We start from the raw sequence: 72,089 nt of genomic DNA, 5'->3' as shown, positions 1-72,089 counted from the left end.
ATACATGCCCTTCGGTTCTGTCTGCTTTTGACATGACCAGACTTAAGATTTTGGTTTATCTGATCATGCCACGTCTTCCTTGGTCGTCCTCGTCTAACGTTGCCGTTCATTTTTGCCATATATACTTGTTTTACCATTCTCTCGTCGTCCATTCGTTCTACGTGACCAAACCATCTCAGAGACCCTTTTTTAATCTTATCAATTATACTTGTCTCAGATTTACACTCTCGCCTGATTTCATCATTCGTAACCCTGTCATACATTGATTTCCCACACATTCGTCTAAGAGATCGCATTTCAACCGCGTTCACTCGGCTTTATTATTTGTTATAATCCGTTATCTCCCCATAACCGATAATTATATTTTCTGTGGTCCTCTCCGACAAACAAAAAATAACTCGGTCAATAGCATAAATATAATAAAGTTCTCAGCGAGGACGACAATATAATATGACGATTATAAATATACTAACGCGGGCAACATCGGTCCGGAGTCCCGAGTCCGAACTTGAAGATGCGTATGTACACGCGCTGATCGAGCGCTTTGAACAAGAAATCCGGCACAAATAACCAATTCGTGTGCGTATTATTACGGCGGCGGCGGCGGATGGCTGCACCCTGCACCTCCTCCCCTCCTGGCCGGGGAGACGACGAGGAGACGACGAGGAGAGCGGTCGGGCCGACAGCATTCGATGGATATGCAATAATATCCTGGCTATTTACCCGGTCACTAAGCTATGCGCGTCAGTGCCATTATCTCTTTTCAGATGTAATTTGTATGTGTAAGAAACGGAAACGGAAACGTACGAGTATGAGTATTCGACGAATAGCAATATTTCCAAATCAATTTGTGTTTGTAAAACACCAGTAAGTTATGTAGGTAAAATGATAAAAATATTTTTATCAATTGGTTATTATTTTAGATATCGTTATTATAGGAAAAAACAAACTTTTTCCATTTAAATAAAAAAATAAAATTATAGACATTTTTTTCTGTACACAGGAGACAAAATGAATATTTATTTATTGTTATTGTTGATACGCGTTATTGTTAACATAGTATTTTTCTTTTTGGTAAAGTTAAAAATTTAATAATGCTGATACCGTGACATTAATGCTATTACCCATTTATCATAAAAAGTGAACTTCGACTTACTAGGAATTACAAACAATTTAGAAGGCAGTTCACGCGGTCAGTAGAGCTGGTGGTAACTCGCGCGGCTCACACTGGGAACACTAAATATAATAACTTCACTAGATCTACCCACTGACACCGGCCGTGCAGAGCACTCGCTACGCGATACAGACTGCAGACGGTCCAACGGTCCAACCACCCGACTGCCCACTACCCGCTCTGGCGGTGGAGGTTATTACACTGAGACTGAGCCTGTCTGTCGACTGTCGACTGTCGCCTGTCGGTAGTGGTCGGTGAGCTGATTACAGCTGATTACTATTAGAGATACTTACCTAAATCTGACTCGCTTATCTATGGCCTTATACTGTAACTAATTCGTTTCGAAAATTCATTCGTATCGTATGAGAGGGAACGAGAGAGAAATATGGCATTGATCGCGTTAGAATGAGATGGATTTATGGCGAACGAACAAACTTACGAAACGAAATTGTGACAGAATAAGCCTGCAGTAGCTGCGGTGCCGTGCGGTGCCGTGCGGTGCCGTGCGGTGTCGTGCGGTGCCGTGCGGTGCGCGGTAGCCAGTACTAGAGGTGGAAAATAAAATTGTAACTGCCGTTTTAAAACAGTTACCCTTCCGAAACACCTAAAACAGTTGCAAAGAAAATACATTAAATTTATTAAAAAAAAATAAAAACTCAATCATTGGTGAACATTGCGCCTGGGCGCAGAATTAAATAAAAAAACACATTTCGCTTGGCGCGAAAAATTCAACGCTCTGACTTCAAATCTTTATCCATAATACCTACCTCATCATCATTCCCTTTCTGCACTTAGTGGTGCTTAGGGCACTGCATCGGTGCATCATTTTTGTTACATCTATTAGTATATTATTTAGGTCGATAAAGAGTTATTTTCCCAAATACCTCTATAAACAACGGTGAACAATTTATAAAAGAGCGGTGTTCGAAGCTCGACTCTTTCGCTGGACCATGGTCTGGGATAATTGAAGGTCTTCAAGTTATGTTTCTATTGAACTACATAAAAGTTAAAATGCTTTAATAAAATGTGGATTATTTCAAAACGATCTAATCCGGAAGTGAATACCGGCGCGGCGGCGGCGGCGGTGCCTAGGTATAGATTTACATAAAAAAACCACATTACTTTCATCGTCTAATAGAGAACTGAACTTGAAATTGATACCGACCTTATTATTATCGCGAGGCGGGTGCGAGGCGGGTGCGAGGCGGGTGCGAGGCGTGCCTACCGGCGCGTAATGTGATGTATTGTGTATTGTGTCTCGTTCCGGGGAAAGGAAGTCGGCAGGCAGGCAGGCGAGGCGCTGGGAGTCGTTAATCATATTTGCCGCTAATTAATATGGCAAGACCTGAGACATTCCTTAATGAGATCGAACGCCGGTTGAGCAGTATTTTGGTCCATCCGCCGCGTACTGCGCACCACGACCGGCGTAGATAACCGATAATTATACAAGGTAGGTAGGTGGCTACTGACGGTGGCGCTTCAACTCGGGGAAAACATTCGATGTTGAAAAGAGAATTTGCGAATAAGTTTTGTTTTTTTTTATTAAATCATACATTTTTTTGTTCTCCCGGGAGTTAGAACAAACTCATTTTGGGACAGAAGAGTATTTTCATAAAGGTATCGTAATAACACCGTCATAAGTAATAATATGTACTTAAAACAGAAATAACATAGCAAGTAAAGCATATAATACAAAGAAATTAGAACGAAATATAATGATTAACATTTACATTTAGTGAGAAATATCTGAGGTAAAACAAAAACTTAAAATTAAATTTCTCCATCCGCGTACCTCATCAAGTCGTATATTTAAAGAAAAATCGTATTGTCATTTTTAAAAATTTTATCGGACTCCGGTAGCCTGTTGTACTCCCTAGGGGTCTATCCCACTGTCTTCCAAACACAAGTCTATGCTATCTATGCCTGCGCGCAAAAACATTTGCGCAGACAATACAAAAACAAAATAATTTATATTCTCTCTGATAGTCAGGGTACTTTAAAAGCACTGAACTTTGTCAAGATCAATTTTAAATTAACCTTGGAGTACCTACGGGCGCTTAATTGCGTCGGTGAGTGTAACAGTGTGACATTAATTTGGGTACCTAGACAGTCAAACATCGACGGTAACGAGGCAGCTGATGGATTTGCAATATATAGATCCTGAATCTTGCTGTAGGTTGCCTAAATGCGCTCCTCGTAATGATCTAAGGTCATGGGCCAGAAAGCAGAGTGTAATGCTTTGGCAAAAAATACCTGGTCAGCACTATGCGAAGAAGCTGATATAAGGGTACTCCCAAAGTTTTGCTCTTGACCTGATAAAGCTCAGCCGAAAATAAGTGAGGGTTATCACAAAAGCCCTTACTGGACACTGCATATTGAACAAACACCTTGCTAGAATGAACGAATGTAGGTTCTACAGTGCAGATAAAGAAACACCCATACACATTATATGTAATGTTTTACATCATAAAAGGAGCCTAATCCTCTAGGAACCACTGGTTAAACCCGGGGATGTTAAAAAGTTCACCTCCTACCTAATAGCCTTTACTTTACGGATCTGGGCTTCGAGGGGGAGATTTGACAGTAGCCAGGCTCTTTATAGAGCTGAACTTGGAGGGCAAGAACTATTCACGGAGACGTTGCAATAGATCTTCATAGGTCGCAGTGACATCAAGAGCTTGCATAGCACTCACCCCTACCACTAAAAATACGAAAAATAAGCCTGTTGTATTCACTACAAGCAAGTAGCCCAGACGTCAGATCGGTAAATCGCATCCTTACTAGAAATAACTCAAGGACCTTTAACTAGGGATCAAAAAAATATAAAAAATATCTAGGAGTTGCTTATTTTTTGCCTTGCTTATAATATACAAGGTTTATACTTTTTTTTAATATAATATTTCTGCAGTTAAATTACTTTAAATTTTAGCTGAGTTTTTGAAATCAGGAAGGATATTCTAGAGTGGGTTAATCAGGAACTTCTCAGCATTTTGCTCAAATGGAGAGGAAACTACTTAAAACTCTTCAGGAGAAGCCGGCCTGTTGACTACTGTCAACAAGCCTTCGTTCTACTTGAAGAATGTTCGGCATTTTGTTCCCTACTTTGGTTTATTTAAAAATTGCCTTCATTTTACTGACCATGTATGATTCAACCTCTTGTGTGAGTTCTTTATTACCTATCACTGATGGGATATTGCTTAGATCTTCACCCAGGCTTCTGCATCGCGTCTCCAACTGTTGTCTTTGAAAGCTGAAAAAGGGGCAACGCATCGACAGGTGAGGGACATCTTGGGGAGTTTCATCGTCGCATGGGCAGCTGTCGATCTCAGAGAGCTTGAAGCGATGTAAGTAGCTTATGAACCCACCGTGACCCGTAAGAATCTGGGTGAGCTCGTAGCCAGCTTTCTGCATTCTCCTGAAATCATAGACATGGAAAATTGTAGGGAAAAACATTTTAGTAATACTTCCGGCAGGTTCAATCAAATAACGATCGTTCTAGAGTTAAACATAACCAGGGATTTAGATAGAGCTGTTAGTTACTAATAACATATTATGTTTGTGACCTTGAATTCTTTATGATTTTTTTTTTCAAATGCGCAATATGCTCGAAATTTTGGTTTATTGAGCAAAAATTTAACTTTGGCTTATCCCAGATAAATATTACTTACTACAAAAATAAAGAGCACTATTCAATTTTTCAACTTTTTGCTAAAACTTATAAGTAATTTATAATATAGATTAACGAATTCTCTTACCGCCGCGACGCGGACCTCGCTTTTGCTCGCTCGCTACCCGTCTCCGTCTTCCTTCCACAAAAAACCTTCCATTTATATGTGGTAAAGATTATCAAATTCTTGTACAAATAGCTATGCATTTATAATTTTGTGGTTTTAGTTTTTTTTGCTGTTATATTGTTATATTAGTCATTGACATATTTCTGGTCATGCCACAAATTACAAAAAGAGATCCCAGCACAATGCTCATACTAGGTTTTAAATTTAAATTTGAATTATTTAGTACCAAAAACACGTACGAATTTTGCTTGGAGAAATTTATCTTTCGTGGCTCCAAGAGTGTTCAATGTCATGGATAAACCTTTTAAGTTCTAAAAAAAATGCCATTTTTTGTAGAGGTGTACGGCTTTGAATTTTGTTTAAGAGAAGAAAACATTGCAGCAGACTGCTGCGAGATATTGCATGCATTTATAAACTATTGAGCGTATTTTCCAGATGTTTATTGAAATATATGTTTATGTAGCCATTTCTAAATTTGCTATTGTTTAATAATGTGCATGCCTCCACTTCTATTATGTTTTATTCCAACTCAACATGTGTGCGCCGCCTAGCGCGAATTTGTTGATATTATAAATTATACGGTATAGCAAAAAGTTGTGTAAAAATTAATTGTAGCTTTTAATCTACACTATTTCTTATATTCATTATTTTTGTAGTTGACAATATTTATCTTGGATCAGCCAAAGTCGAGAAATGCTCAAAAAAACAAAATTTTGAGCATATTTTGAATTTTTTTATTAAGAATTTATGGTCGCAAACAGAATTTGTTATTAGCAACTCCCAGTTCTATCTAAAATACTAGTAATTTTGTGGGTGGCTTTCCGGTTTTTTGTTCCTGAAAGTCACGACTGACTTGGAGACCTCTGCAGAAAAACGCAGAGAGGATCTGTGGAGAGAGGAACTCGGCGATAGGCTCTGGATAATGCCATCCAAAAGCACAAACACCACCTACTGTTTGGGCTTCCCTTCATGGAAAATTCTCAATAGATTAAGGGTAGGGCTATCCGGGTGCAGTTACAATCAACAGAGGTGGGGTTTTCTGGAGGGAGATGACATGAGCTGCGATCGGGGAGAGGTGCAGAATGATCTGAAGTTTAGACCGTACTAGTTTAGTGAGTACTAGGTATTTAAAAACTCCTTGAATGATTTCTAGCAAGAGTGCAATTTACCGACCTGACGTCTGGGCCACTTGCTTGTAGTGAGTACAACAGGCTTATACTTATTCGTATTCTTAGTGGCTGGAGTCAGTGCTATGCAAGCTTCTGACGTCACTGTGATCTGTGAAGATCTATTGTGACGAGTCCCCGTGAATAGTTCTCGCCCTCCAAGCTAGTTCCCCCTCCCACGAATATAGTATCTGTAAATAAGCGCATGGTATGACGTGGCACGGCATACACAGTATGAAAATACTATGTCTCTCTCGCACTCAGACACGCTTATGAGCGTGAAAAGACAACTACTGCTTTGTTCGTTCATTTAATATGAAAACTTGCCCACCACATACCGCACACTGCATCTGAGGACATAAGTCTCCTTGGCGGTGCCCACATACACGGAAAATTTGTTCGTTGCCCAAAGAGGAAAACCGCCCGAAGGAGCTCTCTGTGATCTGGTAGCCTTAGCGATTTTGTGCTAAAAGAAGGTAATCTGGAATTACATAATATGCACTTCATTGGATTGAAAAAAAAGGGAAGTGAGTTCTTCACTGACTGGAATTAAACTGATTGGACATGATCGATGTGACGAAATGATTACAAAACTTTTTAAAAGCCTTGAAATTATTTTTGGAAGCCACCAAATCTGTTTATCTGACAGGACCTATAACAGGGCAGTGGCGAAAAACTTCATTCGGTAATCATAGAAAAAGGGAAAGGAACCCTTGTTAACTTTGTTAACCTTGTTGAACTGATTAAGACATAAGACATAAGACTGATTAGGATATCCGCAATAGCACGAAGGGGAATCAACAATATTAAAATAAAATAATTTTTCATTAAACTTACCATAATCTGATAAAAACAGCATAGCCCAGTGATCAGTGATAACCCAAGAAGATTTTAAGCGCTGGCAGATCGACGAGCTTCGACTTAAGGTCCATGCCAACTCTAGGGCTTCAAATGGCGGACGGCATTGACATCGTCACTGAAAATTATAGATTTCCCGGATAAGGCTATTAAAGTTATCTCACTCGTCCAGATAGGGTTCAATTGGGTCACAGCATAAAAAATATGGTAATACAATATAAAAAAATACGTCTCAGAAGGCTGTTTCGACCGCAAAAAATGTTTGTGACAGCAAATGGTTTGAAAATAAATATTATATGTGTAGATTGAAAAATACAATCGAAACTAATGAAGGGTTTAATGGAGAAATGCATTCAGCAAAATGCGCATTTGAGCCAAGTCCTTTAGTAGACCCACCAATTATATTTGGTTCTTGTAAAATAATCCAATCTAATAACCGCAAGTTCTCTCACTTCAGCGGTATTGGCTTTGGGACGCCTAACGTTCAGATGACCAAATTTAACAGCCATAATAGATTGTTGCTAAGTCCCTTAGTACGGCCGCTATGTATACTGGGTGTTAACATCTCTTGAATGAGAATATTCCAATTGAGGGATTGCCAGCATTCGAAAATCCGCAATGAGTATATCAGAGAGTCGTCCAAAGTGCCACTGACAGCTGAAAAACTGAAAGAAAGCCGAATGAGATGGTATGGTTACGTTATGCGTAGAGATGAAGGTTGGCAGCACAGAATGTTCCCGTTGTGACAACCCAGGACAGAAGATGCAGGCGCTTGCATACAAAGATACCCTGGATGAACCGGGATATAGGAGCAGGGAGAAGAGCTCATTCCATACCACACATACATATAATTTTAATACGGGGTGAGTGATAAAGAACCAATTTTCGAAATAATTTAATAATTTGTACTTTTATTTCATAAAATGTTTCAACGGCACGCCATTCTGCGACCGCAGCAGAATAACAAAGTAACAACAACATAATATAGGTAAGGCTAAAGGGCAAACGTTAACTTATCTCTCTCCTCCCTTGCCACCTCGCCTCCACCTCACCGCGCCTCGCCCCCTAGACAGCCTTCGGGGAGTATCACATTATCTCCCCTGATTCAGAATCAAAAGAAAGGAAAACTCTTGAGCCAAACAAGTATTTTTCAATGGCTCCTGGAAATTCAAAGGAGTAAATCGAATAAGGTCACATTAGGGAACTCCTGGGAACGAGAATATGTCAGTTTCGCATTAGAAGTTCATACTGAACATTTTTTTATATTACAAAATGGTTGGTACATATTTATTTATTTATTTATTATATATACGGCTTAAGCCAATTACAACAGTTACATGAAGAAACATAAATGCAAGAAACTGAACAAAAAGAAAATAAAACTATTTAGCAAAGACAAACAAGGGCAAAACAATAATTGTATACAATATATTCATAAAAACAAAAGACCTAAGACTTCGAGCTAAACCATGCCAATCCAACTTCATCCCACACTGTTTTAGTCGCGAAAAGATCTATGAAAAGCCGGAAGATCTATCCCAAAGAATTTTAAGTTGTGTGATGAATTGACTAATCTATACATTCTGGACATTGGGGCATAAAAACAAAAGTTTCTCTTAGAAGATTTAATAAATAGCAGATTTTGACTTCTGGTGACATGGTTGGGAACATGAAAAGAGATTGATTGCAACAGAGATGGGACATCACTTAAAGCATTAAGTATTTTGAAAATGCAAATAAGGTCCATCTCAGTTCTACGTCTCTCCAATGAAGACAGATTAAGAGATTGCTCTATTTCAAAATAGGAATAATTACCCCTTTGTAATCCGAGCAACCATGCCACTTTTCTTAGACTCGATATGGTCAATATGAGTCCCGTAGAATGGACACCAAATAGTAGAAGCGTATTCTAGATGGGATCGAACTAGTGAGCAATAAAGAGTTTTGATTGTATTAATATTTTTGAAGTCCGACGTCACTCTATCGATAATTGTATAGTTTTTTTCTAATATTTTAATGTATATAATTTAGGTATTTAAGAAAAAAAAATTAACTTATGTGTTTTTCAGTAGTTAAAAATATATGAATTTCTAACTTCTCGAGAATTTATCTCGGAGGGTATATCAAAGTAACACGATAGTTTATTTATTTTTCAATAGATTAATTTATTGTCAATTCATTACAGTTTCGATATTTTACCACACGAAGTTGCATCTATCTTATTTTGTTATTTTACAGGTACCAGATACGAGATTTCCAGGCAAGAATTGTACGTGATATGGAAGAGTTTGACGAAGAAAGAAAGGCTTCAAGGAATCTTAAATAATATTATAAGTAAATTTGAAGTCGGTAAACTCTGTGCAAGTGGTGAAAATAGTTAAAAAATCAAATTAAGCTTATTTGTTCAAATATAAGCAGAAAATGGATCGTATCTGGAAGTAAAGTAGATGTATTTGTTTAAAAAAATGAGTTGCTTAACGGCAGTGAAAATATTTTGATATGTGAAAACTTTCGTCAAAGTCCTTCAGTAGACATGAATGAACCATCTGCGTCTACCGGAAGGCCCGCAAAAGATTTTGGGGCATGCCAGTAAAGGACAAAAGTGCGTGATTTAGTAAGTACGAGGACATCTGACGAACTTTCGTTTGTCACGCAGATATCTATTCGAGCATCAGGAAAACGCACAGTTGCCGATCTCCTAGAGGAAATTTTGGAAGCTGCTCCCAACGAAGTGGCAAAAATACGTAGGGAACGTCAACAAGTAAACAAACAGCGGGCATTAACAATTGAGGAAGCGCTCAGCTTATACGTTCACTATAAATTATCTTCTCATTCTTTTATAACTTTATAGTTATGTGTAAAAATGCCATAAAAGCCGGCCACAACATAAACCCGGCATTTTATGGTTTAAGAAAAGCAAAAGAAGCATGCTACCCAAGCGAGGAATTTGTTAAAATTACGAAAACTAGTGCAAAAATCCATCTACAAGCGATTTGAAATCATACGGTGGAACGATTGCTAAATGTACAATAAGAAGTCGTAAAAGAAAGAGTTCCTTCCCAAGTCAAGTTCACGTCCCGCAACTCTGACGCAAACTGACGACGAATTGTCAACAGTGAACGACCAGGACGCCGAGAACCTGATGCCTTGTAAAATAGGCAAGCATGGTTAAGGCATACGTAGTATATGGCCTAGCCAGCCGAAACGCTTTCGCCAGATGACAGTAGATACCAAAGGTTACTGTGTCCGTTGCCTCACTTTTGTGTTCCTTACAAAGCCAAACTTTTAAGTTTATTTAAACCCTTCAAGTTTAGTACATGTTTAACATAATAAAATCAGCTGTAACATGGTTATTCTGACAAAACAAGTGAAGGCAGATTAGTTCTCTCGGGTGAAATCTTTATTTTATGCCTAAGCATCTAATATCATTTTCAATTATTTATTTTATAGGTTGACCGATTGATCAGCCAATAGAATTAAAGTAATATTTTTTATTATTTGTGAACTTTAAATACATTTTTGGATACTGATATCAATTTACAGATAATTTATTTCGTTTATTAAATAACAAAATATGACATATTTTTTTATAAAACGAATTATTATTACATATTCAATAAAAAAAACCTCTTTCACCACAAAGGAACACATTTCGATTATTTTTACGAAAACGCAACAATTATGTGACTTTAAACATTTTGCGGAGCAACTGACTCTTAAAGGTAATTATCCTACTGATTACCCGACTGAACTTCATATTCAGATTTAGGTTCAGTGATGAAGTACGGCGTTTATTGGTAAAAAATAAAAGTAAATACACGCATTACAAAATAAAACAAAATAAGTATTTAACATCGAATTGAATTGCAAGAAAATAATCCTAGCAGCTTCACTAAATACAAAAATACCCGTTCCAAAGCTACATTCATAATATATTTATAAACTATATAATATTATTATTTATTAATTTCTGCTGATTTTATTTTATGTACCTATATTTTCTATACTTGTGTACAGGTGTTTTATTTCATTATAATTGTTTTTCAATATTATTTTTTACTTTGTCAAAAACGTAAGCAGCCGAAATAAATAAATAAATATATACACTATAATAATATATTATAATAACAATAATAGTACAACATTGAAATAAAAATAAAGAGATAGCAAAAATAAGATCCTTATAATGTTTATGAGCAAGTTAATTTTTTAAAAATAAATTTAAAACAAAGATGAAAATAAAAAAAATGATATATGATAAAAAAACAGATAAAATTAAATTAAAATTAACAAATATTGTTTTACAAATCGGCAACTAACAGCCCAAATTCCAAAAACTAAACTTTTTTGAGGTAGTAAGCTAATAATAAGTTATAGCATCGAGGTCCTATAGGACTATAAAACTTAGTTTTATAAAACCTAAGTGTCTTCGGGCGAAAATTGAAATTCTTTGTTTGTGGAACCACAAGACTACCTTTAGTTATGGCTTTGTTTTTTTTGGGGTGTATTTTAACAAGTAGATGTTTCTTATCATGGACATCTTTTAATAGGGTCCTTATAAATAACTGTGTCACATTCAAAACTTTTAATTTCTTAAATGGTGGTTCTGAATGACACTGAAATGTTTTTTTGAAAATGATTCGTATACTTGCTTTTTGAAGGGCTATGTATAGCGTGTGAGCTCGCCAATATATGACAGTAAAAAATTTATTGTCTTTGAATTTCCTAGAGTTTTAACCATCGAAAAAAAAAAAAGATTGCAAATAAAATCAACAAACAATGGAAATTTGATGTGTGTTATTTTAATAGATTGTTTATAACAGAAAAATACATCTCTATGTATTTCTCTAAATATGCATTTTTATTTTTTGTAATAAAAACAGTCTAGTAAATTCGAATAAATAAAAATACGCATTATATTAACAATATTAATTAAAATGCAAAAATAACATTTAATACTTGAAAAATAAATATTTCTGAGTGTTACAAACATAATTTAAAAAACGGATAGCGATTAAAAGTAAAAACTATCTTTAGTTTAATTATTATAGCGATAAATACATAAACATTATAAAACAGGAGTTATACAAATAAAAAAATAATATTGTAACTAGGCGGCTACCTACACGGTTAAATTTCGAAACACCACGCAATTTCTTATCTCGGCTACGCTATGTAAAATGAAAAAAAATATTTAAATTAATAACTTCATCACGTCATGAAGTCGCCCCTGGGTAGCGCCTGCTAACGTCAATCAACAAAAACATCCTCGTTTTAATTACAATATTTCGGCTACGCCATAAATCTCTTTTTTTAAATAATTTCTCACGTCACAAAGTCGCCCCTGGGTAGCGCCTGCTAACGTCAATCAACAAAAACATCCTCGTTTTTATAACAGTATTTCGGCTACGCCATGAATTTCTTATAAAAAATGTCAAAACATCACAAAGCCACTTTCTGGGTGTCGCTACTGACATCATTTACAAAAACATAATTATTTGTGCTTTTTTCAGGTACGCAACATTATTTTTAAATACACCTACCTAACCGATAAAATACTATTAGTAATTAAACCAAGGTGTGCTTTAAATGGCCAAATAATATTATTTATTATTAGAATATTATTGACATGTAGTTCAAACATTGCTGCATTCACGTTGCTTTACTTCTGAGAGCTCAACTGCTATGTTTTTCTATGGTTATGTAAATGTCATCTGTCATGTATTGGCGAGCTCACAGGCTATACTTACGCCTTTTTGAACTTTAATTAATGGATCTTGTATAGATAAAGTGGCTCCACCACAGTCCACTCTACCATATCTAATCATGCTTTAGCACAGTGCAAAATATACGTTTTGTAGAAGTTTCAAGTTAAGAACATTCCTTAATATTTTAAAGCAGTATATAAGTTTTTTTATCTTACCAGTTGTTAATACATATTATTATAATAATTAATACATATTGACATCAATATGTGTTTCCCATCTGAGATTTTGGTCAATTGTAATACCCAGATGCCGAATTGTTTCGGCATGTCCCACTGATTCACATTTGCATTTACTGTTGTTTCTTATTTTGCACATATGAATCGGTATGTCAGGGGGATTTACTGGTTGGCCTGATTTATTGATGCTAAAAGTAAGGTATTTAATTTTGATCACATTAAACATAAGTAAATTTAAATCCAGCCATGATTAAATCCTTCTCGGATCATTTTCTGCTTATTCATATACTTTTATCCTGGTAGTGTCTTTGTATCTTCGCTGTATCGTCAGCAAGACTTACAATTTTACATGCATTTTCTTCCAAGTCATTAATATAAATAAGAAGTAAAGATTCTAGAGTACTACCTTGTGGCACACCAAATTTAATGAACTTAGGATTACTCACCACGTCGCTAACTTTTGTGGTAAGAGTTCTTCTGTCCATATAACTAATAAACCACAGAAGTGTTGCTCCACTGATTCCGATATTTTTTGATTTTCGAAAAATAATTACACGGGAGATGGTATCAAAAGCTTTGGCTAAATCTAAAAAAAAACACCAAATATTTTGTTTCCGTTATCTAAATTGGTCACTATATATTCTGCAGCCGCCATTTTGAGTTCCCATTTTCTCCCTGAAACCATATCGATCGTTTGATAAAATGTCGTGTTTGTCCAAAAAAATAACATCGATAATGCCCATTTAACTTACACAAACTTAACAAAAACTTGTTTGTGTTTATATTTGTTCACGTAATTCAGCGCATTTGCTTTCCACGCGAGAGATTTCGAGTTCAGTACCCGACTCCTGACACTAAGGACATGACATATTAACACAGGTATTTTAACACGACAATGCTTCGTAGAGCCCGGACTGCCAAATTCTATAATTTCTCGGCTTTATAGTTTATTCTTGGAATTCCCATTTATTATTTTTATTATTGTTTTTTATTGATAAACCTTTACGGTCAACATATTTTTACTTTTAAAATTCGTATTCTCCTGTTATGATAATATTTTTAACGTCTTTTGTAAAGGTTGTCTGAGTCTTTTGTTTAGTTTTGTCCGGTAGTTTATCGTATAATTTCAGTCCCTGGTTTATTAGTCTCGACTATCCTTGTCTCGTTTTAGAAGGTAGATACTCTCGTATTGTGTCCATGTTTACTACAATTTTTTTCAAGTTTTAATTCTTCGTCTACAATAATTACATAAGTGGCCAATTTATGAATAAATTGTAAGGCTTCTAGTTTAAAAAGTTCAGTTATATTTAATCGCTTAGTTTGTTTAAACTTTAAAGAGTTCTTTTGTTGCTGTTAGATAGGGTAGGTCATATACGAACTTTAATATTCTATTTGGCTGTCTTTGTAGTCTGTTTACGTCATTTTGATTTCCTGCTCCCCCCATAGTAGTTGCATATAACATATGTTAGTTTTTACATAGGCTTTAATCAATGAATGAAGCGTCAACCGTGAATTCGTCCTGTTTTACAAAGTGCAACTCACACAAATATCATATTTTATGAATGTAACAAAAATGATCGACACACGTTACGATCGGTACACTGACGAAGTGTTCCATGCACCATTCGGTGCGAATAACGAATTGACGGTGGTATGTTTAGTTGAAAACAAACAATAGTTTTGGAACTTTCGTTTTCATGCTCCTTTGTCACACAACTTCCAGCTTTTCGTAGATCTCTACGCAATGAACTAAGAATGTGACGAAGATGGATTGGCATGGATCAGATCGTGTTTTTAAATACATTGTGTATACAATGATAAATAATGATTTTACTGCCCTTGTTGGTCTTCGCTGCGCAGTTTAATGTTCTTTTGGTCAGTTTCTTCTAACTGTTGTAATCGGCTGTACTACTTGGGCCGTATACGTGTACTGTATAATAAATAAATCAATAAATATTGTTTCTAACGCTACAGGAAAACTGCAGCCGGTAGCGAAGTCTTTTAAAATAAATAAATGTTTGTTTTTATTATGCGACCGAACATTTCATTTTAGAGGTCATTCTCAACGAGTCGTAATTAACTCAATTTTAGAATTTAACTTTATGTTTTTAGCAATTCATAAAGCTAGTTAAATAATTTAAAGTAGGGTTAAGGGTAATAATAAAAAAAGATTTTTTAAAGAATAGTTTTTAATTTGAATAACGGGTTAACACACAGTCGATATAACATATAAATAATTGGGTAAATAGATATTTCCAGGTAACTTCAGTTCGTAATACAAGACTTCCGCCTGAATAGTATCGTGTAACGAAATAATGCACAAAGAAAGGATGTATACAGTATATGCCTATACGCACGTCGACATCCACTATCACTTCTGACTTCTGACTTCTGACGCGGTCCGTATTCCGTACCGAGGGCCGTATTGCTGTTGTCGATTTGACACCGGTCGAATAGATCTACACGAGGTGATATTATCGTGGATTGATTTTTATTACTTATGTTTGAAAAAAAGTAATATTTAGTGTCTACTCAGGTGGAAATCCTGACAAAGGAAATCGAGTTGATATAAATCGGGCTTATGGTGTGTACTAATTAGTAAGTTTGCCGGGCATTAAATAAATAAAACTATCGATGACAATAAAAATCAATCCAGCCTGCGTTAATTACGCGTTAATTGAGCGTAATCATTTAACGGACGTACGAAACGGGCCATACTGATGAAGCTTTAGGCCGGTTTCACACCAAATAAAATCTTTCGGCCCGATGAAATAACACAGGGTGGATGGCAAAATGCATTTTGTCGTACTATAATTGATGTTTTAGATTATTTTGTTCATTCGCTGGCAGGCAAATGCTCCAACTGGTACACCACGAGGCCGACTGATTCTCGCTAAATTGATTTTTGCGAACATTTTACCCGCGTCTAGAAACGAAATAATCAAAAAGAAAATAATAAATAAGTATCTACCCACCCCGATTTTACCGGGCCGTGTGGATTGGGCGAAATGGGCCCGAGAGTGTATCGGCTGTGTATACAGAGGACAGCTAAAAAGTACAAAAATAATACACATCATTATTTGAATATACCTAAATATTGCGAACATTTTCATCACGAAAGGAATTACCTGAACGCCTCCATAGAGGGTGGGTTTACACCGGAAGGGGAGGGGGAAGGTCGGGGATAACTATACCTACACCTATGGTTCACATTTGATTGTACATCACGTATAGTAGTAAAACATTAGGTAATACCGATTAACCTAAGGGGAGTATCAATTTACTTGTCATCGAGTACAAAAATATTACTTCTTGTTCGTTTATAATAATGGTGTTTCGAAAGGTATTTTACTTTAAAAACACAATTTTATTGTTACTTAATTCTTTTCAATTTTACATAATCGTTTTATAATGCTCTCTGCGGATAAACTACAAAATATGACACAGGAAGGAACGCGGCAGGGGACAGAAGGTGGCGGGGGTAGCGATATGAGCGTACCCACCGAAGGTTGTATTTTTATAGCGTAGCGTCGCACGTCATCCGAGATTTATAGAATAACCCTTTTAAGGGTAGAGAGTATTCGCAATGTCCAGGGGGGAAACATGTCTAAATTGGATAACTGCTACGGGGCCGGGGGTGGCGGCGAGGCCCCGGGGGGAGGGAATGCGGCCAGAGATAAATTAATGTATTTTGCGAAGATATTCGTAATTCTATTAGTTTTCCTAAAAATATATATGAAGACACAGCGTATTGTGCACTCGACTCTCCGGACCGAGACTGTTGCGGAAAGTTTAATAAAATTCACGAGCTGTCTAAGAATCTGTAATAATCATTGTTATTATTTATATTTTAATTCGTCGGCATGCAAATTTTGCTAATGAAGTAAAGGAAGACAGGTATGTCTGGCGATTTCAAAGTTTTAACACCGGCTTTTCGCCTCTTTTCGGGTCTCGACTCGACTGAATTTACCGAGCAAAGGTCAAAAGGAAAAAAAATGTAGCTTTACAGCTGCGCTGCGGTGGTGACGCGGTGGTGGTGACGCGGTGGTGGTGACGCGGTGCTGGTGACGCGGTGGTGACGCGGTGGTGACGCGGTGGTGGTGATGCGGTGGTGACGCGGTGGTGACGCGGTGGTGGTGATGCAGTGGTGACGCGGTGGTGACGCGGTGCTGACGCGGTGTTTTCATTTTACTTTCTGAACGAGGAGGTATTTTTTGAATACTTAATTTTTATTTGCCGCAAACTAAGCCAAAATAACGTATTTGTATTTTTATGTATCGTATTATCATCTCGACAATTTTTTAAAGTTTTGTCATTTTGAAATTACTCCACCCGTGACGTCACAAGCTCTCGTCGGTGAGTTCTGCTGACTTTCAAAAGTAGGCCTTAGCGTAAAAATACGCTAAGCGTAGCTACCGGAAACCAGAAATCTCGATAGATACAGATAGGACACATAACAACGCTGCAAATGATCGGCTGATTCTAACGTACTTGTGACGTAGTTTAAAGTAGTTCGATTTTGTTAAAACCGTTTTCATACTTTTTTTCATACATTTTCGAGAAACTTTGCCGGACAATTAATTGCTCTTATTTTTTAAAGAAGATTTTACAATTCTTACGAAAACATTTTTTATATCCAATTTCTTGTAGCACTGAACTTCTATTTTTGATTCATGTACAAATCTAACCTTTGAAAACTAAGTAATATATTGAAACTTCGAAATAACATATTTTAAAAAAATTATCAAAAATACTCAGATACAATATGCAGGTGATCCTATTGTTTGTGTAGGTAAATATTTAAAAACATAACTAGTTAAACCCGATGCTTCAATGGCATAACATTTAGACATTTAATAATGTTTGCTTTTAATGTGCGAATGCGTGAAAATGTGCAGTTGCTAAATAAACAAATCCAAAAATAGAAAAAAATGATTTCACAAATAAAATATGCAAGGCGGAGGAGACGAGCGTCACCGGTAGTACTACGGCCTAGTGCCGAAGCGGAGGGACGGGAAGTAACTGGATATTATTCGCGGCACCGCCCGAGACCGCCGGAGAGCCGGCAGTGATATTCACTTTTGAGATCGAAACGAGAAACTCGATGACAACTAACGCAGGGACCACGGACATAATTACAATTTATTTCGTTATTACGGCATTAATTTATTGTTCATAATATTGTGTATATTAAGATTTATGAGGTACAAGTAAATTCTCATTCATAAATATAACTCTGTTAGTCTCGTAGATTGTATTGCTCTTCCGTCCTGACTATCACATCGAAACCTCAGGAGATGGATATTACAGCTAGAATAAACTCTCGTCAGTATGTACAAAGTAACAATATCAAATACTGCGAGCGAGTGCGGTCCACGGAAAGCGGTCCGGTTCGCCGACACGTCACGCGGCGCACGCCTCACTGGAAGTGGCGCGCCGCGAGCCTCCGGCGCCGGCGCAGGGCTCCCCGGCGGCCGCACAGCAGCCTCTGGAACGCGTGCCGGAACTCGGGGCTGAACACGGTGTAGATGACGGGGTTCAGCGTGGAGTTGAAGTAGCCCAGCCACAGCGAAAAGGACACCAGGTAGGGGCTGATGTTGCAGTCGCAGGTCGGCAGCAGGATGGCCAGGATGAAGAACGGCAACCAGCAAACCACGAAGGCTCCGGTGATTATGGCTAGTGTTTTAGCCGCTTTCTTCTCCCGCTTGGAGTCCGCTCCTTCCTTGGGCTTCCGGCGGACGGGGTAACGGCACGCGGCGGCCGGCGCCCGGGCGCTCGGCCAGTCCGCCGTGGGCGGGTCCGCCTCGATCCCATTGGCGAAGGAGGCCTTTTCCGGACTCGTGTTCGCCGAGGACGCGGTGGTGAAGGCCGTGGTGGTCGTCTCGGAGATGGTGGGAAGCGGGCGTCCTATGACGGCCACGACCGCGGCCGCGATGCCGCCGCTGCTGCCCGCCGCCGCGAGAGCGCCCTGCCCCGCCGTGGGCCCGCGGCCCCCGCGGCCCCCCGCGCCCGTCTGGCGGCGCCGGATTCGCTCCCGCGCCGTCTGGAAGATGCGCCAGTACAGCACGAGAATGACGAACAGCGGCAGGTAGAAAGAAGACACCGTAGCGAAGATCTGGTAGCCGAGATCTTGGCTCACTATGCACTGCAGGTCCCGCTCCACGCGGACATGCCAATCTGGGTCCTTCCAGCCGAGGACGGGCGCCACGCAGACGGTGAAGGAGACGCTCCACACGGCCAGAATCATGAGACCGATTCTCCTTCCAGTTCTGTGATGTATGTAGTCGATGTTCGTGACTGCCCAGTATCTGTGAACAATTTTTTTTTCATACTATAACATTTCATTTTTGCAGTTTTTGTTTCTATATAAAAAAATAGCGTTAAGTGTTGTAAAATTGGCTTAGGCCGTCTTCGCATTTTTTTTCAGGATTTTTGGCAAATTGTTTTAAATTTGTTAAGATTCTCGGGTGAGGGAGTTATTCTGGAATAAATAAATTGTTTTATTACTTCCTTATCTGATGCAGGTACCATAGAACAGATAAACTGGAATAATCTATTTCAGATAAATAATTCATAAATAATCCATCCAGAATAATCCACGCAGAAGCATTTTCATTTTTGGCCTTAGAAACTAGGTTGTTCTCCCACAGAAACTGTAGCGACTGAAGTCGACTGATTCTCGCATAGCGTGGATTTATAGCAAAACAATAAATTGCCTTAGTTATCAGTTAAAGCTTAATTTAAAGAGCTCACCCCTTATTTAATAGCCCGATACTTTAGGGACCTGGGCTTGGAGGGAGAGGGTGAGGGAGATTTAGCAAAAGGTAAACTCTCGCCTTTCATACATAATCCGGGCTCTTTATAGACCTGGGCTCGGAGGGCGAAAACTATTCACGGGGACACGATACAATAGTTCTTCACAGGTCACAGTGACGTCAGGAGCTTGCAAAGCACTGACTCCCATCGCACATAAAGCACGGTGTTGTAAAAACGTTAAATAAATTATCTGCAGCTTATAATAAAAACTGGCGGGAAGTAATTGGGCTTCCTGGCCACTGTTAAATGGGTCAAATGGTTGACAAATCGAAATAGGATACCGCATCCACGAACAGAGCGCGGAGTCACCCGACACCCGTCAGTTGATCCGTGAGGGCGGACGCGGGCGCGGGGGACGACTGCACCGAAGCGCGGTCCTATCACGCGGAGTGCGTACCTGTCCAGGGCGATGGCCACGAGGTGCAGGATGGAGGCGGTGCAGCACAGCACGTCGCTCGACGTCCACATGTCGCACAGCTCGGGCCCCAGCGTCCAGCGCTGAGCCACCTCGTACACGGCCCCCAGCGGCATGACGAGGCACGCCACCAGCAGGTCCGCCACGGCCAGCGACAGGATGAGGTGGTTGGCCACTTGCTGCAGGTGCCTCTCCAGGAGGATGGCCGCTATCACGAACACGTTTCCTGCGACCGACAGATTCTCACGTTATTCATTACGTACATTATATTCACAATTATTATTGATTATTAATTCATTGAAATGTTGATTCTACATTTTGTTTATATATATAATCCATTGACTGCTACAGCCCGTGAGCGATTAATAATATATCCATCCAAGTAAATCTTCCCTCATAACCGGAGACCGGAGTTTAAGGAACTTATCCTTCATCTTACGGTTTTGATTTATTTAATCAAACGCTTTCATAAAATCAGCATAAATTGCATGCACCGGACCATGTTTATCCGTCACTTATGAAATAAAATTTGTTAACAACATCAGATTCTATCGATCGTCTTTATCTGACTCCGTGTCGACTTTGATGTGAGTATGTTTGACTCTATCATAAACCACATTTTCAAGATATTTAGCTTTAGCTATTTTAATACACTTTAGATGTTGAATGAGAGTTTTCGTCATTTCTGCTACCCTTCTTGAAAATTGGCGAAACTATGGGCTTTTTCCGAACCTGTGGAATAACATCATGTTTAATAGAGGCTTGATCCGAGAGAGATCCTTGGTAATGAAAATCAACGGGATTCCACCTGAACCTGCTTCTTTTTATAGTAAATTAATTTAATAATCTAGAAGTAGAATCAAATCAAAGGAAATTGATTTTATCAAAAAATAATTTAAATCAGAATTAGAAAATTGAACAAGTCATTTGAGATATGAATCGGAGAACAATTTATAGCTAAACTCAGTAACAACAAAATAAGACCATCGGTAGACACTATCGATATCACATGAAAACAGAATTACAAAAACATGGAAAATGCATCACAAATATCATTGCTATTTTAAACTACAGTTTCGTAATATTTTGGCTTTACGCGGATTATATTTAAGCAAAAGCGCTAGAAAAAGTCAAAAGGTAAAATATCCATCTGTTGCAAACGTTGCAAATGTTCGTACCTACAGTTCCTAGTAGCCATCGGCAATAGGGAAATATCACATTCTACGAATACCGATAAAAATATATATGAAATGGATGTAGAATAGTTGGTTGTATTTTCAAAATCAATATGGATATTGTGGAGAAATGTTTTCATACATAAATGTAAAATATAAATTTAATTAAAATACGTTGCAAGAAAAACGCGCCGTGTTTGCCCTCGGTTCAACAACGTCAAGACGTCAAGACTCGTGATAATATTCTGAACAAATTTCAATGGCCGGGAACAAATAAAAATAAACCGTGGCGTATTAGAGGCGTGGACAATGGAATGACCATTTTTGCAGGAATTCAAAATTACAAATTTAAAAATATTTTTTATGCTATAAATAGCAAAATTTTGTTTTTACTGGACACTATTTCATAGAACCTTTCTTACTTAAAAAATGTTTTAAAAAAAGGTGAGATTTCCCTATTCCGTTTTTTCTCTTTTTTGGCTTAAGAAATTTTCAGTGGCAATAAGTCCGTTGCTTAACCATGTAAATATACCCGTATAAGTTGTTTTCTCGTAATATAATACGAATACTCGTATAAATCAATCCACATTTTATAATTGTAAATATTTATTTTAATTTTGTTTTGAATCTTGAAATTGGGCACACATAAACATATTCTTATCTGTGCTCTAATAATAACAATGTACATACGAGTACTCGTATATTTAATTTAAAAGGTATCAGGTACAATTAAATATTCGCAAATGTCGAAGAATAAAGGTGTGAAAGTTTTCACGCAGAAAGTAAACCTCATTATCAATGTATGTACTTTACAATCAACACAAATCTGATACTGTCTCGAATCGCGTTCCGGGGAGGCCGGACGCAGCACACTAACCACTACGCCATGGCGGCGCGCTGCCCCGGAGAGGGGAACATGTTTCCTGTGGGATCAATTACATGAATTGTAAATTGTAATAGAAAATGAAAAACTTAATGAAGTCACTGAAATTAAATATTTAGGTGTAATGTTGGATTCAAAACTTACATTTCACCAAAACGCTAAGATGGTAATAAATAAGATTGCAAAAAAAATATCAATTTTGGGAAGGATCAGAAGATTTATTGATAAGGACTCCTGCAAAACTATTTACAAAGCAATTATTGAACCACACGTTAACTACTGTAGTAGCATTTTATTTTTATCAAACAAAGAAAACATAGATAAACTAACTGTATTACAAAATAAAGCCTTTAGAATCATTTTGAAAAAAAACAGATATACGAGGGTAAAGTCGATGGTAAATGAAATGAAATTATTAACATATAAACAAATAATATTTTACAATACAATGATATTTGTTCATAAAATTATAAACTCTAATAAAAAAACAGAATTTTGGAAAAAAATTGATCGGAACCAGCATGAACACGATCACAATACTAGAGAAAAGAACAAAATTAGACTTCCATTTAGGAAAAAGGCAAAGTCACAAAATTCAATTTTATTTAAAGCAATTAAAAAGTATTACGAAATGGAAAAAAAATATTTATGAAGAAAAAAACATTTCAAAATTTAAAATAATGGTCAAGACATATGTGATAAACAATTTATAAATTAAATATATTTTCAATGTTATTATTAGAACACACATAACAATATGTATGATATGTGTGCCCTACTTTAAGATTTAAATAAATAAATAAATAAATTAAGCCTTGTTTACACGAGAACAATACAATGGATATGACAATATTGTCATGTCTCGGCTCCGTGGACAGCCTCGACCGCGGAGAACATAAACGCTGGGACAATACGAAAATTCGGCCGCAGTTCACACGTATTGTATATCTCAGTAAATGAAACAAAAAAATGTATTTAATAGTAAATTTGAACATCATCGTATACCTGCGTTAGGAATACTTTAATCCAGTCATAAATCGCACTTAAAAAAAAAATCTACACGGCACATTTAAAGTCTTCAATTTTTTTTATTTATTTAAATGTATTTATTTAATGCCAGACAAACGCAATAAGGTGACTAATCCGATGATTTCCTTTTGCTAAATTTTCACGTAAGAGTAGCAACTGAATAAATTTTAAATAAATACAAAATAATATAATAAATGTCAGTCCACCTTAATTTTACCGTGCCGTGTGGATTTAGACGATTCGTGACAATTGGGCCTACGTGTTAGTAACACGGTGCTACACACGTCCTTCAAAGGCCTTTGAATGTATTGGTTTGCCTCAACTAGAATTGAGTAACCTACACCTATTTATTTAATATGTCATAATAAAGATGTACGTGCCATATTGTTAATTGTGTTCCTTTTTACTCAAACGTAATTAATTAATGAAACCATTTTATTAAACCACGGCATTATTGGCATCTATGGAATCTGAACTGGCCCCCGACCTAGCAGAGTCTGGATCTTTTTAACTTCAGTCAAGTAAGTTGCCCGCAGACTAAAAAAATAAAAATAAAATATTTTTTCAAAAATTCCAAGTGACACAAGCTCACGTCGAGAAAATCGGTATCCTCACAAGGTCCCGTCTCCTGTCCGTGCGTGTTCGTACGAGGACGATACGATGCGGCCGTTGGCCAGTGTTGGGATGCCGAAAAAATAAATATCTCAACTTGGCCATTTTTTAATTATGTGTTTAAATTTTTGAAAGCAGATATTATTAAAACATCTATTATTATTCGAAAAGATAAATAATAAGTAGAAAAGGTTATTCATAATTTCTCGTAACGGTAACGTGAGATGAGGATGACCAAAGAAGACGGGGCATGATCAGATACGTCAAAATCAGGTAGAACCGAAAGGCATGTATGACAAGATGTATGAATGTGGAAGGAGCTCGGAATGTTTGCCAGGATAGACGTGTGTGGCGGTCTATTAGCTCTGCCTACCCCTACGAGGAAATGGCGTGATGGTGGTAGTAGTAGTAGTAGTAGTAGCATAATTTCTCGTAATACATAGAATTCGAGGCATGCAGGTATTAAGATTTTTTATTTATCTTGCTGTATCTGTATCTCAGTGACTTACTATTCGGGACTTTCGGAACTCGGGGCAGCAAAAAATACATTCTTATTAAATAGCGTGTATACACAATATTAATAAGATGACAAAGGTATACACAGTATTAAAGGAGAAAAAAATTAAGAATTATGAATTAAAGTAGAAGAAAGAGTAAACAAAAAAATATTGCTAGGATCATCTTTCGAATATTTACAAAAACTGACATTTTATAAATTTGCATTATTTTATGATAAATAAAATAATGAACAAAACGATGTGAATGAAAACTCAAAATAAAAGCATATCACTAATTTTAGGTTAAAACAACAAAATGTATTACTTGTTTTCATATTATATATTATACTCTGATTATGCTTATTTACTCAACCTTAACCAATTTTATATGCATAGTGAGTACTGCTAGATATTAAGTTTTTTGTGTGTAAAATTCCTGCTAATATCCTCGTAGATAAACAAAAATGTATTATTCCGTTGCTCAAAATTCCACAGATTCCTAATCTTTTTCCGAAAAACTCCCGCTGGCGGCCGCGCGTGGTGGTGGGGGTAATAATTGTTCCGCCGAAATAGCTTATCTGTCTATCTCGGTGGCGATGTCCCGAGACATGATTTTGTCCTACAATTGCTTTTTACACGTGGACAATGGTCGAGTCCCGCGCGCGGTGGTGGGGGTAATCATTGTTCCGCGGAGGATAATTTGCTCCCGGCCTGCCCGTCTATCTCGGAGGCGATGTCCAGAGACAAAGTCTTGTCCTACAAATTGCTGTTTACACGTGGACAATGGTCGAGTCTTAAGACAAAATAATATTGTATTGTCCGCGTGTAAACAAAGCTTTAAACTAATGTTTGGGTGCGGAATACGGGAATAATAGTTTTAAAAAAATCTCTTAAGGGGGAGTGGCCTGAAAAATGCTAAAATGTGACATTTCGATGGGATATTTAAAGTACTTGTAGTAGTCCTAGCCGAATTTTAAAAATAATTTGTCAAAATTCAAACTTTCTTCTAGGGCTCAATATCTTTTGTTTTTTTATTTTTATCTTGTAAGTTAGTGAAGAAAATTCTCAAAGGTTGTGAAATCACTGAAAACAGTCATTTTTAGAATAGATATTTAACGTATTTGTAAATATGGTACGACCTTATTTTTTAGTTTATCGTAATGCTGAAATCTTCTTCTAAGGCTCAATATCTCGTTTTTTTTCAAAAATAAGTTTTGTTGGGTCATTATATCGTATAAACTGTCACCATTTTAAGGGTGTAAAAATCCTATACAAATCTTCATACAAAAATGCCAGATTACAAATGTCGATTTATTCACGTTCCACTCGCCGAGGACGGTGGGCGTCCCTGACGCTGAGTCCACGCAACTTTTTTCAAACAAAAAAAATACGGTATTTTTATATACATATACAACAGATCGCATAATGGGGAATCTTAGAAACATAATTAAGAAAAGCAGAAGCAAACAGCATTTGAGACTTCTTCACATTTTAAGTAGAAACAGGTATGTAATTTATTTAATAATATAGAATATAAAATATTGCAAAGGTTTACAGGCCTTCTTTTTCTAACGGACTTTCATCGTACAAAGATGCGATACTGCAAAAATATACACGTTATATACATATATTTACACAATCATCGAAAGAGTTGAAAGTTTCAAATATCTAAAATTATGTGTTATGGAAAATGGGATTTCTAAAAAAGCTGGGATTGAAACTTGGAATAGCAAGTGCTGCATTGAATAGAATGAAAACTGTCTAGAGATCTGATATTCATTCTGTAAAAATCAAATGCCGCCTATATAACGCTTGAATAACACCTATTATTCAGCTCTATGGATATGAATCGTGGGGCCTCACTAGTATAAAAAACAGCAAAATACTTCATTTCTAGAATATATTTATTATAATTATTTTGCCGCGGTTTGACTTTGTAGTGGGTGAAGAAATAAGAGAACGGACACAGCAAACTCCGGTGACAACAGTTATCAAACGAAGTCGATAGTCATAGTTTATATATATAAACTACGGGATGCGAACCTGACTTGGGAGGACGCACAGGATAAGCCAAGCCTTCTGTTACTTTTGCATGAATGATAGTTATAAAGGTTTATCAAATATATGTTTTCTTTTATTTCATTGTATAAAAAAATCCCCTGTAAACGATATATTTTTTTAAACATTATTTTGATTAAATAATTCTAAATAAAGCTATGTTTTCTTTTTTTTGTTTCGTTCACGCAAAAGTGAAAATTGAATACATAAATACATCTATCTCTATTGTTGTGTGTTTTCTTGGAATTGGTGACCGTAATTATCTATATATACCTGTGTAAGTATATCGTAAAATGAATCATGTAAATTAATTACGCATTAAAATGAAAAATGCTTTGTTGCTTATCACATTGCTTGTCTATGTGCTTAAATATAAATAGGATTTACATCCTATTATTATTACTTATAGGAAAATTGAAAACGAGTCAGTTTTTAACTGAATCTTTGCATGATTTTATTTTGAAAAATATTTACGTTTTTTTGTAATTAAATGTGAAAACTCGATAAGAGAACGAGTATATAATTTAAGTTTCGAAGGTATTTAAATGATTAGGGTAATCCAATTTTATTCTGAGTTAGAAATAATTAATTTGCCAAGTAAGAATCCATGTGGCCCTTGGTGCAGCGTGAAACAGTGTGTGTTTAAAAATTGCAATTGTATGCGTTAGTAGTCTGGAACCATTTTGACGAAATTTTTTTTCCCACGCGCGGGTGGTGTGCCCTTAAGCGACGATTATAGATGTTTGTTAGTTGGAAAATTCAGCTATTATTAGTTCTACATTTTGACAAACATCTATATTTCATAAAAATAGTCGCTCAATAGACTTTTTAAAAGCTATTTTTCCCGTATTCCGTCATAAGACGCAATAAGACGTAACATCATAGGCAGTAATATTTTTTTTTTTTTTTTTTTACATCCTTAATTTTATTGATAAACCCTTACGGGTTACATACATTAATTCATATTCTACTGTTAATGATTATATTTTTGACATCTTTTGTAAATTTTTCAGTCTTTTGTTTAGTTTTGTCCGGTAGTTTATCGTATAATTTCAGTCCCTGGTTTATTAGTGTCGACTGTCCTTGTCTCGTTTTAGAAGGTTGTATATGATATTTTTCTGGTATTCTCGTATTCAAGTTTTAGTTTTTTGTCTACGTTTACATCAATGGCTAATTTATGAATAAATTTCAAGGATTCTAGTTTAACTCTTAGAGAATAAATACTGTTAAATAATTCATTATCCATAATTTATGCAACAAACATATAATTTAGTCCTGTTGTAGCAAAATAAATAAAAAATCATAAACACGCCGCTCATACCACGCGCTTGCGTCCCCCATCACTGTCATCAACCGACTTTTTTTAAACGAGTAAACCGCTAGGCCTCTATTTTATGGCTTGTCAGGAGGTGAGATAGAGGGGATATGGAAGGAGGTAATAAAAAATACACCACAATACCCAGACCAATTCAGAAAAAAATCCAAGAAAGATTTTTTTCTTTCAACTGGCGGGAATCGAATCCGCGACGCCAGTTTCACAGTTGGCCGTCTAACCAACTGCGCCTGAAGACTAAATCTGTTTTACCCAACACCCGCCACAAAACAGCGTCTTTGTCTTCCTTGTTATGTGTTCTATCTTCGTCTTCTCTCTTATACAGATGTGTTGTTGAATTAGCAGACATTCATTCTTCGCTTAGCAAGGAAAAATATTTTTTGTATTAACATTCAGCATAGTTATACAAATTTTACTTTACAAATCCGGTGGTAAAATGTCCATTTAAAGATTACAAAAAATACGAGTTCATCATTTAAAAAAATAAGAGAGATATATCTCTCTTATATATATATCTCTCTTGATATATCAAGTCTTGTGTCCTATATCGACTAGTGTGACATCACAGCCACACAAGAGTTAAACAGTTCAGTTACATTCAATTGTTTAGTTTGTATAACGAGTTCTTTAGTTGCCTAAGTTCGTTAGATAGAGGAGGTCATATACTAACTAACTCTACTAACTTTAATATTTTATTTTGCTATCTTTGTAGTCTGTTTATGTCATTTTTATTTCCTGTTCCCAATAGTAGTTGCAAATAACATATTTTAGTTTTTACATAGGCTTCATACATTAGAATTTTTCCTGTTTTTAGAACAAAGTTTATGATTTTTAAAAAAGACTGTTGATATGAATTGGCCATGTCAATTGTCGGTCTATTGTGTTAGTACTAAGTATTTAACATGTTCAATTTCAGTAAGGCGTTCATAATTTATGTAAGCATCTACTTTATGACTTTTATTTCTAGATTCAAAATTGATAATACTGCATTTTTTTCATTGACTGTAAGTAAGTTTGTGTTTGTCCATTTAGTCAACATGGTAAGGTCATTGTTTGTTAATACGTCTGTTTGATTTTTATAGAATAGTCCAATGTCGTCGGCACACATAATAATTTTTCCTTTAAAAATTTGCAGTGGATAAGTCATTAATTATCGACTGTATCAAAGACTTTGCCAAAGCCTTTGATACAGTCGATCATGATGTTATGTTAAACAAGCTGAGTGAGATCGGTTTCTCGGATGGAATGCTAAAATTAATGGCGAGCTACCTCCGAAACCGAAATCAATATGTTTCACATGGCTTGTTTGCATCAATTTTTTTTAATACTTACTCAGGTGTTCCCCAGGGATCCAACCTGGGTCCATTACTGTTCTCTATTTTTATCAATGATATTAAAAAAGTTGTAGTCAAATCGCGTTTTTTATTATTTGCGGATGACTTGAAACTATTTTTGAGGGTTAAAACTTTGGATGATTTTCGTTCTCTCCAAACGGATATAATAAACGTATCTGAATGGGGAAGACGAAATAAATTATTGTTCAATATTTCAAAATGCTCAGTTATGTCTTTCACCAGGGCCCACAAAACGCTATTCTTCCGCTATAGAATGAATGACCAGAATCTTATGCGGATTGCGAAGGTTAAATATCTAGGCATCACTTTTGTGAGTTCCCTGACATTTCATGATCAGATCGAAACAGTTTGTAGTAGTTCATTGAAGATGTTAGGATTCGTTTTGCGTACTGCTAGGGTTTTTGGTAGTACACGAGTACTGAGAATTCTTTATAACTCGTTGGTGCGAAGTAGACTCGAAGGTGGCTCGATGATTTGGGGACCGTGTGAGTTGAAGTACTCTCTTATGGTGGAGAGGGTTCAGAAGAAATTTCTTCGGTTTCTCTACATGAGGGAGCGCGGATATTATCCATGGCTTTATCCCACTGAGTTTCTCCAGGGTATGCTTGGTTACAGCAGTTTGAAGACTAGAAGGAATGTGTATTTAACAACGCCCTTCTTTCGATTGTTGCGCGGTATTATTGACAACCCTGAAATTATGCGGAGCATTAGCTTTTATGTTCCTGATAATTACCTTAGACAGCGTCAACATAGACTGTTTCACATTCCAATATACAGGACCAACCTGCCAACGGTTATGCCTGTTAGAAGGGCTATCTCTATGTTAAACAATATCACTTTGGACATTGACATTTTTCACGTCTCTGAGGGAGTTTTTCGTTACAAGATTCTCTTACTTGTTTAACATATTATTCTTTGGATATTATGTATACTAATGTGTTTTTTTATATATACCTAATTTTACCTAATTATTTCTATATGTATGAATTAAGATATTTTATTTTGTAATGTACATATATATGAATAAATAAATGATAAATGATATTTATATAAAATATATAATAGTGGACCCAAAATAGATCCTTGTGGTATTCCAAAATTTACTGTTTGTATTTTACTTGTTTTTTCATTTAAAAAGGTATACTGCTACCGATTTGTTAAGTTTAATTTAAGTAGTTAACATTCTTGAGATTTTACACCAATAAAAAAACCCACTATTAAAAAAGGCAATAAAGTAGTTTAATTCGGCTGCATGTTGGTACTCCTGGCGCCCACTCGATTAAAATTTTGTTTTTCTGTGTCACTCAGCCGTGATATACTCGTCGTTATAGGTTGATCTCGGTGTGCAGGTATATAGTGAATAAAATTAATTATCGAAAACGAAATGCAGCCATGTTTGGATAACTCGAAGATAGACTGAAAAATAAAGAATAATCGGTAATGTGCAAGTTTACCGAGCCTGCGTATTTAGCGCGTTCCTGTACAATGAACCATAATTGTACACCATACACAGTACATCAGAGAAACCTCTATTCTACTACGAGAAAACTCTACCTCGAAAGGGCACGTATTTGCTAGGAGCTGTCGGTGTAAAAATGAATTTAATCTGGATTTTATAAAGCAGATAACAATTCGGACTTTCATTTCGCGCGATGTTCAAAATGAAACCAATATCTCAGGAAGCTAAGATGTCAAAAGTAATTGCTGACCACTGCTGGGAGATTAAGCTTAAAAAAAAAATTTGTGCCTTTATAAAAAAAGCCTGTCGTAATGGTAAACATCCAAGATTACCATTTACGTATGCTGCAGTTGTTAGTGACTATTAATTTCACTAAATTGGAATGATTCGACAGCTTTATCGGTAACTTACGGATACTATGGACGCGTACCAGTACTGTGAAGAAGAAGAGCCGTCGCGTTGGCCAAAGTTATTAAAAGATTAACGGAGTGACGTTTTTCATTGAAATAAAATACTAAGAAAAGTTTTTCAATTTCGGAAGCGCTTCCGTCGAGTGTCGTGCGGCGGCATGGAGCGGGGGAGGGGGGGAGGGACGGAGGCGCCCCGCTCCCCGTCGGCAACTTACGTTTTGCATTCCTCTCGGCTTGTAACTTATAAGGCCCATTCTACAACACGGCAAAAATCCACACACCACAATAAAATAACACAGGGTGGATTGATATTTATTGTTAACTAGCGGACCCGACAGACGTTGTCCTGCCCGAACGTTAGCTTGTCTGCTATAAGCTGGTTGAACAAACATTTTTTCGTAATTAATTACACACGTTATTTATTTTCGACTTTTTTCAGCTATTTATGTGTGATTGGCTAAGAGGCTTCATCGTGCTCAAATTAAAGTCGTGCAAAAATCACTACTCTAGTGCCACAATCTATGTAGAAAATATGTGAATGCGTGTTGATGAAGAAAAGTCAGACAGCGTTTTGAGCCTTCTTAAATTATGACACTCAAATCATGCCCAACGCGAATTTAGTCATTCTTTAACCGCCAGGCGTGTTTTGACGTGAGTTTATTATTAGTTAAGTAAATAAGGACGCACATGATTGATTTAGGACTTTTTTGAGCTATTTATATATTCGCAATAAGGGTTAGTTTTTCGTTTTATCTCCTCATGTGATTGGCTAAGAAGCCTCGTTGTGCTTAAATCAAAATCGTACAAAAATTACTACTCTGGTGCCATAATCGATGGAGAAAATACGGGAATTCGTCTTAACGAAGTAAAGTCAAAGCGAGATTTACCCTGAGCACTCTAAAATTATGACACTCAACCCATATCCAACGCGAATTCAGTCATTATTTAACCGCCAGGCGTGTTTTGACGTGAGTTTGGCATTTAATTTGAAACAAAAAAAAAGAAAAACAACAGTCATGAAAGCGTGCAAAAACTGTCCGGATAAAAGGAAAAATACTTTTTATTGATAAGTAGGTACCTAGGAATTCCAAAACTAAAAGTTATTAATATTTAAATATTGAATTTAATTAGATACCTAGGTACTTGTTAATGGTTGAATTTCAAAACATAAAATAAATGATACTTACCAACAGTGGTGCATTTTGTGAAAGAATCCATTTTTCAAAAATGTATCAAACGTCAGTAAAAATTATTTGAGTATTACTAAAAATCCATTAAAAATAAGTTGATATTTAGAAATTGTAAGGAAATTAATCAATTTAGTATCCATTCAAAATAATTGATGTTTGTAAACGTTAAAATACAAAGTTTTTGTATACACAAAAAATCGATCTCCGAATTGCAACCCTGGAAGTTTGATAAAAAACACATATTCGCTCCTAACTTTTTTTTATGAACATATTGTAGATATTATTATTTACAAACGTAATTCACGTAAATTAGATTATTTTGCTAAAAAATCGCATGTAAATTGGTCCAAATAGATTAGGCAAGGCGTACAACACGAAGTCGACTAATCTCCATTCGATTCCTTTTGCAGGATTTATTAGAATAAATTTATAATAAATACAAAATAATATAATAAATATCAATCCACCCTAATTTTACCATGCCGTGTAGATTTGAACGATACATGTGAAATAGGCCTAACTTGATACTAATGGGCCATATGTTTGTTTTTTTAATATTATTATGAGCAGTTACAAATATTTATTTTATTCGTATTAGTAACAAAATAAAACTAACCATACAAATGTCAAGCGTCTAACGAAATCTTAGTCTGTCAAAATTGATAATGATATTTATTGATTAATGTATTATTTGATTACTGTGGTGTTTTACACTCGGAGTTTGTAAAATATATATTTTTTTAAATCTGGGTGTCATGAGTCATGAGACTGTTGAAAGGTAAATAACTATTACACCACTCACAAATTATTGACATTAGCATCGACATTGGTCATAAAAAACAATAAATTACATACCTAAATATGGCATTGATAAAAATGTTTAGACGATAGGATGAATGTCAATTTAAACATGTACTCGTATTACAATATTATCTTCTATGTATAAATACGGCAAAACAAAACGAGGATCATTGTTAAAATATCTGCTAAATAAATTTATCCGAATGAAATGCAAATTTGATGATAATTTTTACACTCATGAACGATATTTTACTTTAAAATCTCTGGAAAAATAGCATGTTTTATAAATTGTTGAAATTTTACATAAATACAATCCTTTTAACAAAAGAAACATTTGACAGGTGACGGATCGCGGATTAATTCCAGCGCTTTACCACGTTGGACCCTAGTACAAGCGTAAAATAAGTGGTCGCTATCATAGCTTTATACCGAGTATAACTTTATGCGAGGTTTGAGAATTGTTACTATACCATCAATATTCTACCACTATGCCTAGGAATAATTTTATACTCGGTTTATAAACAAGGCCCAACATGTATTTTATCAATATTATTATTATGGATAACGTACTCGTATATAGCGCCATTTTCGTGATTTAATCCCTTCAGGGTGCTTTATAAACATGCGTTTTTTTGTATTATGGACAACCTATACAGCGCATCCGAGATCTAGATTAACCAAGGCCTTTGGAACGAATTCATCGAGGCCCGCGGGCTTAATACGTGAGATCCGATGGGGCGAATTAACCAGCATGTAAATGTCAGCGAAAGCTGACTGTTCTCAGTTACTAAAGATTCTTTGCTGATCAATGTTAATCGCTCACTAACCGAACTTTATGAGTAGATATTGAAAATACATTATTGTATATATCTGTAAATTGTGCGGTTTCGGTAGCATTATTCTGAGTGACACATTCTTCTTTATCGCATTTAGATTGCTACGAACAAAAAATTGTGAGGCCCGAATGGGCGATATTTCGAGGTGCTCAAGATCCTAACCAATCTAGGCCCGGGGCCGATCAACTGAGGCTTGGGCCGTAAAACGAGGCCTAGAGGGCCGATTACCTGAGGCCTGAAGGGCCGAATTTCCTAGGATAGAACAGTCGGATGTCACCGACTGTTGCCTGCTAGTATTAATAATACGTCCTTATGTTTCAGTTCCCGCGTAAAGATAAACTATTAATTGAAATAAAATTACATTAACAATAGTGATAAAACATTTTTTTTTGAATACGCAATATTCGTAAAATACCCATATTAAGAATATAAGTTATAGCACGTCTTGAAGCTAAAGTGGAATCTGTTTGGTATTCGAATAGAGTTCACGGATTCAAAATAAAATATTTGTTCGGACCAACGCTCAACTTAATCTTTATATACCCACTTATCCTTCATATTTTCTAGCGCACTCCGATAACAATAATTCTACGTGCGAGTGCTGGGCTGGTAACAACATTGAAATCGCAGCACTAATCGAACATCAACCGAGTGAAGTGCTTAACAAATATTTCATCAAGCGAGCTGTGCCAGCGTCCACTTAGACCGCCAGCTTCACTAACCGGGCTCCAGTACACGTCGCGCCTCATCATCAGCGGGTTAGTGGAGTTGCGCAACCTTCCTTCCCCAACAATACACTCTACTCCAAATCTTCCTCCTCCTAGGACGAGGTATTCTTCACACTTCGTCTACTACTCAACAATACTTTAATCGATATTTTTCAATTATTTTGAAACTTCAGGTACAAAGAATAATTACTTTGGCAGACTTACTGCTAAAAGCAATATCTTCTAGCCAACCGAAACAGACTGGTCAAAAGAAGAGTTGGCCAAAAATTTGTACTAAAAAATGAAAAAATGAATGAATTAATTAAAAAATAACAGCTGTTTTTTAATTGGGAAATAACGCTTCTACATTAATATAATCTTTAAAAAGTACGTTATGTGATACATATTAAAGTATGAGGAGTGTGCAATCAGATAATGAGTCTGAAAGGAGAAAGAAAGAGGAACCAAGGAAAGAAAATAAATAAAAATACAGGGAGTTTAGGATTCTGAGGATATAAAGTAATGTTTCTAATGTTTCTGGCGTTTCTTGAAAACGGCTAGAGAAGGTGCATTTTTTATATGAAAGGGTAGCTCATTCCAAAGTCTAGTACCTCGGAATGGAAAAAGAATAGCTGAAAAATTATGTACTATGTCTAGGGATGGAAAGTGTTCTCTCCTGAGAAACACCATGATCAGAAAGGTAAATAAAATTCTCAGCAAGATATTTTGGAGCGCAAAGGTTGTGAAGAATATTATAAATAGGTGAGAGAGATCGAAAGTTTCTGCGCTGAAAAACGAAGCCGCTCGAGTTCGGAGCGTAAAGGTGATTGGGTGATACTATTGGTCATACTATGGGTCAATTATTGGTCATACTTTTTGAGATTGAAAATAAAGCGGATGATTTGATTCTGCAAACGCTCCAGACGATTTATGAGTTCCGTATTTATTTTATCACTATGGTTTACAACCAATAAATAAACATACGACATTGGTATAATAATTGACATATTTCTCTCTCATATTTTGAATAGGCTTTTAAGAAAAAAAGTGCTAACCTCAGAACGGTTAAGAATTTAAATAATTCATAATTAAAGGAAAAATTTCTCGGTGGAACATATTGTTTTAATGGGTACATATGCGTATCGAGGGGTACTAGGCCCGTCGGTATATACCGATTTACTAACATAAAAAAAATGAAGGTGGTGGGTCGGTAGTGTATCTTTGTAACAGCTCGGGAGAATTGATCTTCAACTGTGACGTCATAATTAAGCTATGTGACTTAAGTGCGTAGATTCCCCTTGTTACATATCGATGTACCTACCCAAAACTTGAAGGTAGGGGGTCGGTAGTGTATCTTCGTAATCGCTCGTCATACCGTCGTGGTGCAGGTATGACTTCCTTAGCTTCCCATCATAATCGCGGCCTCGGTAATAATAGGAATGCCCCAAGAATCGGTTTTAAGATCATTTATGTTTCTAATATTATACTAAACACGCGGAAAAGTAATTTAATCGTGCAGTTTACGGGCACCATACTGTGATACTGTGTTGCTGTGTTACTGTGTTACTGTGTTACTGCGGGCAACATACGCTCACTTCTGTCTGCAAGAACTATGTACGGAAATATTGTACTTTATGGTCACTTAGTTCCACTGAGCGATAAATTATGGCAAATATGTTGTTCAACACTATTCGGTTAGAATATAAAACAGCCGAGCAGGAGGACGACTTGAATTTACAATTAAAGTTTGCGAGAGGAAACCCCATTTATTATTCAGGAGAAGGGGTTGCGAGCTGAGCGCTCGCGAGGGGTACTTCCTGCCGGGGGGCGAGGGGGATCCATCTCCGCCGAGGGAGGAGATAATGGAGCAACGAAAACCCGCGGATATCCAATTAAGGAGAACGAGAGCGCTACACTAAAAGTACCTTTCGCCAATCTTCACGGCCACGGCCCGGCCGGGCCCCGCGTACCGTCGCGCGTCGCGCGTCGCGCACCTGCGCTGGCACCGCGGGCCTCGGGCCTCGGGCCTCGGGCCTCGGGCCTGTGAACTATGAGCGTGCGTACGAGTACAGCGTACACGTACATACACTGAATGTTATTGTAATGTGAGCTCTCGCCGAATGGACAAAAATATGTCAATCCACTTGATTTACTGAATTTGCTGTATTGCTCAAACGACACGGGTTATAACCCGTGTCGTTTGAGCAATGATGAGTATAAGACCTAATGCTAAACAAGAAATCATTTTAGTATAGCATATTTGAGGATTTTTCATTATAATCCTAAATTTACATAAATATTATGTAGTAGAAAATATATTATGTGAGTATAAACTACATTTCTACACGTATAAACTACAAAGGAGAAGAATACATATAAAATTATAATACAAAATGGAATTACAATAATGTGTATATTCATAAGAGGTATTAAAAACATAATTTGCATCCAGGTAAAAATAGTTTGCTCATATTTATTAATACATTTTTGTTTTTATGATCAGTATTATTCTGGGAAGTGTTCATTCCAGGGGAGTGTCTGCCTTCCTGGAGGTGGATCTGGTGAGTCCGAAGTAAGTACTGCTGTGGGTATGGTGTCGTTGGATTTTTCCATCACAATAGTGAAGGTAGGTTTCAGAAAGTCTTGTCTCCCGTCTGTTCTACATTGTATGGCGTTCTGGAATGGTCTTCTGTGGCAGTCAGTACATATAAATACGTGGCTTGTGTTGAGAAGTTACTTGTGGATAAATGTTTTCTTCGGACTGTGGTGGATGCCTGGTGTTTGTCTGATGTCTGCGAGTCTGAGTCGTAGGTCGTTGACGAATGTCCCCTTGTCCTTGCATGTTGAGGCAGTGAACAAATCGCTCAGGAGCCTGGTAATTTCTGCTGGCAAACATTTGAGTTCGACTCGCACAGGAAATCTAGTAGTACTATCGGGCGAGTGTCTACCCTCTCACTATTTGTATCTTGATCTGCACTTGGGTGAACATAATTTTGTAGTATGTACTTATTCTGAAAATAAAATTCACAATGAATATAGAGGAAAGTTATTGCAACCTACCTTATGTATCTAAATAAGAACTTATTACTGGTGTTTATGGAGTTGCTATAAAACTAGTTCGAACTTGTCTCAAATTATAATGGGAGCACATTTACATATCATATTATTTAATTGAATTCGGCGATAAAAATTTCATCCTGGAACAAATGTATTAATTAATAAGTCCCAAGTATGTCTACATTTAATCGTTTTTCTGTGCCATAAGTGTAAACTTAAATGAGTAATCATTAAAAACAATATTTTGAGTATGTCCAAATGTTTGCAGACTGGCTGGATTTCCTTCCTAGGAAGTGATCTAGATCTAAATTTGTTGCAACAGAGAGGGAAAACATTTTCGAGAAGGTAATATGGAAGTCTAGGCACTTAAAAGGCTTATGCTCTGTCATAGGCTGGTTTAAGTAGGCACATTCACCATTCTGCCTATGTTTTAACATCACATTTCCTCAACTCTTCCGTCTGTTTGCTTTTGTGAAGTAAAAGATCTAAAACTTTTATCATTTGGGTGAGATTTATTCGGCTAAACCAATATACCTACGACGCAAATTCAATATTACCTTCTTAAAAATGTTTTCCCTCTCAGTTGCAAGAAAAATTGTTTATCTTGGTGACTACCCTTTGGTGTTTGTAACTTTCTAGTATAAAAAAAAAGTAATAATTAATGCAGAAAAAATAATATAGTAATGTTTATACAAGAATTACATTGGCATACTTATTTGTGTCCATCGACAAATTTGTTGTATTCATTTCATGTTTAAAGGGCATATTTTATTTAAAATTCATCAAACTTACTCTGTTAAGATAATGTTCCAGGCATTTTTCTTGGTTCTTTAATATTAATGGAGAATTCCTTATTTTAAATCACACCCATGTGATTTTGAATCTGAAATGTTGTGTGTTATTTCATAAAATGTCAACTTCAAAATAGGTTAGGATTTGGTAAGGTAACCTACGTAACCTAATAAAAAGTTTGATAATGTCCTTACAAGACAAAATGCGTCACATTTTACACCCTTGTAAATAAAAAAATAAAAGTATAATTGAATCCAATAAAAGCATTTTACTTTGGATACCTAACGAAATTTGAATATGGAATTCAACCAATTATCTGCAGACACAATAAATAGGTTAGGATCCCTTGGAATCTATTACGTATTAACAATGTTATAATAAATGTTTTGAATTAGAAAAATAATATTATAATAGATGCTTAGATTTTTTCTTGTAGCTTATAAACATTTGCTCTGTTATTTTTAAATAATTCTATTGTTATTTACATTTTAGTACATACCTGATATTTCAAGCGTTGTCCCGATATTTCTTCACGAACTTTGTTTTAACTCGACTTTTTATAGTCTTTACCCTTCCATTACATAAATCGTCATGATTTTTACAAACTTAATCAATATTTCGTCATGTTCAACATTCCGCACCACGTTTGCACTCATTTTGACAGCTGAACGGTCACCGTTTTACCGTTGGAATACAGTTCGCGCCGCTGTGACGGCCGTCCTGCAAATGGCGGCACAGTTGCTTCGACGTTACGTCCACGGTCAACGCTCTCTAGGAAACCAGCGCCATTGATTTACATAGTCAACGTTTTAATGACGTCATCCGCCGCCCCGTGACGGCCGCTCCGTGACGGTACCGCTGTCCTAGGAAACCATAGCTTAACTTATCGGGTTTACGAACTTCATTTTTTTCCCGTAGTATTATCATAAACAGTAGCTCAATCACAAATAACTATCGACGTACTTAAAAACATGCTAAGCATTTAAGCGATCACAATGAACAATAATGAAAATATTTAAATTTATTTCAACAGAGAGGGAAAAAGTTTTCGAGAAGAAATTTGGAAGTCTAGGCATTTACAGGGCTTATGACCTGTCATTGGCTGGTTTAAGTGGCCACTTTACACACTGTGTAACATTCACCATTCTGCCCATGTTTGAACATCCACATTTCCTCAACTCTTCCATCTGTTGATTTTTGTGAAGTGAAAGAGCTGAAACCTTTATCACGTGGGTGAGATTCATCCGGCTGAACCAAATCACCTACTAGGCAACGCCTGGAAACAATTTTCCAATTTTTATACTTCTTCTTTTACCAGGTAGTAATTCAACAATGTTTGATTATGTCCAAATGCTTGCAGACTGGCTGGATTTCCTCCCTAGGGAGTTGTTCATATTTAAATTTATTTCAACAGAGAGGGAAAAAGTTTTCGAGAAGAAATTTGGAAGTCTAGGCATTTACAGGGCTTATGACCTGTCATTGGCTGGTTTAAGTGGCCACTTTACACACTGTGTAACATTCACCATTCTGCCCATGTTTGAACATCCACATTTCCTCAACTCTTCCATCTGTTGATTTTTGTGAAGTGAAAGAGCTGAAACCTTTATCACGTGGGTGAGATTCATCCGGCTGAACCAAATCACCTACTAGGCAACGCCTGGAAACAATTTTCCAATTTTTATACTTCTTCTTTTACCAGGTAGTAATTCAACAATGTTTGATTATGTCCAAATGCTTGCAGACTGGCTGGATTTCCTCCCTAGGGAGTTGTTCATATTTAAATTTATTTCAACAGAGAGGGAAATTTAAATATGAACAACTCCCTAGGGAGGAAATCCAGCCAGTCTGCAAGCATTTGGACATAATCAAACATTGTTGAATTACTACCTGGTAAAAGAAGAAGTATAAAAATTGGAAAATTGTTTCCAGGCGTTGCCTAGTAGGTGATTTGGTTCAGCCGGATGAATCTCACCCACGTGATAAAGGTTTCAGCTCTTTCACTTCACAAAAATCAACAGATGGAAGAGTTGAGGAAATGTGGATGTTCAAACATGGGCAGAATGGTGAATGTTACACAGTGTGTAAAGTGGCCACTTAAACCAGCCAATGACAGGTCATAAGCCCTGTAAATGCCTAGACTTCCAAATTTCTTCTCGAAAACTTTTTCCCTCTCTGTTGAAATAAATTTAAATATGAACAACTCCCTAGGGAGGAAATCCAGCCAGTCTGCAAGCATTTGGACATAATCAAACATTGTTGAATAATGAAAATGTTTAATTTATCGCAGTCATAAATCAACGCTCGTGTCGGTTTGTTTTTGGTTTTCCTCGTAAATAAATACAGTTCACGGGCAAAAAATCAGCGTTTACCATAAAAAATAATACAATATATTGCATTTGCAAAATAGTAAGAAGTATCTAATACAAAAAAGGGAAAATTAAATTACAATTACTATGGCGACTGCTTTTCTTGACATTTGGCTTGCCAACCGCTGGCTAAATGCAGTAAATAGCATGATAAATAATAAATAAATAAATATAGCAGTTTTTGAATATTTTCCATATTTACGAAATTCAAATTCGAAATTCATCGCGCAGCGGGATTATACATCGCGAAGCAAATATATTTTGACATTTAAAATTAGGTGTTCACGGATGTTGCATTGTGATCGCGAATAAGATAAACAACCACGGTGAGAAATTGTTATCACGTCGCTTATTAGCACGTCGGTAGTTTTTTGTGATTGAGCTACAGGTGGCTGAAGTCGACACAGACTTTAAAAAGGCATTCGATCGCGTGCACATATTTTTTGCTTGTGGTTGATGGAAAAATGTTTTTTTTTCTATTAATGATAATTTAATTATGTTCAATTTAGTACGCGTTTAACAAAAAAATATTAACGTAGATTTTATTGTTTAATTATTCTTTATTTATTATATATTCGGCCTAAGCCAATTTCTTTTTTTAATATTTATTACAGCAATTTACATTGAATTATTTATGCAATAGATTAATTAATAGAGTAGAAAATTTTTAAAAATATGTTATATTTTTTTGCTGGTGAGTCATCTAAACTGCCTAACTTCCCCGTTCTAAGGCAGTAAAAAATGTATTTTATAGTATAATATAATTTTATTATTATTTTTAGAGCACACAGCAGACATCAGCGTGAAGACTGTCTTCAAGAGCACAAGTGATAGCAAATAGTATAAGAAAGCAGATTGGCAGCGCGAAATTCATGTTGTTGATCAATCAATTTGTTATAATAGATTCTAATATTTTCGGAACAATAGATAAAATTGATATAGGTCTATAATTTTTGACATCATACTTGTCACCAGGCTTTTGCCCGATATATGAAGTTTTACAAGAATCAGGAAATGTGCCACAAGAAGGAGACATATTATACAAGATACGCTGATGATTACACCTATTGCAGGTTCTTTCAAAGTTCATTTGTAAATAGAACCTGCAACATGTTTAATCATAAATTAAATTGTATTTATATTAATAACATATCTTTAACTTCCTTTAAAAATGAAATTTAAAAAAAAAACAACAGGTTATGATTTTGCGCCTCGAATCCGCAGCCTATATTATGCGGGTTATATGCAGTTCTGTATGTAGACACATAATAAATGTACACTGTATGGTCAACTTTAGTTGTATTATACATTATTAGGTCCAACTGTGAGACCAATATTCAAAAGTAGTTATATTTTTGATAATATGTATTACATTTTTAGTAATATTACAAGTATATAATTAGTTTTTAAATGCTACGTATAACTTTGATGTGACAGCATTTAAAATAATAATTTTATGTGGAAGCCTCTAATTATTGGACTTCATGATGTGTATTTATAGTATAATTGTATCTTAAAAAATTAGAAATGTCTTTTGGCTTTCCAATGAAATAAAAAATAAGGTACAAATGGGTGTGGACAGTATAAATTTGCATTCATTTAACTACAATTATTTTGATAATTATTTGATAATGGAGATTATGTAGTTTTCCGTCGCGATCGTGACTATGTCCAAACTGGACAATCGCTCGGCGGTGGTTGTCTTGTTGCCTTAAAAAAAGAAATCAATTCGTTTCATCGCCCCTCTTGGAGCAAACCAGCTGAAGATATATAGGTATTCATAAGATCGCCTTGGACAGGTAATTTTTTTTACATATTTGCTGTATTTATTTGCCTTATAATAATGTATATGCAACAAACTTGCGCTCCCATCTATATTCACTTTCACAACGCGAAAAAAATCTGAGTTTTGAGAATAGGTGTCTCAGAAGAATCTTAGGTGGTTTGACTTTATGAGGAATTCAGTAATAAGAGAACGGACACAGCTGTTTATTTTCAATAAATTTTGCCAACCATTTAATATAAAATAAACATTCCTTTGATTTAAAAAATAATTCATATTGCACCTAAAGGCCATAAACTTGACAAACTAGAAATTCTAGAAATTCTCGAAATTAATTGATAAAAAATAAACCCGACGCACAGAGGAGTATTACTAGTCAAAAAGTGCGCGAAATTATTTTTTGAGGTTTTATGGGAAAACATGATCTATAAATAAATAAAAAAAATAGTTTTGTGCTCATTCTCTTAATTTAACGCTTATATAACATACTTGAAAGATTAAATTATATTTTTGGGTTCCATAATTTCATTAAACATAAAATCCTAATTTTGATGTTTTATTTTGGTATTTATTTCAAAAGCACAATCAATTATAATAACTTATATAAGTACATAAGATATCCAAATAAATAAAAAAAAATGTTATTTAACTGAAAATTAATCAGAAAAATCAGAATCTGTTAAATTTTCAGTTTCAGAATTTTCTTCTCCACTATCTTCATCTGCTGATTTGGGTAAGAGTAAATTTATCGTTTCCTTCGAAAAAGGTTTACTTTTTTTCTAGGTGTAGGTCTTGAATAACTTAGCAGTGGATCCGAAGTTAGTAATAATCTATTAAGAATGTCTCGATTGCATTGTACTCTCGAAAACTTTCATGAAATGTTTTGCACAGGCAAATGTTTTGTTTCGTACAGACAATCGGAAATGCTTATTTCTGGCCTCAGCTGCTTCTTCCGATAGCCGGCCTATTGGCAAATTCGTTGATGAATCTAATTCTTATTGCTCTACAGAATTTTGCCGAAGAAGAGCACGGGTTCTACCAAACTACTGTTTTTTTGCCATTAATAGTTGTTTGGAGCCTTATAGGGACTGGTGAACTTTAAAAAATATTAGCGTCACTATCCGTATTATTCTGGAATTTTTGTTTAAACTGTTGTTTTTTGGATCCGTCACAACCCCGTTTTGTAAGCAATTCAAGTTTTTTTAGTTCTTTGACAGGGAGTGCCTCAAAAACTTCATCTAAATATTTACATAACCTTGAAGATGTGTGATCAAGTAGGTCTTGCAAATTTATTTCAATAGAATTTTCAGTAATGCAAATTGCTTTTTCTTTAGGATGGGAAAGAGTTTATTATTTTTTTAATATGAAATAACATGGTTATACTTTTTTATTTGTTTCTTGAATAATTTTTCATTGTTTTCTGGTTAAATCAGCTTCTACAAATATTCCGAAAGCTTCAGATGGGTGAGTTTATGTGCAACTTTTTTGTTTGAAGAGTAAATTATTTTTTTATACTTGGATGCCCGTGTTGAAGTTGCTATGATGTCTTTGAACAATTTTGAAACCTCACTGTGCCCGGCAGATCGTTGACTCATAATAATTGCATAACTCAACTCATCAGTAGAAACATTTTCCCTCAAATTTTTCGTTTTTCGTCACTTTCTGCTTTAGCTTAAATTTGAGAAATATTTTGTGGGTCGGCCGACTTTAAATAATTTATTGGTAGGCAATGAAATAGATTTTGAAAGCCATTGCTCATTTTTTTAAAGAAACGATCTTTCTTGTAGGTTTCAGCTGCTCACCTTTTTTAAAAATCGTATTTAAAATTTTGTAATGTTCGTCTCAGAATGAAAAGATTTTCACTTCGAAATTTTTTATTTTTACAAGTTTATTTTCTTAATACTTCTTTTTTTTGTCAATATTTTTTGATGTTCACTCTTGCACAATGTCAAACATGTGTTTTCTTGTCACTTTTTTAATGTTTTTTATTCTTTTTTTCTTCTTTGTCAACAAAAGAAAAATAATAATGCCACAACTTTTTTTATTTATTTGATAGACCTTTTTACTTTGTGTTTTTTTTCGAAAAAGCGGAAATATGCGGAAGGTTTTTTTACTAATCCAGTACAAGTAAGAACTATATTTATCTCTGGTAAGGGTTTGGTTGCACAGCACAGCCCAGCAAATAAACATATTCACCAGTTTTTGAAAAAAAAAACAAAAATATTACTGACTTTTTTTCTGTTTTTTATTATCAAAAATATATAATATAACTGTATATATATTTATGTTTTTAGAAAATTCATACCATTAGTTTCTTTTTTCATTATAAAAAATGATCTTTAACAAAATCTAAACGAAATACAACATGTTGCGTAACGCTCTTAATTAATAACAAAAACTGAGGGTACGTACGATCACAACAACGCTCGGGCTACAACCAACGTAGCATGAAGAGGTGGAAAGAGAGGAGGTTACAAACGACGATTTCATGCCATGATGTTACAAGTTGACTTCGTGATCAAATCCTATTTTTCGTAATTACCGATTTTAATAATTTTTACTTTCGCCCGCTTTTCGCTTGAAAATACTCGTTTGTGCGACGTAGAATTATATAATGAACAGATAACACACGTGCATTCTCCATTACTATACCCATTGTAATATGTTTTTACTAATGACTTTTTACCCTTTGTTTTTCAGAAATCATAATTGACGAAAACCACACTCACGAAGGATGGGACACTAAAAATAAAATACTCAAACGTATTAAAATAACATTATATCAACTCATTAGTTAACCTGAAAAAAAATTATAATGATCCTTCAGATAAAAATAACTTTATTTAATTTACTTTCATATAATTTTGAATTCTCTGTTTTGTATAAATACATTGAACTTCTCAATAAATATACCAGTTTCGAAGATGTCGCGAAAGCGATGAAACCGGTCACTGGATATTCCAAATTTCTGGATTAAAGTATCACTCGCCTTTTATTTATATAATAAATTATAATTAAGTATTGGCTTTATTTTATGCTCACTAAACATTATTGCCATTGCACACCTTCACCATCAAAGTGGATGTACAAAAGTATAAATAAATATTTATTCGATGGTGAAGGTGAACGAGTTTAGTGGGATTTGCACGTTAGTGTAATGAGTGTCCTGATTGAGAGACGGGTACGCCCACGAAGGTTTTAAGAGCTTTAAATATGTTCATGGCAAAGATCAACATTTCACTGAAAAGCGTACGTAAATCGGTCCAGTATTTATACAGTCTAACGAGGACACACATGCGAACATTGTCTTTTATAAATATAGATTTACCATAAGTGTATTTAGTATTTTTTATTGTTGTTTTGCCATTGATTTTTGTTTTCGTTTCATCGAGTTTTTAATTATTGTTTATTAAATAATAGGTCTCTGAATTTTTCAATATACTTTATATTTTAATTTAACATTTTTTTACTAATTTTAATATCAAATTTATTAACATAAGACTACTCTGTTTACACACTGTTTTCCTGTTACTGTTTTCTAATTGAAAAAATATTTGTTGATCATAGTGTATTTTATTGGAATTCACGTGTAATCGGTGAAAGATGTTTCTCTTTTTAAAATTATGAAGTGTATATTATACTGATTTATTTATTAGAAATGCGTTTTACATACGAAAACTTCATAGCGAGAATAATAAATCTTCTTAGTCCCCGGATTGGCACTCGGAAGAGTAAAAATAATCATTTTCCCTTCATGTAATAAAAATGGCAATCATCACCGCGCAATTCGAATTCGACCACTTCGGAAGAGAGATTTTAAAACCATTTTGTGTGTGTTTAATCCTTTTTTTATTTTTCGTAACATTTAGGTAATTCAAAGTATGATTTATAGAAATGTAAAAAAAAACCTTAATTTACTTAAAACACTAAAAAATAAACGTTTCTATCTCTCTTATCTAAAGTGGTCCAATTTGAATTACGCGGTGACAGATTGCCGTCGAAGATATGCTTCGGTTAGTGTAGCTGCGTCGTGCTCCGTGCACCATTAGGTTCGGAAGGTAGATGCAGGAGTGATAATTACTGACTTTACAATTATTAAGGTTAACCAGATGACGGAAGCGGTGACCGATACTCGAACTCGAAGGGTCTCCGCTTTAGACATACAGTATACAGCATACAACATACAGGGTCTATTGTCCCTTTCCTAGTACATTTGGTTCACATTTGGTGTTCCCTGGGAGATAGTAGGTGCGCATCTGTGTGCGTAGTGTAGTAGGTACCGAGGGATCTCTCCGCTTCTTGTTAATTTTGTTTGTTATTATCAGACGCATATTTCCCGCTTAAAATTTCTGATTATGTATTATTATTTTATTTTGATTAGGATGTCAGATAAACTTGTATATTACTTTTGATACTTAAGTCATTTTACATGATACAGGAAAAAAAGTGTCATTTGCAATTTCAAATGAACGTAGATAAGTAGCACTATATTAAAAAGGTCTTCGAGATTTGTCCATTTTTGTTTTAATTATGTCCAACTAAACGTATTTTTATCTGATAATCTTTAATTGTATCTATCCCAGAATGAGTTTGCGAACTCATGGGAATACAATTATGTTTTGTACATTTTTGTGTTTTGAAATCAGAAAAAAAACAAAAAAAATATATCGAAATTGTTTTATAATAAATATTTAAATGTTGGCATTTGATCTTCAGAAATAAAAGCATTTTTTAAACAGAAGCACAGTTTAAAATAAAATAGTAATATACAATCACGAAAGTTTGTGACGTTTAAATATATTTTGGTTAGAACAAAGCGTTGAATATAATAACGGGTATAAAACAATGCTTTAAATGAATATTATCTTTCTTTTCACTCTTTGTTTAAAGCATGTCCACACCTAAGCGACTTAACTCAATGTTTATAACATACTTTTGAATTTTAAACTAAAGTTGGATAATGAAACTATATTTCACACCCAGCCCGTTCGGGGGTAATCATATGAAACCTACTCCATCCTAATTTCCAAGCTGTATTTAAATTGATTTCTGTAATGAAATATTTTTGTAAATCTTTTAATGCGAATATAAAAAAGTGTGTAATTTTAAAACGAACCCCATCCCTAAACGCGAGCATCCGGTTCCATTAGAGAGGTAGAGAAACGTTAAACATAAAATTATAACACGTATTAGTATACATTTTAATTTTTCCTATGCGAGAATAATTGAACTCGAGACTAGTTGCACGGTAGCTAGTAGCTAGTACACATTCCATGCGACCGGAGTTGTGTGAGAGACGAGAAGGGGTGGCGGACGGCGGGCGGCGCTATCGAGCGACGCTCCCCGCCGCGCCTTGGGGTCGGAGGGTGGTGGGAGGGGGGGGCGTCTGGAACACACGCCGAACAATCTACCCCTAAACCGAGAGTGTACCCGGGGAGCAAAACGGCTTACATATAACCCCACCCATCCCCGCGAGACGGTAATTACTCTTCCCCTTCTTATTAATTTTCAGTAGGTACCTACTATCGCATCTTACGCGCCGAACAATGGCCAAGTAACGTCGTCTAACAAACTGGCAAGTGGCAGGTAGCGCTTCTGGCCGGTCCGCGCGCGGTGTCTGCGGTGAGGTAGGCGGCGGAGCGCGGGTGCGGGGAAGGGCGCCAAGTGCACCCCTAACCGGTGCGCCGGTAGACGCAGTAAGACCTTTCTCGATTGAATTATTTTTACAATATGTTTTTCTTTATACCTTCTTCCTTATTCTCAACAGGTTATGCTATTGAACGTGTGGAACATTCCCTTTACTTTAAAAGCTCCCGCAAACTTTAGACTGAGAAGTTTAGACCCGATAAAAATCGAGTGCAGATAAGTCCGCTTCGCTGTGTAGTGGTTGAAGTATTCGCCTATAAATTTTTGAAATTATTTTCCGAGATTTATTTTTTTTCTTTTAAAGTTAAAACCTCAGTAATTACACTGACTGTGCGTTCCACGGCTCGAGTAAGATATGGAAGATGCAAAAAAGATGAATCTCCACCGAACTCTATAAATGATTTGATTTCCAGGTCTGATTAGGGTTGCCACATTTTGCTTGGGTCGTCTATTCGGGACGTTTTAGGATAAGAAGATGACGTAGTAATAAAAACGGCAATTTTATTTTAAAAATAAATATTTTCTATCTTCTTAAGTTTCTTGCGGAAGAAGAACTTACTGATCGTACGTTTTTGATGATTTTGTTTTGAGAAATTCTTTCCCCTTTACGTTTTTGTCGAAATCCATTAATTACAATCCGTGCAAATTTAAATATATTTACTCTTGATACTATGCACTATTAATTCACTGGTACCGTTTGTATCGTAACTATATTTAAATTATTTTTTAAGTTTAAATAGGTACTGAAGAATAATCTATAGATGAACTGTCATCGTCTGCATAAATACATTTTATAACTCACTAGCGGACCCGACAGATGTTGTCCTGCCCGAACATTGGCTTGCATGCTATTAGCTGGTTGAACAAACATTTTTTCGTAATTAATTACGAACGTTATTTGTTTTGGATTTTTTTGGAGCTTATTATATTATATTATATTCGTAATAAGGGGTTATTTTTCGTTTATCTCCACATATGATTGGTTAAGAGGCTTGATTGTGTTCAAATCAAAATCGTGCAAAGATCACTTCTCTAGTGCCATAATCCATGGAGAAAATACGGGAATACGAATATTAATGAATAAAAGTCAGACCACTTTTTACAGTAAGCCTTCTAAAATTATGAAACTCAATTCATGACCGACGCATTTTAGTCATTTTTTAACCGCCAGATTTTGATGTTATCTTGACATTTAATTCGAATACCAAAAAAATGACTGATTGTGTCCCAAAAGCGTGCAAAAACTGTCCATATAAAAGGAAAAATACTTTTCATTGATAATAAGGTACCTAGGTACTTGTTTATGGCCGAATTCCAAAACTAAAAAATATTTTTACTTTCGAACGTTGGCTTGCCTGCCATAAGAGGGTTCAGCAAACGTTATTTCGTAAATAAGGACACACGTTATTTATTATAATTTTTTTTGAGCTATTTATAAATTCACAATATGGGTAAATTTTTCTTTGTATCTCCTTATGTGTTTGGCTAAGAGGCCTCGTTGTGCTTAAATCGAAATTGTGCAAAAATCCCTGCTCTAGTGCCATAATCCAGGGAGAAAATACGGGAAAACGTGCTAATGAAAAACAGTCTGACCACGATATATCTGAACCTCTATAATTATGCCACTCAACTCATGTTCAACGCTTATTCTTTAACCGCCAGCCAGATTTTATGATATATTACGTGTTAATGAAGAAAAGTCAGATCGCATTTTACCTTGAGCCTTCTAAAATTATGTTATAACTCTTGTTAAAAGCAAATTTAGTCATTATTTAATCGCCAGCCGTGTTTTGACGTGATTTTGACATTTAATTCGATACCAAAGTATATATACAATAAAATGCCTGATTGTGTCGTGAAAGCGTGCAAAAACTGTCCGTATAGAAGAAAAAAGACTTTTCATTGATAAGTATGTACCTAGATACTGGTTTATGATTGAATTCCAAAAGTAAAAATCATTAATACTCCCGAACACTTGCTTGCCTGCTGGTTTAGCAATCGTTTTTCGTTTATTTGGTTAAGGGCCTTGTCGTGCTTAAATTAAAATCGCGCAAAAATCACTACACTAGTGCAATAATCCATGGAGAAAATACAGGAATACGTGTTGATGAATAAAAGTCAGACCACTTTTCCCCTCAGCGTTCTAAAATTATGACACTCAACTCATGACCGACGCGTATTTGGTCATTCTTAAACCACCAGCCAGGTTTTGACGTCACCTTAAATAAATAAATAAATAAAATAATTATAAAAGGAAAATGACTGTATCGTGATAACGTGCAAAAAGTGTCCGTATAAAAGGAAAAATACTTGTCATTGATATGTAGGTACCTAAGTACTTGTTTATGATTGAATTCCAAAACTAAACATATGTAATATTTAAATATTGGATTTAATTACACAGGTAGGAACCTAGGTAGTTGTTTATGGTTGAATTCCAAAACATGAAATAATAATTTTTCAAATAAAGAATTCTTTTTGCAAATGTCAAACTCTACGCTACTTACATCGTAAGAATTGTGTGGTGCATTCAGTGTAAGAATTCGTTTTTCAAAAATGTCTCGAATGTCGGTTAAAATTATTTAAACATTATTAAAAATCCATTAAAAATATGTTAACATGTAGAAATGAAAAAATTAGTAGAAAATTAATCAATTCAGTCTCCATTGAAAATAATTTAGGTTTGTAAACGTTAAAATACAAACTTTTTTAATTAACAAAAAAATAACATTCTCTAATTTTTCTGGAATACGCATTTCAGTCGAATGCAACTTTGGAAAATCGATGAAAACACATACCGTATATGCTTCTTAATTTTTTTCTATTCAATATATTGAAGATGTTATTATTTGCAAACTTTAAGTACGTGAATTAGAAAATTTTGCAAAAAAACGCACGTGCAATTTTCGAGTTTTTGCGAGACACAACACGGCGATTCATTTATATATATGTAGATAGATAGATAGATAGATAGATAGAAGAAAGATAGATAGACAGATAAATAGACAGACAAATGTATATTTTAATATTTTTAACGAATCTTTGTTTGATACGCTGATATTAGGGATTAAAATGTCAGTTTGTAATATTATTTATTTTACAATAAATTCACTTTCAAAGCACCGAACGAAACAAACCAAGTACCTATTATTCTAATCTAACTTCCTTGTTCAGGCATAATATATTCGTTATATAGGACGCATAGCCACGTTTTTGCTTTTCAATGATTTTGAGTTTTATTTCAACTGTTACTTTTATTCTCTTATGGCTGTCTTATTGTGACTTCAGGGATATTTTTGCAAGAATTATTAAACTTTGCAGAAAAAAAATATAAATAATATCTGAACACAAGTTTGACGCACTGGCGCGGAAGATCCGGCTCACAAATGAGTGATGTGCAGATAGAACTTCTCTCCTCTTTCTGCGTCATTCATAATGCGAAATGTAACTTATTAAGGATTTTTTTTTCAAAAGCTGTTTTGCTCGCTATGCGAATTATTCGTTATGAGGGTTCCACTATATTGGCCGCCATTTTAGTTAATGTGAATTTTGAAAATTAAAAAAATCACATTACTACACACGTTACATAGAAATTCTTCTATTTTTAAATTTTCTTAGTTTGATGGTCTATTAACAAATAAAAAGAATAATTTTAAAATACCACTGAACTTCGCAAAATGCGCATTGTATTATTTCATTGTATTACCTTTCATGAATATAAAATGTAATATAAGACTGCTGTACCACAAACCACAAACCACAACTTGGTTTCTTTCACAATGAGGAACTTCAGTCCCACGAGAAATTGGATTCGAAAAAGGTTTTCTTAAGCGCTGTAAAAATTAGAGCATTTAATTATACGGCAAAATTCCTCGAAAATGTACGAAAAAAATTGTTGAAAATGACACCAAAAAATATTTAATCAGGTGAATCTCGAGAAACCCCGAGAGAGAGAATATTTATGTTCGGACCACAACAGGTTGATATCTAATGACAGTGGTGAATTACACCATGGAACAGCCAGTCCTAAGAAAAATCATAATGAACTAATGTGATTGTACCAGAAATCGAACTCGAACCCCCCCGTTCTATCTATAAAATATGTATGTGTATACAACCAGAACCCAGGACCCCCGGGTTAAAATCCCGAAATGGGAATTTGAGTGGATATTTATTTATATATATTTTTCTTTAGTAAGTCAATAAATTAAAACACGTCTCTCGCGCTTCCATTCCTACCGAGTCTTTATACCAATGGGTCTTTTTGCTTTCTTTCATAATAATTTTTTATGCGTACGTACGAGTATTATGTCCTTAAAAATCCTCAAATAAGTCATTAATTTTACATTGTCCATAAGGCGTAAGTATAGCCTGTGAGCTCGCCAATACATGACAGATGACATTAACATAACCATAGAAAAACATAGCAGTTGAGCTCTCAGAAGTAAAGCAACGTGAATGCAGCAATGCTTGAACTACATGTCAATAATATTCTAATAATAAATAATATTATTTGGACATACGGAACTTTAAAGCACACCTTGGTTTAATTACTAATAGTATTTTATCGGTTAGGTAGGTGTATTTAAAAAAAATGTTGCGTACCTGAAAAAAGCACAAATAATTATGTTTTTGTAAATGATGTCAGTAGCGACACTCAGAGAGTGGCTTTGTGACGTTTTGACATTTTTTATAAGAAATTCATGGCGTAGCCGAAATACTGTTATAAAAACGAGGATGTTTTTGTTGATTGACGTTAGCAGGCGCTACCCAGGGGCGACTTTGTGACGTGAGAAATTATTTAAAAAAAGAGATTTATGGCGTAGCCGAAATATTGTAATTAAAACGAGGATGTTTTTGTTGATTGACGTTAGCAGGCGCTACCCAGGGGCGACTTCATGACGTGATGAAATTATTAATTTAAATATTTTTTTTCATTTTACATAGCGTAGTCGAGATAAGAAATTGCGTGGTGTTTCGAAATTTAACCGTGTAGGTAGCCGCCTAGTTACAATATTATTTTTGTATTTGTATAACTCCTGTTTTATAATGTTTATGTATTTATCGCTATAAGAATTAAACTAAAGATAGTTTTTACTTTTAATCGCTATCCGTTTTTTAAATTATGTTTGTAACACTCAGTAATATTTTTTTTTCAAGTATTCAATGTTATTTTTGCATTTTAATTAATATTGTTAATATAAAGCGTATTTTTATTTATTCGAATTTACTAGACTGTTTTTATTACAAAAAATAAAAATGCACATTTCTCTATGTATTTTTCTGTTATAAACAATCTATTAAAATAATACACATCAAATTTCCATTGTCTGTTGATTTTATTTGCAATCTTCTTTTTTTTCGATGGTTAAAACTCTAGGAAATTCAAAGACAATAAAAACTTTACTGTCATATATTGGCGAGCTCACACGCTATACATAGCCCGTCCATAAACTTAAATATTAAAATTATTATGCCATACTCATTTATATGTCTACATTATAAATTTGTGCGCATAGGGAAATAATGATGACGATGCTTTCTTCCATTCTATTCTGAAATGATACTAAAGCACTTCATATTAACCGAGAATATCAGTTTTACGCTTTACAATGTAAAATAAAAAATACGTATAAATGAAAATTCAACGTTGACTTTGTAGTAAATCAAACTATACTGATTTGTTCGCAATACAGATAATTGTCATACGAGTATCGAAACCAGCCTGATATAATATTGTAATAATATACCGGAGCCGCGAAACCGAGCTACTTCATAACACGAATGATATCCCTTTGTCAATTATTTTGTTTTCTTATAATAAAATAAGTGACGAGTAAAGTCACGTTCGGTCAGTCGTCAACTCACCCACGACAGTGGACAGGATGAGGAGGCCGAGCAGCACGGCCTTGAGCACGGCGCGCAGCAGGCGGGCGGCGCCCTCGGGCTCCGGGGGGCCCGTGGAGTTGCTGGAGTTCAGGCCCCCGCCCCCGAGGGCCCACGAGCAGTTCCACCACTCCCCGCCGTCCGCGTCCATGCCCCCCGCCCCTAGCCCCCGCCGCCCATACTCTCCGCTGCACTCACCGCCTGCGCCGAGGGGCGCGGAGCCGGGGGGACACTCTCCAAACTACCATAGTCTCCGAATTACAACTGACGACTCGACACTTTGTGGCGAAATATTTAGCTTCTCGTCAACACTTTAAATATAGATGTGAATCTCTAAAAAAAGAACACGGAATTCGTGTAAAATAAAAAATAAAAAACAACAAAAAAACTTAAAACAAAGTAAAACTCGGAAAAGTGTGCGGTGTTTTACGTTTGTCAAGATACCCGCCCGCGACTCAAACTGTACGACGCGTAGGTCAGTACAAACATAATAGTATAACGTGTTTTGATATTAAGTGTTCCGAGAGTTTTTTGTCGAACCCGAAATGGTATTTTATTGTAATACGAAAGTTGACAAACTTGTTCCAATAAAAATATGAAATAACATCGGAGATTTAAATTTCACTCGTTCAGGGGAGGCAGCCTACGTGTGCCTAGGTGTGCGCGCGGGGGGGCCGAGCCCCGAGCTGCAGCCCTGCGAGGGAACCGGCGGCGGCGCGAGGAACTCCACCGGGCGGCACTGGCGGCCCGCGGGAGGGTCCGTGCCGAACTGAGCGCCGCCGCTGGGCGACTGGCGTCGCGGGGCAGGGGAGCGTGACGTCAGAGCCGGGCGGCGCGCGCAGCCGGCCGACTCGCGAGTGTTGGTCCTGAAATTCGGCTTTCCTCCAGTTATTACAGTGTTTTCAGTCAGCTGAACGTTTAGGTTTCAGCTGGCGCGCGGTGCGGCAGGCCCGGCCCGTTCACCGTTTTAGGATTACTTCGCTTTGAATTATTTAAGATTTTCATTTATTTTTACTATTTATTTTAAGTTAGAAGCTTATATTGATATGTACTTGTTAACACAAAGTAGATTACAGTATGGTATTTCTGATTGGGCTTCCCCTTCTTCATCGTAGAAAAATATTATACGTGCAGTAAAAATAGTGGAAAGTTCAATTGAGGCATATAGAAACAAAGGCGGAAGTGTCCATTTTCTTTAATTTTGGCAATCATAAAAAAAAAACACATTTGTTTAGTTCTTCGTGTAACGACCTGAAGACAAAATGGAATATTGTTGGATTAAAGAGGTTTATAATTCATAATTGAAACTTAAGATACATCCAAATGACACAGTTTCTGTAAAAAAACTGTTCTAATCTATGGACACTGCCGTTTTTGTTTCAAAGTTTTAGACACTTCTGGTTTGATTTCGCAAAAAGTTGGACGCGGCCGGTTTTGATATGTTTACATCACATGATAGTTTTATAAATAAATGTTGCAGTCAATGGACGAAAACAAGAATGGCACTTTGAAATAAAATCTAAATAGGTAACATAAACAGCTTAAATATAACTTAATATTTGAAGATGGAAAGGAAAAAATGACCAAGCGACATTAGTTTACTAAAACATTTTTTTTATGACGAAAAAATTACTAAGCGCCAAAATATTTCATCTCAAAAACATGATAAAATTACTAAGTAGACAAATAAAATTTATTTACCGTTTGGAAAAAATATCCTAAATGCAAAAATTAACACAATTTGTCGTTTGGTAACAAAAATTGAAAATGTACCATTTTTTTGACATTTTCACAAATGGCACTAATTGCAAATTGCTAGCAACATAAAAAAAAATACATATCTTTATGGCAGATATCTTGGGTTGTTTTGCACGTTTTCTTGCTGATTCATGCGGCAAAATGTCTGGAAAACTTTATATTTTTATAATTAGTATTGATTACCTCAATCGGATAGTTGGATTAACTTAAAACACCACTAGCCAATGCACGTTTCAGTCGACCATGCCATGTGTGGCGTTTGTATGAAATATAAGGTGGCCGCAATTGCAGTTGGAGAGTCCTGATTGGTCACTTGAAAAACAGCCGCCTTTGTTTCGGAAATAGATGAATACTTTGGTTTTTGTAACAACATCTAAAAATGAAGTATAAAATTAGATTCATTAATGTAGTTTTTGTTTAAAACAGATATTCTATGGAGATAATATTATATAGCTTTCCAAACAAAACCGCATATTTAGCTAACTCAGCCGCAGACCCCCCCCTCACCTCAAACCATCCACCTCACCTGACCATCGGCGTAGCCGGATTACAATAGACACTACCTACGCTTCCAGTCAACGAGGACGACAAAAATATTGTATTTGTGAAACGCCTAGCGATCGGAGCCTCACAGGTGTATTTTTATGTTTTTTTTTGGTTTAATAAATGGCAGATTAAATATTTGTATAAAACTAATTTTGCAAAAACAGTTATTTTCAATTAATAAAAAAAAATTAACAAAAAGCTAAGTTTATATATTTTAACGTTTCACAGATCGACCGCTAGATAACAGTAGTAAAAGCTGTTATTTTAATGTTTTAATGTTGCTTAAAAAATAATATCTAAGTAAGACAGATTTAAATGTGGTTTTTGGGAATACGAAAATTCTAAATGTGTTTTTTCTCAAGCCTGACTATTTTGTGTTAGAATTCACCACGTGAGTATTTGGTTTGTTGTGAATTTAAAAAAAAATGAAAAATAACAACCGACGGCAGAAAAGGTAGCTTTAATCACATTCAATTTTTGTGTTCTCACCAGGAATCGGACCCGGAACCTTCCATGCATTAGTCAAGCGTCTTAACCACTTCATCACGGAGGCTGCCAGGATATTAAATTTATTAAAACCGTGTGGTTTTTAAAGCGTTATTCTGAGTGAAAAAAAGTCTTTTGTAATTTTTTTTAATAAATATTTGTGTTTTTATGATTTACCCAAACGATTTATTTATTAGAAAATGAGTGTCAAGTTGTGGTAGATCGTGGTGCGATGCTCGGACCTCTGATCCCTGGGACACTAATATACTTTTTAAAGGTATTTAAACACTATTTTACAATTACATACAAGCATGAAACAGCGTATTGTCTTGTTCAAACATTATTTCCAGAGTTTCTCACAATTGCCACCGGTGGCAGCACGTCGCGGCTCAAGAATTTTAATTAATTTAAAATTGTGCTTGCGTTAATACATCGAAATATTTAAATTTCTTTTGTAATAACAAATGCTAATAGGCAAATTCAAAATCAAATCCATTTTTCTTTGAAAAAGTAACTGAATTAGATACACATTTAAAACTATCAGCAACGCGTCACGTGTTTTTGTATTCTTTATTTATCAAAAAAAAAATCGTCTATTCACCTTTTTTTTGAAATTTTCCACTTCAATATTTTTTTTTAGAAACCTGCTACGTTTCAATTTTTCAAATATTTTTTTTTATAAAACTTATTACACCATTTAACAACATACATTACTTGCTGTCCAAAAATCTTTTATAAAATATATATGAGGAACGCCCTTATGAAATTTTAATAAATTTTAGACTCTAATGCCTGCAAATATGTAGGCATTAGAGATCATTTTTTTTATGTCCCTTTAATGGCTGTGTTTCGGATTCATTATCTTTTATTCGAGTGTCAAGCCATTCTTTCCTTTGATTTCGGTGGTCCTTGTTTTGAATCCCAATGAACCTACTCCTCTCTGACGGCGAGTCAAGAAAGCAACGCGTGACAACACAACAATAAAACACAACAACGAAAACCGTACCGCGAGCGTGACAGTGATTTCGAATCACCAACATACAAGAAAACGTTCAAAGTGACCAGTGCAAACGATAACGGTGTTTTTCTGGACCAGTGCCAAAGGGAGGAAATCGTAAGTCCTTAATCCTTTTAGTTATTCCAGGATTGACACTCAAAACCATTACGTCAATTAGTTTACCTAAAATCAAACGTTCCCTGTTTTTTTTTCAAAAACAGTGAAATAAAAAATAAATCAATGTTAATATTCAGATTTTTCAATCACTTATATGTTATTTGAAAAAAAGAATTGTATTTTGTGTTTTCCCCGCTATTAAACCCGATCTAGTGATTACGAAAATATTGATGTACTTCCATAATGAATAACTAATTGAATACTTTAACTTTAATATAATAACTCTTATCTAGTGAGGTCCCTATATCACCCCTTAAAAAACCCCATAAATAAGAACATAAACAAATAAGTAAAGAGCCATAAAACATAAAATTAATTCACAATGGAACCTAATGATTGTCAATTAGGACGTTTGAATATTTTTAAAAAAATATTTGTTAATTTATTGTAATGGGTACCCACAGAAATGGGAAATGAAAATGTTTTAGCTGTTCATTAGGTAGTAATTATTACTCTACAAACAAAACGTAATTATTATCATACAAACTCTATTCTACAAACTATTCTACAAACAAAACGTAATTGTGGTAAATGAGGCATATCAGCTTGATATTGATCCAAGAATACTTCAGAAAAAGCTTCTTCGATTTTGAGCTCTTCATAATAGTCATATAAACTATCATCACTATCACTTAGAAAGTGATCGCTATTGTCTAATTTACTTTCGGAATAGGTTGAGCTGCTAAGTCTCCAAGTTTCTCGGTGAGGTACTATTATTTCTATATCACTTTCACTATCCGCTATCATTTTGAATGATATATATTGTAAATTTATTCACAATAAAAAGGTTGGGTTAGGTTGGGTTAGGTTTTTTTTTTTTTTTTTTTTTTCTTTGTTGTGTCACTTGATATCCCTTGCTTATAGGTTGGGTTAGGTTTTTTTTGTATATTTTTTTTATATGGGAGTTGCTTTATTATTTACCTTGCTTATAATATACAAGGTTTATATTTCAAAAAGTGGATTTTTCTGCAATCAAATAACTTAAAATTTATCTAAACTATTGGGATCAGGAGGGATATATTAATGTGGGCTAATCAGAAACTTCTTAGCATTTGCTCACGTGGAGAGGAAACTTAAAACTCTTCAGGAGAAGCCGGCCTGTTGGCAGTAGTCAACAGGCCTTCCGTTCCACTAGAGGAGTGTTTGGCATTTTCTTCCCTACTTTGGTTTATTTTACCAATAGTCTGCACTATATTGATCATGTTTAATACTACCTCTCGTGTGAGTTCTTTATTACCTATCACCGATGGGATGTCGCATAGATCTTCACTCAAGCTTCTGCATCGCGCCTCCAGCTGTTGTCTTTGAAAGCTGAAAAAGGGGCAATGCATCAACAGGTGAGGGACATCTTGAGGAGTTTCATCGTCGCATGGGCAGCTGTCGATCTCTGAGAGCTTGAAGCGATGCAGGTAGCTCATGAAGCCACCATGACCCGTAAGCATCTGGGTGAGCTCGTAGCCAGCATTTTGCATTTTTCTGAAATCATAGGCATGAAAAATTGTAGGAAAAAACATTTTAGTTACACTTCCGGTTGTCTCACTCAAATAGCGATCGTTCCAGAGTTGAAGGGTCCTGCTTCTTATTTTCCTTTTGGCAAAACTGAGCGGAAAATCGGCGAAATCGGGGGCTGTTTTCTTAAGCGTAGCCTCCTGAGCCTTTTCGTCAGCCTTTTCGTTGCCAAGGATTCCGCAGTGTCCTCGTATCCATCCGATGTACACGTCCTGGTGTCTACATCGTAGATTCTGGATATCTGTTCTTATGTCCATTACAATAGGGTTGACCGAATTTCGGTCAGTTATTGCATGGACTCCAGATTTGCAATCTGTCAGGATCGTTATTTTCTTCCATCTGTTTGGTGGCTTCTTCAAAACATAGACCAGGGCTTCTTTGATCGCAAAGAGTTCCGCCTGAAACACGGAGCAAAAATTGCCGAGTTTCAACTTTCTCGACGGCAGCTCTCTGATGCCATCGTAAGGTACAAAAGCTGCACCCACTTTGCCGTCCAAGAGATTGCCGTCCGTGTAGATCCTCAGCTCTTCCCGCGCCGTCCCAGGCAGAACCTGATCATCGTAGCCGTGATCTATCGGATAGCGCTCCGCCGGATGAGGAAGTGAGAAATAGTCTCCCACTCCCTGGTAAAATCTGTCCCGTGGCAAGTCTCGCAAGGTGAGGCTCCTCTTCACCTCATATGCTTCTGCAAGCTCCCTGATCCTCAGATCGAGTGGCATGAATCCACTCAAAACCTGTACTGATACCAAGGAGATTGTTCTGTATCCCTTGCATGACCTGATGGCTATTTGTCGTTGGATGGAGTTCAATTTCTTCCGGTTGACTTTCCTGTTGACTGCGTCCACCCACACGCTTGAAGCGTACGTAATCAGAGGCTCTACAGCACCTACGTATATTTGCTGCATAACCTCCGGCGACGCACCCCATGTGGGTTTGGCGGCTCTCACGGGTTTGTTTGTAATACCTGCGGCTTTTTTACAAACAGCGTCAACGTGTTTGGACCAATTTAGGTTGCGATATATGGTAAGACCCCAAACCTTAAACTGGTCCACATAGTTCAACTTAACTCCGTTCATATGAATGACTGGCTGGCGGCGGTCCTTTCTTCTGGTTATAAACATTGCGTTGGTTTTATCTTCGGCGAATATGAGTTTAGTTTTAGAGCCCCATGATGTGATAATCTTCAGTGCATTGTCTGTCATCCTCTCAAGTTCTGTTATATTGTCTGCCACGGCTGTCAAGAAAAGATCGTCCACGAATGCCTTCAGTTCGACTCCCGTACCTAAGTTTTTCTGGAGTACAGCATCTAAGATGTAATTCCAGAAACTCGGTCCGCAGGAGGATCCTTGAACGCATCTTTTGGTCGTAACCTTTTCGAGAGTGGCATCGAAGTGTGATAATACAACTTTCCTTTGTTTATGATAGCTCTTCACTAGCAAGAACAAGTTTCGAGGGCACTTCTTACTGCTCAGTTGGCACATCAAAAGGCCACCAAGCGTTATCAAAGGCCCCTCTTATGTCAAGCGAGATCGCTTCTATCATTTTCTTGTCCTGCAGTGCAGTCCTGATTATCTTGACTGATGCGTTGAGAGCGTCTTCTGTTGATTTCTGGGGTGTAAATACATATTGTTTCTGACTTAACTTACCTTTGCGATGAAAATGCCAGTTGATCCGATTGATCATCAACTTTTCGAGTACTTTACCAAATACCGAGATGAGTCCAATCGATCTGTGGGACTTAATGTCTTGAAGGTCATCCTTTCCCGGTTTGGGTATGACAATGACCCTAGCTTTTTTCCATTGAGCTGGAAAGTGGCTCACTCTGAGACATGCATTATACATATCCAGTACCAGCGACCTGTCTACGTTGAAGAACTGAAGGCAGATGTCCGCGGTGAAATGGTCTTCACCAGGCGCCTTTTCCGGATTAATATTTGATATTATATCCTCAATCTCCTCTACCGTAAATATTGGATCGCTTTTTGGGTAGGGTATGATTTTCGCCATCTGCCTGATGTCAATTTGCTCACGAGTCTCTTTCTGTGTATTGTCGTCCGGAAAAAACCTCTCCTATTGGCGGCGAGCGCTTTCCTCAGCCGAAGCTAAGTATTCGCTGCCATCCTTTAGCGTCACTAATGCAGTGGTCTTTTTTCGGTTGACCAGCACTCTGTGAATTGCAGACCAGGCGGTTTCTCTGTTCTGAGAGCCGCAGTAATTTTTCCAGGATTCCGTTTTTGCTTTCTCAATGGCGATTTTGTAGGCTTGTTTGGCTTCGAGATACCCAGGAAGTGTCTTAGTCTCTCTACGGAGAGTACCTGAGTTCTGAAGCCTGTGCTTACATTTCCTAGCTTCTTTTTTTAGTTTATAGAGCTCAGCGTTCCACCAAGGACAGGGTTGCCTTTTAAAGGGTTTCCTAATCAGGAATCGGTATACTTGCTTTGCACAATTCATCTAAAATTTCCACCAACAAAATGATTTTCTTCTCCAAATCCAGCGAGTTACTTACTTCGGAGAAAGAAATCTGTGATATTTTACGTTCCTTTAATTTACGTCGAACTTCTTTCGAAAATTTCTCCCAGTTGGCCTTTTTGTTGTTATAAATGGCCGTTTTGGTTTCCGTAGGGTTCCATATTCTGGCTGAAATTTCGAAGTATATAGGATTGTGATCACTAAGATGGTTATTGTTAGACTCCACTCTCCATCTGTCGACGGTGTCTATCAGACTTGAAGAGCAGAATGTTATGTCAATAACGCTCTTGAGGTGGAGGTGACCGCGAAAGGCCTCGAAAGTGGGCCGATTACCTTCATTCAAGGTGTGCAAATTAAGTTCAGACAAGAAATCTGCAACTTTTTCGCCCTTTCGGTCCGTTTTTGCGCTTCCCCACCACACATTTTTGGCGTTAAGATCACCTCCTATGAGAATGGGAACATCTCCCAGGAGCCTGAGTTTGTCTAGTGCGGGAGCAACATCCGAGGTTGGTTCCACGTACATGGATCCGATTACCATGGGTCCGGCGTCAGTTGTTATTTGAACCAGCGTTGTATTAGAGTCACTGTATTTACTCAACAGAATTCCATTTAAATTGGGTTAGGTTAGGTTAGGTTAGGTTAGGTTAGGTTAGGTTAGGTTAGGTTAGGTTAGGTTAGGTTGGGGTTCAAATGGTTGGTATGGTCGTGATGGAGTGTATACTGCTGGAATATATACCCCCAAGAAATGTCACGGTAGCCCTTGCTGAGACAGCAAAACCAACAAGTCCTACTCACAAGCGTCCCCGCTCGCGAACCCCGGGCAATGTGATCACTTTTACAAGTATCATAGCAGATAGTGAGAGGGCAAATGGCGAATCTCCGGCGCCAAAAAACGGGACCAATCCAGCTAAGGGAAGGCGACCCCTACAGAAAAATGCCAACTGTCCTAAGTCAAAGTGTACGGCGCCGTGCTGATGACTGCGTGGCACCGGGGACAGTTCAATCCACCCGGTGTCGTAAACGGCCCTCTGGGGAAACCAGGCGACACCCCCTTATATTATAGCCTTCTGTATACATGAGGCTCTGTATGCAGTGACCATTATATTTCCTCATTACTCGTGGGAACAAAAATGAATGATAATAACAAAATAACACAAATTGACGAAAGCGAGAGACAGTCCAACCCCTTTGCTAGAAGATGCTCAATCAGCAGAACTCCACCGGGCTCTCCAATTACCCAGGCTATTCAGTCCCTTACAGATGAGACTGATGCTTCGGAAATAGACAAGCCACAACTATCTACATCTAAAAGAACAAAAAAGCGGAAGAAAACTTCAAGCCCCAACACTTCGGAGATAACCTCAGCTACTGCGGAACCACTCCGGCTGAAAAATAAAATAAATGACCTGGCTAATTTCATCAGCGAAAATAAAAATGTCCACAAGGAGGTTAAAATATTGTCCACGGAGATATCGGAGTTGTATGCTCAAGTCCTCAACCAAGTAGAGGTGGACTCATACAAATTGGCCACTCTGCAAGATCGATTCGAGGGATTCAAAGTTGCACAAGAGGAAATAATAAACAAGATGAATGACGACATGAAGAACTTAAAAACATTGCTCGACACCAAACGTACAGATAATGTATGTCAAAACTGCCTTACGGAGAAAAATAAAGCATTAGACATAAATCTAATCAAAGAGAAATCCTTTTCGGCTTTCCAATCAACCCTCGGGCGGAAGTGGAAGCAGGAATGCCTCTCATTTGTAAATATCATAAATGGTGACGTTCTTTCTACCGAAACCGAAGTTGTTTATTATTTTCTAGAAGAAAATACTGAAAAAAAAGAAGATAAATTGTCAGTTAAGGTTTTAAATAGGTACCCCGAGCTCAAAGAGGGAGAAATGATCTTACTTAAAGGAGGAAAAGGCACAATGATCGAAATAACAACTAAAATCGGTACCTTGGAAAGAAAAAAAACAGTAAATGCTCTATACTGTAAAGGCAAAAATGATGAAGAAATGGAGAGCTTCTATGAGCTATGTCAAGGAGTCAGAGACTCAGTGGAAGCGAAAAAAATGTTAGCATTTATCTTTCAAGAAGCAGGTATCCAAATAACCCTGAAACTCCCCGAAAAGAGAATGTACAAAGATGCCCCCACCAAGAAAAAAAATAACAACGATACAGTTATAATAAACAGAGGCCACGAGTCGTATGCAGACACACTTAAGAAAATTAAAAATGAACTCGGCGAAGATGAAAAGAACGCCATCCAAGCGGTCAAAAAATCCAAAAAAGGAGACATTATTATTAAAATAGAAAAAAATAAAAAAGGAAACGTGACAGAGAGCCTTAAAAGGGTGGTAGGGGTTGAAAACCTGAAGACAATAGGTGGAAAAACTGGGGTTATACACCTTAATGGACTAGATCCAACTGCTGAGGAAAATGATGTCTTAGAAGCGATACAAAAAAGCGGCATCAAGTTTCCAGACCAATTACTGGTAAGGCCTCTCAGACCAACCATAGGTGGTGGGCAAGCAGCCACAGTCATTCTAAATGCGGCAGACGCCCGGAGTCTTTCCGAAATTAAAAAAATTAGAGTTGGCCTATGCATTTGCAGCATAAGAGAAAGAATCGACGTTGTAAGATGCTACCGATGCTGGTCATACAACCACAGAGCTGCAGATTGTAAAGAAGAGGACCGAAGTGCTAAGTGCCGAAAATGCGCAGGAGACGGACATAATGCAAAGAGCTGCAAGGAGGATGCATTCTGCCCACATTGCAAAGAAAGGGGCCACATGGCCGGTTCAGGCAGATGCCCTCTCTTCAGAGAAGCCCTACAAAGGACGCGCCAGACTCCTTACATATAAATTTCAAGATTCTGCAAGTAAATGCCGGAAGGAGTATCAGATCTCATGACATGGCTGCCTGCGTCGCTGCAAAAGAGGATTTTGATATAATAGTTTTTAGTGAGCCAAATCTCTCAAAATGTAAAGGACGCAATTGCTACAATGCTCTTGACGGCGGTGCCATGATCCTGAATTTCAGCAAAAGATTCAACATAACCCGTTATCAAAGTCTAGATTGTGCTATCCGTATCGAAACTATAGAATACATAGTATATAACATGTATCTAAGTCCAAACAAATGCTCAGACAGTGACTTCGAAAAACATTTAAATATCCTGGAACAAGACCTCAAAAACAGTAACAAAAATAAAGGAATAATAATAACGGGTGATTTAAATGCAAAAAACCCATGTTGGGGAGGGCAGTCAAGAAATAAAAAAGGGGTGATACTACAAGAATGGGTAAGTTCCCTCCATCTGAATATTCTGAACGATGGCGCAAAACCAACATGTGTGAGGCCAAATGGGGCTTCTTTTATAGATGTCACACTAGTCTGCGATAACGTCTTAAAAAAGAACCCAACATGGAGAGTCCTAGAAGAGGAGAGCCTTAGCGACCATGCTTTTATATCTCTAAGCATTCCAGCAGCAAACAAAAGCATGAGCCCAAGATACATCTTCGGAACAACTGAAAAAGAAGTCCTAAGCAACTCTTTTAGGGAACTGACAGCGGAAAAAGATGTGAATGCTGTAGAATGCGAAATAGCACTCAACAAAGCTTTTAAAAAAAGTACGCCCCGTATAAGGTGCGCACAAACTCAAAAACCACCTTATTGGTGGAATGCCGATATCCAAAAGTCCATAGTAGAGGCACGGAAAAAACGAAGAGCCTACCAAAAATGTAGAAACCTAGAGCGCAGGACAGACCTATACACCACATACAAATTAGCGAAGGGCGAATTAAAGAGAAAAATCTCTGCGGAGAAAAAAAAATCTTGGGACCGTCTATGTGACGAACTGGAGAGCGACATCTATGGAGACGCCTACAAAATAGTCAAACAACAGATGAAAATAACGACACCTAATACGAACCTCGAGTTGGACGACAAGAGAAAAATCTTCAGAGAACTCTTCATCTGTGACCGAGAAAGTCCAGGGAGCATAGAGCCAAGCTGTGACCAGACCTCAAGCTACAATGGCGTGACAGATATGGAAATGGTGCGCGTCATCAAGCGTATTAAAACGGGAAAAGCACCAGGCCCCGATGCCATTCCTCCAGGTGCAGTCAAAACTGTCATGGAGACAAATACCGGCTATTTTAAAACTCTTTTTGATACCCTCTTGGCGGAGGGGAGTTTTCCGGCAAAGTGGAAAACGGCAAAACTGGTCCTAATCGAGAAGCCCAAAAAGTCCCCAACGGACCTAACTAAATACCGGCCTATATGTCTCATAAACGTGATAGCAAAAGCTTTTGAAAGCTACATAAACACCAGACTCACAAATGAAATAAACGAAAAGGGAGGATTTAACAAAGGACAATTTGGCTTTAGACAGGGGAGAACTACTGTTCATGCCATAGACAGAGTGGTGACACTGGCGAAGGAGGCTAAAGAGGCAGGAAAAATTAACTGCCTGGTCCTGGTCGATGTTAAAAATGCTTTTAATACCGCCGATTGGAAATTAATCTTACTGAAACTCCAAAAGAAAAATGTTTCTAAGCACATATTCAACATTATAAAAGACTACCTGACTAATAGACATGTCATACTTGACAAGAAAACTGAAGAAGAAGTATCTGGAGGTGTTCCGCAGGGATCGGTCGTAGGGCCAACTTTGTGGAATGTTCTATATGATGACGTGATGGAGGTGGACGTCTCAGAAGGTGTAGAATTTGTATGCTATGCTGACGACCTAGCAATATCCGTTACAGCAGCGACCAAAAGAGAGTTAATGGCTAAAACTAATAGGGCGCTACACTCAGTCAACCTCTGGATGGAGAAGAACAAACTGGAGATTGCACCAGAAAAAACAGAAGCTATTATACTAGGGGAAAAAAAGGGCATTCCCGATTTGACATTTGAGATCGGCGGAGTAAAGATCAAGCCAGTAAAAAGTGTAACATATCTAGGGGTAATAATAGATAAACGCCTGGCCATGAAAGAACATGTAAAAAAAGTCTGCGAAAAAGCGCAAAAAACCATAAGGGCCCTAAGTACAATACTACCAAACACAAGAGGGGCAAGCGCAGGGAAAAGAAGAGTAATGGCAATGGCAACCCAATCCATCGTCCTGTATGCAGCGCCAATATGGGCAAACAAGGTAAATATGACCCAAAATCGTCAAGAAATCAGATCCACCCAAAAATTGATAGCACTCAGAGTGTGCAGTGGATACAGAACGGTGTCGACAGACGCTGCCCTAGTACTAGCGGATTTGATCCCAATAGAACTGCTGGCAAAAGAAAGAGACAGACTTTACAGACAGTACAACATGACAACTGAAGAAGACAAAAAATCTGAGAGGAAAAAAACATTGCTGGAGTGGCAACAAGCATGGTCGGAGGCAACCGGTGGAAGGTGGACGCATAGACTAATTAAAAATGTTGAACCATGGCTGATGCGTAAGCATGGAGAAGTAACCTTCCGAATGACTCAGTGCATGACGGGACATGGAGTGTTCGGTAAGTATCTCAAAAAAATCCAAAAAGCCACAACGGAGGCATGTGTGTACTGCGAGGCGGAGACAGACGATGCGGAGCACACGCTATTCCGCTGCCCAAAATGGTCACCGGAAAGACAAACGATGATGCAGCAAATGGGGCATCAAGAAGTAACACCAGACAACTTGGTGAAAATCATGCTCCAAAGCGAGACAAACTGGAAGAATGCAGCTGGTTACATGGAAAAAATTATCCTGAAAAAAGAAGAAGATGAAAGACAACACGAATAAAGACACAAGCAGCATCGTGGTAGGCCGTAAGGCGGGAACACGACTGCAAGGAGAAAAGGGGGGGTTTTAGCCGGTGCGAGTCCGGCACTATCCAGAGATGGATGTCCATAAGGGATTTCCCCCCCACAAAAAAAAAAAAAAAAAAAAAAGGTTAGGTTAGGTTAGGTTAGGTTAGGTTAGGTTAGGTTAGGTTAGGTTAGGTTAGGTTAGGTTAGGTTTTTTTTTTTTTTTTTTTTCTGGTTTTATTGTTTACCGCCTTGCGTGTAATGTACAAGGCTTCGGCACTTTTTTTATTTATTTTCATGTTTATTATTTGTTCATTTTTTCAAATTTTTATTAATTAATATTTTTTTTTTTTTTTTTTTTTTTTTTTTTTTTTTTTTTTTTTTTTTTTTTTTTTTTTTTTTTTCTTTTTCAAAATTGGCTTTCGCTCTTTTCATTTATGAATTTTATTTTTATTACAATTTTTCTCAAAAATTCTACAAATATTCCTGCAGTTTCTGGATTCGTAATGACTTCATTTAATTTCGATATATTTAGATCTTCTCCCAGCATTGTTTCCAAATCATGTTTATCTTTACTGAAGATCGGGCATTCAATTATCAGGTGAGGAACATCTTGGATCGAAACATTATCACATGGGCATGTGTCAGAATTTTTTATTTTAAATCTATGCAGGTACTGATTCATTCTCCCGTGTCCAGTCAAAATTTGTGTTAGTTCGAAATTTAGTTTAAATAATCCAATAGATTTAAATCTTTCGTATATAGAGTTGAAAAATAATTTTGTTATTTTTCCGTTACTTGAATTGATGTACCTCGCGTTCCACATTTCTAATGATCGCTGCCTTATTGTCTTTTTAGCAAAGCTGATCGGAAATTTATCATATTCACTAGCTGTTTTCTTTTTTGTTGCTTCTTTTGCTTTGCCATCCGCTGCTTCATTACCTTTTATTCCTTTGTGTCCTCTTATCCATCCTACTATAAGAGATTGTTGCCTTGTATCTAGTTCTTCTGCTTTGCGTTTGATGCTCACTATTAAAGGGTTTGTTGATTTTCTATCTCTTAAACTGTCTACTCCTGATCTGCAGTCAGTCAATATTGTTATATTTTCCCATCTATTTTTTGGTTTCTTTAGCACATACAAAATTGCTTCATTTATAGCTAGAAGTTCCGCTTGAAATACAGAACAGTAATTTTCTAGCTTAATTTTCCTTGCCGGTAGCTCTTTTTCTCCTTCAAAAGGAACAAAAGCAGCGCCAACCCTCCCATCCAATAGACTTCCATCTGTGTAAATTGTTAATTCATTTGGGCCTGGTATTGGAATTTTTTCATCATAGTAAATGTATTTTGCATTTATTCGAGTGGCTGGGTGAGGAAGTGTATGAATGTCAATTACTCCTTGATAATTTCGGTCATTCGGAAGGCATTTGAGTTGTTTCGTGCGTTTAACACTGTATAATTCTGCCTGTTCTTTAATCTTGATGTCAAGTGGCATGAAAATACTAAGCACTTGTGCCGAAATCATAGATATCGAGCGGTAACCTTTGCAACATCTGATTGCGATCTGTCTTTGTACAGCATTTAGTTTTTTAACATTGCATTTTCTTTCCGCTGCTTCAACCCAAATACTAGATGCGTAAGTTGCCAACGGAACTATAGCTCCATGGTAAATTTGTTGTATGACTTCCGGTGATGCGCCCCAAGTTGGTTTTGCTGCTCTGATTAATTTGTTTGTGTAAGCTGCAATTTTTTTGCAAGTGTTATTTATATGCCTAGACCAATTTAGGTTTCTGTCAATAGTTACTCCCAATATCTTAAAATAATCGACAAACTTAATTTCACAATTTCTCATATGAATAATGGGAGGTATAATTTTCTTTCGCGTAACAAACATGGCGTTGGTTTTTTCTTGTGAAAAGTGCAATTTAGTTTTCTTTTCCCATACTACTATTTTTTCTAATGCCTTATTCGCATTTGTTTGCAACTCATTTTCATTATCAGCAACAATGATGAGGAAAATATCATCTGCAAATGCCCTGATTTCTACATTGCCGTCAAACGTTATTCGTAGAATGTCATCAATTATTACATTCCAGAAACTTGGGCCGCACGCTGATCCCTGGACACATCCTTTTGTAGTTTTCTTCTCTATTGTAGTATTATAATGGGTGAGTTGAATTTTTCTATTTTTCAAGTAACTTTTAACAAGCATATACAAATTCACCGGACATTTCTTATTTTTTAACTGCAGAAGAAGAAAGGGCCACCACGCATTATCAAATGCACCCTTGATGTCCAGTGAAATAGCTACAGCTACTTTTTTACATCTTAAAGCTTTCTTCAAAGTTTCTATTGATGCGTTGAGTGCATCTTCCGTCGATTTTTGTGGAGTGAATCCGTATTGGAGATCACTGAGTTGTTTTGTATTATGCAGATTCCAGTTGATTCTATTTATCATAAGCCTTTCCATAATTTTGCCTAAAACTGGTAAAAGTCCTATGGGGCGATATGAACTTACGTCCGAATGGTCGTCTTTTCCTGGTTTCGGGATAACCACTATAAAAGCAATTTTCCACCGCGTCGGAAAATGTTTAATTCGTAAACAAGCATTGTATATCTCTCTTATAAGATCAGGATTCGACATATACGTATGAAGGCAAATATCTGCTGTCAAGTGATCACGTCCGGGGGCTTTCTTAGGATTCAAGTTTTGAAAAATTTCTAGTATTTCGCTATCTGTAAATGGAGGATCTTCTTGATAATTTAAAAATATTTCGTTTGTTATTGAACTTCTAATTTCTGATTGCTCATCATTATCTTCTTCTTCTACATCATCAGGAAAGAATCTGTCAACTAGCCTCTGAGCGGTTCTTTCTGCTGTTTCCAATTGTTCATTCCCGTCTTTGAGAGTGGCAGTAGGCAGTTTTACTCTTTGTTTTGTTAATACTCTATGGATTGCTGTCCATGCTGTTTCTTTGTTTTGAATAGAACAATATTGCCTCCATGATTCTGTTTTTGCATTACTTATGGCTTTTTTGTAGAATTGCTTCAAATCAAGATATTTTATAAGTATTGCTGGCCTGTTTTTAAAGCTAGAGTTTTCCAATTTATGTTTTGTTTTTCTTAATTCCATTTTTATATTCTTTAAGTTTGAATTCCACCATGGACAACTTCTATGTTGGGATTCTTTTCTAAGCGGAATATGTTTCTGGCATGATTTTGTCAAACAGTCATGAAATTTGTCTATTATTTTTTCGAGTTCGTGTTTATCGTTTAAATTTACAAATATGTCAACAGTTATTTTAGATTTGGTAAATTCTTCCTTAAGTGTCTTTACAAATTTTTCCCAGTTTGCCTTTTTTGTATAATAAATGGATGTTTTATTTTGACATGGAAGAAAAGGATTTGTAATAATATTAAAACATATTGGATTGTGGTCACTCATGTAATACATATTCCTCATCACTGTCCAATTTTCGACTAAATTCAAAGCTGTTGAAGTTGTTATTGTTATATCTATAGTGCTACATATATGTCGATTACATCTGTAAGTTTCAAAAGTTGGATCGTTACCTATGTTATTTACATGCATATCTGTTTCGGCCATAAACAAAGCAAGCACATCACCCCGACGGTCAGTTCTGTTGCTGCCCCACCATATATTTTTTGCATTGAAATCTCCTCCGACGATCATTTTTTTGTTTATTAGTTTTTTCAAGACAACTGTAATGTTCTCTATTTCCGTGGTTGGTTCTACGTATACGGACGCAATGACGATGTTCTCATTCGTAGTGGTAACATTTCCGCTATTGATATTTATTTCAACGAACACCTCGTTAGTAGTACTGTATTTTGTAAGAAACAACCCACTTATTTTTTTGTTGCAAATCACAATAGCCGCTTTACAAACTTTCTCTTGCTCGTTTAAGGCTTGAAAAACTACAAAACCAGGAATCGATACCTTTCCATCACTTCCTGTGTATGGTTCTTGGATCAAAAATATGTCAGGCAATTTATCGACTTCAGAGAATGCTTCTTCCTGCGCCGCTTTACATCTTCCCATATTCCACTGAACTATTTTAATTACATTATTATTTATCACATTCTGGCCGCCCTTAGCAGAGGTATTCCACCCTTTCTCTTGCCCTTTGATCCATGATGGATCGTAATGGGCACAGCTTGCTAGTAGCGAAATGGCTGTTATTTTCAGTATTTTTAACGGTACAATTGTGACAAATAGGATGACCCTGCTCTTTGGTAGGACAGTCCTTAGTGGAGTGGTTAAGGGTGCAATATGCGCACATTT

General features: G+C 36.3%; 3 protein-coding genes across 4 annotated transcripts in view; 1 reads left to right on the top strand and 2 right to left on the bottom strand.

The window, feature by feature from the left end:
• Positions 1 to 720, bottom strand: part of LOC148274361 (sterol O-acyltransferase 1) — a 19,422-nt gene extending 18,702 nt beyond the window's left edge. Inside the window, exon 1 of the mRNA XM_088237225.1 lies at positions 474 to 720. The gene's annotated coding sequence lies outside the window, so the exon portion shown is untranslated. The remainder of the gene's footprint in view (positions 1 to 473) is intronic.
• Positions 721 to 17,176: 16,456 nt separating this feature from the next.
• On the bottom strand, positions 17,177 to 54,803 carry LOC148274360 (5-hydroxytryptamine receptor-like). Of its 2 annotated transcripts, none has more exons than XM_088237227.1 (4): positions 54,473 to 54,803; positions 54,025 to 54,375; positions 20,150 to 20,393; positions 17,177 to 19,244 (listed from the first exon to the last, which is right to left on the bottom strand). In XM_088237227.1, the coding sequence occupies exons 2-4, from the start codon at positions 54,191 to 54,193 to the stop codon at positions 18,356 to 18,358; spliced, it is 1,302 nt and encodes a 433-aa protein (XP_088093353.1). In that variant the 5' UTR covers positions 54,194 to 54,375; positions 54,473 to 54,803; the 3' UTR covers positions 17,177 to 18,355. The 2 variants fall into 2 exon arrangements, with proteins under 2 accessions (XP_088093353.1, XP_088093354.1); XM_088237228.1 differs by having other exon boundaries at positions 54,622 to 54,803.
• Positions 54,804 to 58,794: 3,991 nt separating this feature from the next.
• On the top strand, positions 58,795 to 64,996 carry LOC148274359 (uncharacterized). The gene is made up of 2 exons (XM_088237226.1): positions 58,795 to 58,813; positions 62,628 to 64,996. The coding sequence occupies exon 2, from the start codon at positions 63,115 to 63,117 to the stop codon at positions 64,852 to 64,854; it is 1,740 nt and encodes a 579-aa protein (XP_088093352.1). The 5' UTR covers positions 58,795 to 58,813; positions 62,628 to 63,114; the 3' UTR covers positions 64,855 to 64,996.
• The last annotated feature ends 7,093 nt before the right edge of the window (positions 64,997 to 72,089 follow it).

Source organism: Micrasema longulum, unplaced genomic scaffold (assembly GCF_059751315.1).
Source record: "Micrasema longulum isolate JH-2025_06_02 unplaced genomic scaffold, ASM5975131v1 h1tg001671l, whole genome shotgun sequence".
Lineage (NCBI taxonomy): Eukaryota > Metazoa > Arthropoda > Insecta > Trichoptera > Brachycentridae > Micrasema > Micrasema longulum.
The sequence above is the reverse complement of the archived record's forward strand: the minus strand, read 5'-3'. Positions and strand labels throughout refer to the sequence as shown.

What these genes read in the sequence shown, in the direction of transcription:
- LOC148274360 (XM_088237227.1), bottom strand. Translation starts at nt 54,193, where the DNA reads ATGGACGCGGACGGCGGGGAGTGGTGGAACTGCTCGTGGGCCCTCGGG. An exon ending in CATCCTGTCCACTGTCGTGG is followed by an intron (nt 20,394 to 54,024) that starts GTGAGTTGACGA and finishes TGTCGGTCGCAG; the next exon opens with GAAACGTGTTCGTGATAGCG. An exon ending in GTGGCCATCGCCCTGGACAG is followed by an intron (nt 19,245 to 20,149) that starts GTACGCACTCCG and finishes AATTGTTCACAG; the next exon opens with ATACTGGGCAGTCACGAACA.
- LOC148274359 (XM_088237226.1), top strand. Translation starts at nt 63,115, where the DNA reads ATGAATGATAATAACAAAATAACACAAATTGACGAAAGCGAGAGACAG.